At 36.5% G+C, this 72,089-nt stretch overlaps 2 protein-coding genes across 2 annotated transcripts; one reads left to right on the plus strand and one right to left on the minus strand.

Moving 5' to 3' along the window:
- Nucleotides 4,527–8,939, minus strand: LOC109821204. Its single transcript, XM_020387391.1, has 11 exons — nucleotides 8,424–8,939; nucleotides 8,168–8,341; nucleotides 7,641–8,052; nucleotides 7,109–7,264; nucleotides 6,606–6,802; nucleotides 5,956–6,478; nucleotides 5,238–5,254; nucleotides 5,048–5,140; nucleotides 4,834–4,962; nucleotides 4,669–4,747; nucleotides 4,527–4,582 (listed from the first exon to the last, which is right to left on the minus strand). Exons 1-11 carry the CDS (start codon nucleotides 8,937–8,939, stop codon nucleotides 4,527–4,529), a joined length of 2,352 nt encoding a protein of 783 aa, XP_020242980.1.
- On the plus strand, nucleotides 15,166–37,365 carry LOC109822609 (BRCA1-associated protein-like). The gene is made up of 12 exons (XM_020388842.1): nucleotides 15,166–15,503; nucleotides 15,610–15,725; nucleotides 26,475–26,583; nucleotides 26,681–26,795; nucleotides 27,922–28,019; nucleotides 33,010–33,116; nucleotides 33,240–33,492; nucleotides 33,586–33,639; nucleotides 33,771–33,914; nucleotides 34,074–34,138; nucleotides 36,866–36,920; nucleotides 36,992–37,365. Exons 1-12 carry the CDS (start codon nucleotides 15,231–15,233, stop codon nucleotides 37,148–37,150), a joined length of 1,548 nt encoding a protein of 515 aa, XP_020244431.1. The 5' UTR covers nucleotides 15,166–15,230; the 3' UTR covers nucleotides 37,151–37,365.

Genomic DNA, 72,089 nt, shown 5'->3' on the forward strand with positions numbered 1-72,089 from the left:
TGTTCCATCATTTTAGCTTAATCTGAGCTCCAATCCCATCGATTTTAACCAAATCAAACAACAAAAACACAAAATTGACCCCCCCCCCCCCCCCCCCCCCTAAAAAAAGAAAAGAAAGAAGAACAAAAGAGCAGATTAGATCAAACCTGAACACAACCAGAGGAAAAGCTCCACCTCTCGACTTCAAGAACCCATCAATCCTGCTCGAACTGTGGGAGACGGCGAGAATGGAGGAATTTCATGAGAGTTGCGTCGCTCTGGAGGGGGGCAGGGAGGCCGAGAAGCTGTGGAAGATGGTGTCGAACAGAGTGCAGTACATGACCGGGGTGTTGGCCTTCTTGTTTTGATGATGTTTAACAAACAATTTACCACTAATTTTGTTTGTCTAGTATTTGTGTTTTCTTATTTATTATAGACAAACAACATTGTTGGAGGATGGATGGATTGCGCCATAACGATCATATCAAATGGAGGTTGGCGGAATTGTGGAGTGAAGCATCGTACAATTTAAGTTCAAGATCCAAGTTTAGCTTCATCCGCAACGTGTACCAAGTTGAGCTCAATGAAGATCAAGATCAAGCTTGGGTAATTTAGTATAGGTTTATATTATGTGTGTTAAGTATGTTAAGCTCAATATCTATACACACACATTTATTGGTTTCTTCGTATATATATATAGTTATATATATATACACAAGTTTTGGTTTCTATATATATATAGTTTTATATATATACAAATATGTTTTTGGTTTAATTGTTTTCGAGTTTATATATGAAACAAATGAATAGAATTGGAAAATACTATTTTGTTTATATGTCTATATATGATTTCATCTTTAACAAGCTTATATTTAATAAAATCATATTTAGTGTTTTGTATACATTACATAGAATATGTAATTTTATGAAAATATGGTATTTCTAGGTTATAGACTTCATAACAACTTGTTATATCTTTTATCAAGTCTATACAATCATTTCATAAGGTTTTAAAATGTTGTTTAAGTCAAAATATCAAAATATCAATTTTCAGGTTTTCATGTTTTTGAACATATTTGCAAAATGATGATATTTTACATTTGGGAAGTCCTTTCTGATAACCAGTCGCTGTAGCATGTTTATTATCATGTCTACAATCATTCCCCAAAGTTTTACATTTTTTAGAATTTATTTGATATTTTTAAACAGCATTTTAAAATCAGCAAAATAGTTTTTCAGAACCTGTCATATCAGTTTTCGGTCGACCGCACCGGTCGACCGCTCATTTGTTCTTTCGACAGTAGGCTCCAGAGAGTTCGTCGGTCGACCGCCGCGGTCGACCGAGAGCTTCCTTCGGTCGACCGCACCGGTCGACCGGATAAGTGTTTGCTTGATTTCCTGTTTTCGACCTGGATAACGGGTCGGTCGACCAAACTTCTCCATCGGTCGACCGACAGAATTTTCGGTCGACCGACAATAGATCCGTTAGACACTAACGGCTATTTTTCTGAGCTGTCTTCTGGGGACTTTTCTGTCTTTTTGCTTGGGGTTTTTGGCTGAGTTGTGAGAGGGTATAAATACCCCATTGCTGATCTCTTCTCAAGTATCCAAGAATGTTTTAAAAAGAAGTTTTTAAACAAGTTTTAAACAAGGTTTTAAGTGTGTTTAAGGGTTTATTTTTGTTTGTGGAGAAGTTTTCACAAGTGGAGGAGATCATCTTCTTGTTTGGGCTTCAATCTCCATCTCTTCATCTTGTTATTCAGAGAAGAATCTCTAAACTCATTTCTAGCTATTTATTATTTTGTTTATAATTTCTATATGCTAGATTTTAATTGAGTTTAGTTTTGATTTTGATTTCACTCATTGTTTACACACACCCACTTGAGCTTATTGTATTTGCATACATAGTATATTAGGGTTGTGAGAGATTGTAACATTGAGTTGTGCTTAATTGAATTCTCATCTATTGTAAAGAACAAATTTATATTTGTTACATTGTGAGTGTTGTAAGGTTTTCGGTGAGCTAGAAAACCGAGTGTGTTGTGAAGTTTTCGGTGAACTAGAAAACCAATTGTGAGGAGTGACGTTGATCGGTGAGCGTTGAAAACCGATACTGTGAGGTGTAAACGTTATTCGGGTGAACGTAGAAAACCCGGTTGTAATAGTGGATTTCTCCCCGGGAGTGGGGAGCGGAGACATAGGACGGAAGGTCCGAACTCCGTGATCATATTGCTTGTTTGAGTTTGTCTTTGGCGTATTTGTTTTTGCATTTATCTTATATCGCCAATTGTGCATTACTCTTTTATTTCATCCACTATCTTGTTTAGATTATTTACTCTTGTGTTGTTTATATATCCTTGCATATATCTCTATCATATAGGATATATCTCATTGTTCATATTGCTTATCCTAGTTTATATTCTTGTTGTATTTCATACTTGCTAGGATAACGTATTAATTAATTTTAATTGGCATTTAATCGGATTAGATTAGCATAAGACCCTAATCACCCCCCCCTCTAGGGTCTAACACGGGGCTATTGGGGTCGGCGGAGGGAACGCCATCTTCTCCGACTAAGTCTGCCGCCATCGGGATTTCAGATCTAAACAACGTTGGCAAAGATCAGACCCCCCCTCCCCTAATTTCTTCGAACACAGGGACAAAGCTGGGAGTTTCTGGCGGGAGCGGTGCGAAGGAGAGAGAAAAAATACAGACGTGGAGGCGATTTATGAGTTCGTTTCCCTCTTCACCCCTAGCGAAACAAAGCTGGGGAAAAAAACTACGGAAACCAAAAATCCGACGTGGGGGAGAAAAAACTCATGTGGAGACCAAGTAAAAGTTTTCCATGGGGTTTTAAAGCGAACCAAACAGCCCAGAAGTAACAGAAGTAATATCTACTTTTTTAATTTCAGCTACTTCATATCTATTCTGGGGCAAACAAACAGGCCCTTAGAAGATTGAAAATTGATTTTTAAAGTAATTTCTAAGGGGTCAAGTGCAACAATTGCTAATATTTTTTTGTAGTGAATCGAAACAAATAACATGTTAAACTAAATGGGTCACAGAGCTTACACCATGCCAACAAGCATGCAAGACAAGGGCGTGACACTACTTTCATTCTTACCTGTTAGTTTTATCTGAATAAATGAGGTAAAAACAATGTTATGAAAGGATCTTTATTTTATAGGAGCTAATTTATATATTACTTGCAAATCTCCTTCTTTCTTCTATATTCTTTTTCCCCCTTTATTTAAAGCCAATAGCATCGGTGCATATGACAAGTAAAATTGAAGTTCTGATGGCACAATCCGTAATTAATTTTCACAATTATAGCTTTCTAATTTAAATCTTTGCTAACTATTTTGATCCACTAAAATACCTAATTTGATATGTGGGAATGAGTGAGAATGTAATGACAATTCCCACTTCTTACTCCTACATACCAAACACGACCTCATTTTGGAGGTAGAATTTACATTCTCACTTTCCCTCTCATTCCTACATAAAGGGGCTGTTTGTTTCACCAAGGGCTAGGAATAGGATTAGGAATCCTATTTAATTTATGGATTCCAACCTAATCCATAAAAAAAATTTATAGACAAGTTTTAGTTTTATGGAATCCCATTTTTTTGTCATTCAATATTTGTTTCACCCAAAGGATTAAGAATCTCACTTTTATAGAAATTGTCCAATTCCTAATACCATGTTTGGTTCAAAAAGCCCCTTTTTTTGGGAATCGATACTGTAGCAACAGCTAGCCCCCTTTACATTTAAAAAACCACTGTAGCAACGGATTGAAGCCACGAAAATTCAGATTTCAAGCTGAAATCACTGTAGCAATGGCTATTTTCAGATTCAATATTCAGATTTCAAAATTCTTAGGCAAAACACTATAGCAACGGCTAGTAGAGATCCATGGTGGCTATAAATTCACCTTGATGCCTCAAAATTAATCCAAGCATTCTCATTTTCAGCATTTATAAAATTCCCATTGTCTTCAATTTGCTGCCCCGACATGAAAATGATATCAGAAGAGTGCTGGCAGAATTATGAAGTTTATTGCGACTGCCATCTCCGAACACCGATGAAAGTATGCAAGAATGGTAAAAATAAGGGTAGGTGTTATTGGGGGTGTGCAAAATTCCCAAATAAAGAATGCAATTTTTTCGAATGGGCTGAAGAAAGAGGAGAGTTCATCAAGCAACCAAGGAAGCCAATATGTAAAAGAAAATAGGTACAGAGATAAATATATTTTGCAATCAAAGAAGCTGAAGAAAGAATTGAGACTTGTCGAAAATCAACTACTAGTTTGGAAAATTTCTGTAATTTTCTTAGCAATTTTTTGTGTTATTTTAATTATTACAAACTTCATGTCATGTACCTGTACTTGCAAAAACTACTGAGGATGTAATGAAAACTGTTGTTTGAATTGGGTACAAATTCTAATTGATATTGTATGGCTCAGTAATAGATCAACTTGTCATAATTGATTGCCCCGCCTATAACTTACATGTTTATTACAGATTGCATTATAAGGATGAATTGCCTCACCTAGACATTGTCAATTCAATGTAGGCTACAATCTCATCCCCTTTTGCCTCATCTGGATATAATAAACGATGTAAGTTAGATTGCATTCTCAGTAAACGCTAATCATCATCATTGCCACATATCAAGTGCAAGGAAAACCACAGGCAAGGCAAACCAAATCAGCAAGTAACCCACAGGCAAGGAAAACCAAAACAGCAACACAAAATGCAACCACGAGCTACACAAGCTCTTAACAAAATAGCAGCAAACCCAGCAGATAGGGAGTAAACAAGCAACAAACCCCAGCAGCAGCAGGAGCTGCACAAGCTCCCAATAACAGGCACAACCCCAAAGAGCATCTATGTTACACAAGCTCAAACAAAACAGCACCAAACCCCAGCTGCAGCAAATGCTGCACAAGCTGAAATCAAAAGGCACAACCCTAGCAACAGCCTGAAAAATACACAAGCTCAAACAAAACAGCACCAAACCCCAGCTGCAGCAGGAGCTGCACAAGCTCCAATTATCAGGCACAAACCCATACTGTATTGGAGCTACACAAGCTCAAAATAAAATAGCAACAAATCCCAGCAACAGCAGGAGCTGCACATCTGAGGAATAACAGCTTAACCTGTAATAACAAGGAGCTACACAAGCTCAAAACAGACAAGCAACAAACCCCAGCAGCAGCATGAACTACACAAGCTCAAAACAGTTTAGCAACAAACCCCAGCAGCAGCAGGAGCTGTACAAATTGTTAAATAACAGGCACAAACCCAACACATCAAGGATCGAATACAAGCTCAAAACAAAGCAGTTGGCAAACCTCAACAGCAGTAGGAGCTGCACAAGCTCTAAATAACAGGCACAAACCCAACAAAGATTGGAGCTACACAAGCTCAAAACAAAGCAAGGAATAGGACAAGCTCAAAAGAAAACAGTTGGCAAACCCCAGCAAATGCGTGAGCTGCACAAGCTCCCAATAACAGGCACAAACCCAAGAAAGCAAGGAGCTACACAAACTCAAAACAAATCAGTTGGCAAACCCCAGCAGCAGCAGGAGCTGCACAAGCTCCCAATAACAGCCACAAACCCACAGAAACCACGTGTGACTATGGAGTAATAAACCCAAGCAACAGAATGTAAAAGCCGACATCAGTAAACCCAAGCAACAAACCCATTTACCTGATATCAAAAGCAAAGGCAAAATTCAAAATAGCCCATTGATCATTCCACGACAATACTTACCTGCAACAAAGATTACAAATATACCAATTCATCAATCCCACAACGACATAGATGTTCTTCATAATAAAAATATATATTGCAACATTAATAGTTTGCAATTAACACAACAATATCCATCAAAATATAATCGAAACCCAACAAACTAGCTATCCGGCCAACCTTGGTCGTTAACTAATTTTGTGATGTACCTCTGCTGACCTTCCTTGGATTTTATGAAAAACCTCCTAGCTTCACGTTCATTGTCATATAAATGGTCTAAAACCCTATCGAGGAACTCCTCGGAATATTCAGACCTATGTTCCTTCAACGCTCCAGCCAACTGCTCAGTCCAGTGTATAACGTGTTGATTTCTCATTGACTGAGACATAGACTCAACAAAGGCACATAGCATTTCCTCTTCACGATTAGATTTTCTGGTTTTTTTGTTAGATGATGAAGTCATGTTGTCTTTACTCTTAGTCTTATATCTAGTGGGTTGTGGTTGGTTAACAGCACCAGAACGTGGTTGGTTGCAAGCATCAGACTGTGGTTCAGTTTCACTCTCCTCTAGAATCTCGCAATCATCATCGGGAATAGGTATGGACCTACTAGACCCAATGTTAGCGTACACGGGCCTAACAAAATCACCCTTGGCTTGATCATCACCCATGATAACTTGTAAATTTTTGAAGTGAGGAATGGGTTTGTTTATGTACGCTTTGTATTTAGAATTGGATTTGTTCTGCAATAATAAATACTTATAAGTAGTGAATCAAATGTATTAAATTGAAGGTGACAATATAGATGCTGAATTTGTTATACCTTGGCCCAAGATTTCAAGGTTTCCTCATCCAATGTAATCATTTTACTTGTTTCATCCACCCAGCACCACTTATATCAAGGCAAGCTTTCATGTCATTGAATTTGTTCCTCAAACATTTCAAGTGGTTAATGACATGAAGGTGAGTGAAATCAGTCCTGAATTGCATGTTGATTTTCATGGCAGCCATTTTATAAGCTTCAGCCTTGAAGTTCTTGTCTGGCTTCATGCCATCCAATGCTAAATCTGCAAGATAAGGAATAAGCACATCATCGTGCTCTGGAAGCCAAAACTTATTAGCCACGCCTCTTGAGTTCAACCTGGCACACGGAACTTTTTTTTATGGGCTAATCTTTTCCCTCTTTTCAATGGCGAAGTGTGCTCCGCACCATCAACGTCATGAATATCCTTTCCACCTGAATCACCAGTGTTCGGTAAAAATTGATTAGGTCCACTACTTTGAGAACTGGCTGTGGGAAACATCAAACCTTGTGGACTGCCTAACAAGCTCATGTATGACATTTGGCGGCTGTGTCATCCCACCATAATTACCATCCCATGGTGGGAATGGTGAGAATGTATGCGGAGGTGAGGTGAATGGCTGTGGTCGAACTGGCATGTAGTTCATGTTAATCCCTGATGTAGGATTTGGCATTGCATTCGAATGAGAAGGCATGCTTTGCTTATCTGCCGGATTGTTAGCCATACCTAATATATTTTGTAAGCATAGCCATATTAACAATAAAGAAATATAAAACAATATGGGATATGTATGCATTTATCAAGGAATATACGAAACGATGATATTTCTAGTTCAAACAACATAGAAAAAGAGCAACCGATAAAAGTAGTAATGTTTTGGTACAAGCAAAAAAACAATAAACAATATCGATGCGAACAGTATTTTAAAATTCACCAAGTTATTACATAGCCATAGAACAAATACCACACTAAGTTAAACCGCTCTCCATTGTGTTACCACCATTATACTTTGCACAATAATCCACCCACATCGCCCAAGCAATTTGATCTCGCATCTCCTTCTATTCATTTCTAACATCTCGATCCTCTCTTTGTGTCCTACTTTGAGTATAGTCCACCACATTTGAATCATCTTCATTTGTCTCTTCCCCATTATCTTCATCAATTTCAACATTTTCATTGAAAATATCATCAGCCGGATCCTCCAAGGCAATAAAGTTGTGCAACACAGTACACGCTAGTACAATGTCCACTTGAGTGGGAAATGGATAATTCGGCTTCGCCGCAAGAATTTTAAACCGATTCTTCAGTATCCCAAATGTGCATTCAATTTTTGATCTTAAAGATGAATGCCTTAAATTGAACAACTCCTTCCTATTCTTTGGTGTCCTACCGGTGTGCTCTTTTAAATGATATCGGACACTGCGATACGGGGATATGAAACCTGACATTGTGGTGTATCCAGCATCACATAGGTAATATTTACCTACATTAATTAAACAGTAATTTAAAATCTAAAATATTGCCAAGTAGTTAATATATTATTCATAATGTGCACAAGTGAGAATAAATACCATCATAAACTCGGAGCCCGTAAGGCTATGGTCTGGACAGGGCGTCTTGTAATACCCTATAATCATTTGCTGCCCCCTCCCAGCCAGCCAAGACATAAGTAAATAGTTTATTGGGGGTGCAGGCTGCTAAGATGTTTTGGGTGACCCCTTTTCGCCCTCTAAACCGTGCAACTAGGTCACTAGGTAACACCGCGTCGACGTGTGTGCCATCTATCAAACCAATGCAGTCCTATAAAAAATTATAAATTATACATAGTTGAATAAAAATAAGTTTATTTGGAAAATTGTTAAGCTGTATGTATTTAATTTACCTTAAAGTAAAGAAAATAATTTGAGTTGTTTACAATCTCCTCGGGAACTTCTTTTGGGGCTTGCTTCATGTACCGATCACGTAGTCCATTCATTGCTTGCAGAACTTTATTGAAATACCTGCTAACTATTTCCCCTGATCTTATGAACTCAGTTCTTATTATTCTATTTTTAGTTTTGTGCCCAATAACACTTAGGAACATAGCAAGCTGTTCTTCAACTTGAACGTATCTTGTATCTTTTAATAAACCGTTTGCTTTCATTACTTCAACAAGTTTAAAAAAGGCCATCGGTCTCATTCTAATATAAGATTGACAGCTATTTTGATAGCCCTCCAGTACACGTCTGAAGTGAGCCTCTCTACAATATATTTTTCTGATCTTTTCTTGCTTCGTACAAGTTGATATTCTCTTGCGCTTAGCACGCATTCTCAATATACATGTTACCAAAGTGACCACGGCGCAGACAGCCGTATTAGCACACATCCTCTTCAATTCTTCCTCATCTTCCATATCCATCTACATCCGTTTTAAAATTATCATACAGTTATAGCTTAAGATGGCTACTTATTTGTTGTCAAAATTAATTAGATAATTGATACAAATATTTATTTCTTAAAAAGTAAGAAATCTAATTGAAATGAAAATTATTTTAACTGAAGTTGCATTCTATCTCACACAATTATCAATAACAACACATTCTACTACCAGGTGGATTTTCATGTAATGAACTTAACCCTATACTTCATGTCATGCATTCACATTCTTTGGTAAACACATATATTAAAAACAACTCATTCACACAAATATCATGCATTCTATTTCACACAATTAACTAAAATTTAGTAAACATGTACCCTATTTTCTGGTAATTATACATGTAACGAATTATCAAGAAAATTATCATTCTACAGATACCATTCATCACATTAAGCACGAAGAAATAAGTCTAAAAAAGAGTGCAAAATTTTCAGAGGGGGGAAAAATGCCGACGTCCAAGCAGCAAAGTTGCCGAAGACAGAGAACCCACCGTAGCCAACAAAATGCTCCGAACCAGAACAAGTTCGAGTAGGTAACACCAAGAATCAAAGGCCAGAAACCCACCAACAAGATCGTGGAAATCAAATTAAATAAATCATGGCGGAAAATGAGGCGGGATCAGATAGGGAGAAGCCGATTTCACACAAAATCGGCCAAGAAACCAGCCTCGGGAGAATCTAGGGTTTCGACAAACAGCCCCGACCCCAAGTAGAAGAAGACGAAGGGCGGGAGAACGGTGATTCCAGATCTAGGGCTTGATTTCGTGAGGTTTAGGAATCGGAATCGACATTGTAGCCGCTGTCAGAAATCTCGCCCAAATCCGCTGAAACATATCCGATTTGGGTTTCTATAAAAAACCCATACTGTTGCTACTTTTAGGAATTTGTAATCCCAAAATTTTTTCCGAGCCAAACACTAGAATAGGATTCACAAAGAATTCAAAATTTACAATTTTGCCACTGTCAGTCCCCAAATACTAATCATTTTCTATAAATTGGTGAAACAAACAGCCCCAAATTCTCACTTTATGTAGGAAGGAGTATTCCCAATGAAATGCTGGGGAACAAACATTCGCTTAAGGAGGAATCAAAAAAACATAAGACTTCCAAATATGTTCTATTCCCACTTCATGCTTTAAATTACATCTGAACGTGAAAATAGAAATAAGAATTCCATTCCCATATTAAATTCATTCAATTCCTTTCTTCATCCTATTCCCACTCACCATACCCTCGTATGTTGCCCTCATTCCTAATTTGTACTCAAAGAAAAAATCACAATCACTGACTAGATAATGAATAGTAATGATTATGTAGTGGTCCCTCCACTATATTTTTGATAGTGGAGAGGATCTGAATCCTTCTCACTTCACTTGATTCTGGCATACCAAACCAGGCGCAACATTCTAATTGCTTCATCAAACCCGTCTTAATAAAACAATCTTCATACTCATTTGTTAAAGTTATTTCTTCTTCCGTCATAGGCTTTCCACTAAAAAAAAGAAAGAATCGTTGTCAATGATATACTTGTGGAACCTCAAAATAGAGAAAAATAAATAAGTATACAATATTTTTATTGTAAATTTATTTGATTCGCATTAATGTGACGTTTTCCCATAAGATTATTAATCTATAGTGTTCCAGCATAATTTAAGTTTGCCATGATTTTGGTTCTAATGGAAAAAACAAATATTTCCTTTTTTATGAGATCCCAATCCTCTGGAGTCCCAATTCTTTCAAGAGATTTTTATCTCTTAGCTTAGTTTATTTACACAATTTGACAAGTTATATCAGCTGTGAATTTTCTATGTAAACATGAAGGAAAAAATGACACTAATATCTTGTATTTTCCTTTTTTTAAGAATTAATTAATAAACCAATCTTGGAGCAGCCAAGCTAAGCTCTTATTCAATCTTTTTCCTTATTTTCCCTCTATGCGTTTGCTCTTTTTATATTTTTACTTTTTTAGACAAAATAACCAATTCATCCTTAAAGTATCAGTTTATCTATTTCCCCCTCAAAATATGAGTATGTGCTCGATGCAATCATTTTATAAATCCACTAAAATATTTAACAAATTAATGATGTGACATTGTTTTTCTTTTGGCATTTCTACACGAATTTATTATTTTGCCTCATTTTTTCCCAAACAAAAAAAATCCAACTACTTTCCTCTAATTAGTTTTATTTACCCTTTGTCCCTTTTTGAAATTGAAAAATTATTTTTTTGAATTTCTTAAGTACAAGAAATGAAAAAATGTCACGACATCGATATTCTACATATTTTACTAAGAGCTTAAAAAATAACCACATTGGTCATATACACATAGTTTAAAGGAAAGTAGGTAAATTAATACGTTAGGGGGGAAGTTAAGAGTTCATCAATACTTTAAATGAAATTTAGTGAGTATTTTCCTCTTTTCCTTTCTAAGAGTTTTATCTTTTTGGGATTTGCGTATGTTTCCTTCGAGTACCCATCCTATCAGAACATCCCCACCAAAAGGGAACTATGCAGTTGAAATGGGCTTAAGAGGGGTATTTCCATCATTTCAATGGACCCTACTGGTTCAGATCACCCCCGACATGGTGTGGGACATTTTGATAGAAATGAGTACTTGTTTCTCCGCATGGTGCGAGATGTTCTGATAGAATGAGTACTTGTTTTTGTAAAACCCCGTGAATTTTGCAAAGTAGTGTGAATTATATTGATAAATGAGCTCTAATTATGATGAATGTTATTTAAGAATGAATGCTTATGCTAACAATTAATTTGAGATCAATTAAGAGTATATATGAGAGTATACAAAGGTTAAACATGCACAAAGAAGAAATCTGGAAAAACGATAAGTTAAGAGTATATATGCTTTACACACCGATACAGTTTGAATCTAAAAAAACTCAAAAGATAAAAGTTGTAGGTATCTTCAATATCTTTCCAACACATCTTAAATCACCTTATTCTGAGATTGTACGTGAAAGTTACAACTAAAAAACCGAAGACTATTTTCCTAGTATGACTGGGTTTCCTGTTTCGGGTTTGGGCTGTTTTGATTCAGATTTACAGTTATATATATACATGTTTACACACAAAAATATATTTTTTCATTAGTATTCCAAACCCTAGTATCCCCTCTTCCTCTCTCTCAAAACATAATCATAATTTATGAGATTTGGGGGAGTTCTTGAGACGTTTGTCGAGAGGAAGCCGGGATTTTTGCGACTTTGGTAAAGAGGGATCTTGCACGCACGTGTTCAAGAGTTCAACATGGCATTTGAGGCAAGATCATCTTTCTCCCTATAATTAAGTCATGATTTAAGATGTTTAATTGATGAATCTCATGTTAAAGTTTAACCTGATGTTTTAAAATCTTAGTTTATGATGTTAATCTTTAAACCAATGTGAAAATCTGTATATTTAGTTGCTGTTTATATTAGTTGATGATCATGATAATTAGGGTTGCTTTTATTTTTGTTTAAATTTATTAATTATGCTTAAATCATGTTTAAACTCTAGTTTAACAATTAATTGAGTTTTCTTGTTAATTTAAGATGTATAAACCCTAGGTTTGTGATACCTAAGTGATGCAAACGTGTTTAAATTATTTTATATCTATTCAATGATTAGTTCCAATAATGCTTAGTTAATCATGTTGATAATTTATGTTTTATTTTATAAATTTTGGTTAATTGAGATGCTAAACCCTAACTAGATTAATTCAAGAGTTTAAATCATGTTGAGTTAATCCCTGTTAAGCAAATATGAAAGTTTAAATCTTGTTATATGCCTCATGTTAATAAAATTAAGTTTTAAATCTTGTTATATGCCTCATGTTAATAAAATTAAGTTTTTGAATAAAGTTACAAAAATACAAACGTCAAAATCTGATCTGTGAAGATCTTCTCTGGCCGGTCGACCGACCAAGGCTAGCCGGTGACCGGTGAGATCCTGTGAGTGTACTTTGTGCACGTTTGCGTTCGGTCGACAGACGTCCTAGGGACCGTCAACCGGCATGTGTTCTCTTTTGTTTGAAATGTTATTTTTTTACACCTTTTGTTTTCGAACGCGGGGTTCGAGGCGCACGATGATACACGTACAATCATGAGTATACACGTATAGTGTCGTAGCACACACATGGGTATTCTGAAGAGGATTAATACAGTTATTGTTTCTATTACACGGGAGATATGATTTATTTAAACATTATATACTTGTATGGATATCGTTGATGAGCACCGCTCAGTACTGTTTGTGATAGTGCGTCGATATACCATTAGTACAGGCCATTGAGTCGGGTTTTAGGATGCTTGATCTAGTAGTCCGTCCTGTACGTAGATGCGATGAGGTTTGTGAGCCGTATACTTAGGATGTCTGATTTGGTAGTCCGTCCCGCACGTTGATACGATGAGACTAATGAGCCGTTTACACTTTTAAGATGCCGATTTGGTAGTCCGTCCCGCATGATAATGCGATAAATTATAAACTTTGTAAGGATCTGCATTGTGATAATTATCTGATAGCCTCAGTCTTGGTGGACGCCATTTATGAACATGACTCATCGCTTTGTTATATATGACTGATGTACTTTACTCTTGTAAGTACGCGGGATTATATGCAGTTGTTTACATTATCTTCCAAAGGATAGTGGAAGATATTTTTGGTCCGATATTGTGATGATTTTACTTTCTTGTATTGCTATCCTTTATTCTTAGTTGGGATTGATGATTAGCGATTCACAATTTGAAACATATGGTATATATATGAGTGTTTTCTTGTTTGGATTATTTCGCTCGACGTATCAGTCTCGTGTTGTGAGTTTCTAATTATTGATTCTATTTAGATTGTTTATTCTTAGACCGATATTAATATTTAGTTATCTACAATTTGAGACATATGATATATACATGAGAGTTTTTTTTTGTTTGGATTATTTCGCTCGACGTACTACGTATCGTGTTGTAAGTTTCTAAATATTAATTCTATTTAGATACATGATAAATGATCTAGATAGACTATGCTTAATAGGTAAAGTCTTCATCACATCTAGTAGCCCTTCCCCTGGGGGCGGATGAAGATGATCTTGCTGTAGTGCTCTGACGCTCTTGTTGTTTCTCTTTTTATTTTTCAAAAGGCAGCAGCTCAGAGTTTCGGAGAGCCGCAGGATGAAGGACTTCCAGCATAGTCGTCGTCATATATTTTTAGTAGATGAGACTCCATCGTAGTTGATATTTATCTCTAGACATTTAGAGTTTTGTATTTCATCTTGTAAAGGCTGTGTGCCTTAGTTTATTTTTAGTTGACTCATATTGAGATACTTCACATTTATTTCAGACTTTAGTTTTATTCAGTTTATTCAGTTTAGACATGATTATATATATTAGATATCTCTTTCTATATCATGTCTATTGTATTTATTTCCCTTATTTTGCCTGTGGTGTACCTGCACTTGTATTTGATTCCACTAGAGAGATATTACTGTAATGGTAAAACGTGTTGTTGCACAGTGTGGGTGCATGACATGTTTGACATCTCTGGGTTCACCTTGGACTGCAGTCATGTGTGAAAACATGGGCGTCACAGTTTTCGTTATTGTTTCTTCTACATCTTCTCCCCCTACAATATTTCTATCGATATATTCTATTTTGACTATTAGTAATTGACTTTAATTCAGCTAGTAACAAAATATATGCATAGTAACGTTCCAAATTAGTATGTAGTTATGGCTTATTAAAATCTAGTTCTAACTTATACCAAATTAGTTTGTACAATTAAAGACCAAGTCCTAGCTCCTTAAAATCTTGAATAGGCTGGAAAAATAATTGGCCCAGGCCGTCCCTAAATCTTTAAAACTAGACCCAAATACATAATTGCCGGGCTGGCCCAAGACATTTTAAGATCCTCCACCGCAATAAAATGGAAATGTTATAAAAATAAAAAGAGAACAATTTTTCTAAATAGACCCATTTCAAATTTTTTTAAAAACCGACTCTTTTTTTTTATTTACCAAAACCGACCCGATTTTATGATTAGCAGACTAATCACCTTCCTATATAGGACAGTGTTAAACTCTAATTAGAAGCCTTAAACCCTAAAAATTAATGTCCTAAATAGTCGGGGTTGTCAACCCCCGACTATTTTGGTTTTGGTAAATTAAAAAAAAAGAGTCGGTTTAAAAAAAATAAATTTGAAATGGGTCTGTTTAGAAAAATTGTTCATAAAAAGAAGAAAAAAAAGGGGAAAGCAGAACCATCATCATCATCATCGAGGTCAGCTATGTTTTGCCTCCGGATTCACTCCCTGGACTCCCTCACCGCCTCCGCGGCCGCCGCCTCCTCCTCCTCCGGCCAATCAGGAGGAGGGGGAGGAGGAGAATTTCAAGAATCAGAAGGAAGCAGCAGCAGCAGCGCGATCACAAGCGCGGATCCAAGAATCCAAGTTATAAAGGGTACCATCCACCTCTATCGAAATGGACCCCACCCCATCCCCTCCTCCTCCAACTCCTCCTCCGCTGCCCCCGGTTGCTTTCCAGACCCTCTCCTTCTCCCTGTAATTTCTCCATCTCATTTGTTTACCTTTCTTAATTTTATCATTTGGAAATGGAAAATTAGGGCCTCAGTTGTTTTTTGTGGCGAATTATTTATTATGCGTACAGGCTGGGAGAGGAACGCTTCTGTTTGTCCTCGCCGTCCCCAACCGCCTCTCTGCTGATGATTTCCTTCGCTTCTGCGGCTCCTATGCCGACCGCTCCTCCGACATCAGAGTCATCAGGTTTGGACGTTCAATCTTTCAAGGAGTCCATTTGTTTTCTTGTCTTTATTTGTATGACTGTCGATAATATTGGGGCATCCTTGGGCTTGTTTGGATTGAGGGGAATAAGAGTGAAGGGAAGTTAGGGGAACCATTCACCTCCATTCACCTTGTTTGGGAACATTTAGAAGGTGAAGTTATTCACCCTAGTTCTCCTTGGTTCACCCCTAATAGTATAAAATTTGTTACCCCAAATTGGGGTGTAACCAAGGGGAAGGGAACTCCCTTCCCTTTCCTTCCATTCTCTCACCTAGTTTCCCTTAACTTCCCCTCACCCCCTACAAATCAAAACATGCTCAGTGTTTAGCTATGCTTTTTTTGGGTTAACCCTTAAACTCGGGTGCGATAGTAAGTGAAGGCAAACAAATCATACTCGCTTTCCCTTTAAAAGATGAAGTTGTGGAAAACTTTTCAAGAACTATATTACCCTTATTTTTTTATATTACATCTATTACTAACTAAACTAAATTAATTATCATTGTTAATTAATTATACTATCTATCACTTCAAGTTTGTATAATTTGGTCCCTAAAACTTCCAACATTATTGTGAAACTCTGCATCATATTAATTATTAGTAATTATGATAATATATTAATAGATAATTGCATATTAATAAAGTATATATGGAAAGAGTAGAAAGTATAGAATTGTTCTAAAATTATACCATGATGCTCATATAGAAAAATTACAAAGAGCATTCTTATGTTTACGTAATAGGACAGAAGGTACAAACATAAAATTTTAGAAAACATTAAGATATTTAAGTGTAGCAAGATACAAGTGGGGGTACATAAGTATACTTTTGGTAAACTATAAGTACAAAAGAAAACCCATAACCTTCCTATATGTACCATCGAAGACCTCGGCATATACAATATGAATATATACGATCAAATTCCAAACACAATGCTAATTACGCCTAATTAAACCGGATAAATCCTAATTAACTCCAACCCCTAGCCTAATTAAATTAGGAAATGTAAGAGCATTCACTTATGCAAATATCATACCTGATGTTATTTGAAATCTAATAATCAAGAAATAAAGCGCAGAGAGAAAGAAATTTAAAAATCATAAGCAAAATTTAGAAAATGATCAAATCATACATTCGTCAATGAGTTTCCTTCGTGATCCTACCTGATGTCTAAAATCTAAGAAGTGAGGAGATGATGGCAGAGGCGGTACGGTGATGATGAGGATAATAATTATCATCCTTGGTAATTAATGAATTAAGATAGTTGGACGACGTTGCCGGAGCAAAATCGTAACTGATGGAATGGTTGCCTGAGTGAAGTCGTAACCGATAGAATGGAGAATAAAGGAACGAAGGTTTAGGGCTCCTGATTTATGACTTCTGTGTAACGAAAAACTTTCCAATGACTATATTACCCCTATTTTTTTATATTACATTCTACTACTAACTAAACTAAATTAATTATCATTGTTAATTAATTATACTATATGTCGCTTCAAGTTTGTATAATTTGGTCCCTAAAACTTCCAACATTATTGTAAAACTCTACATCATATTAATTATTAGTAATTATAATAATATAGTAATCGGTAATTGCATATTAATAAAGTATATATGAAAAGAGTAGAAAATATAGAATTATCCTAAAATTATACCATGACACTCATATAGAATAATTACAAAGAGCATTCTTATGTTTACGTAACAAGACAGAAGGTACAAACATAAAATTTTAGAAAAAATTAAGATATTTAAGTGTAGTAAGATACAAGTAGGGGTACGTAAGTATAATTTTGGTAAACTATAAGTTATTTAATTTCTGTTAAGCCTATAAAAAATTGAATTATTTATTATCTACAAACAATAGTATATAATCTCATTTATAAATAACATTCATCATACAATATGAGACCATATGCTTAGCTTATTTACTCCTTTATACTTAAAGGATAAAGGATGGTCCAAATATTTACTGTTCATGCTGCAGTAAATAAATACAGTAAATTACTATAGCATGAACAGTAAATTTTTAGGTCCTCCTTTAAGTATGCAGAGTAAATTTATTATTAATGCTACAATAATTTACTGTATCATGAATAGTACTCTTTTAAGTATAAAGTAGTAGATATGATTTTTAATTTTAAGCATACAATAATTAAATCAAATGTATTAAACCTTAGAGGGAGGTAAGTTCAAAATGCAATGCTTAAAAAAAGAACCATATTTTGAATAAGTATCAAGATTTTGAATTATTTCCTAAAATTATATACTTCACTTAGAAAACTTTAGAATAGACTTTCAAAGGACTACTACAAGGTGGTGGACATAAGATAAATATTGAACAAATAAAATTCAGGATATCAGATTGCAGAAATTGGGAATATATATACAATATTGAGCGTCATATGAGATAATATTCATACATAACATAATATTGTAATATGTAAGCTAACATATTAATGATTTTTAAACATAACAATTTGCATCGAGATATATATGCTTAAGATTTTGGAGAGCCGAGAATGCAAAGATTTCAGAGAAGAATTGCGGCTTTTGTGGGTTTTGATTTTGTTTCCCAAACATGATTCAAACTCGAGCCCACAATCAAATTAAAGATGACATGATTATTTCGATATCTTCAAAGGGATATATCAAGCATATTTTTATAGCGGTCGATATATAAAAAAAATCACCAAATAAAAGAAAATAATAAAAAATTTTATCGAGATAAAGTCTTTAACCCGATATATCAGCCGATATAGCAGTATCAATTGATGTTTAATACAATGCCTATAAGAGCAAATATGTAAAAATTATTTACATATTATTCCCTTGATTTTAAGTATCCAATAATTCTATGTTATTCCCTCAAAATTTTGAAATTGCTCATAATTTTAGGGACTAATATTAAATTATTAAAAATTTAAGGGACAAATTATAAATAAGCTATATTTAAAAGAAGAGTTAATTTTTTAAAAACCGTCTCAACTATAGGGATTGTCTCAAAAAACCCACTCAACTGATTCAATTTAATAAATCCCCTTATTATGTGGGTGTTATAGATAACCCCTTTTAATTTTGGTACTATTTTAGAAAACACCCCTCAACTATAGCGTGTCTCAAAAAAACTCCTATAATCCTTTACACTTATATCAATAGACCCCCTTAACATAGTTACTTCAATATGTGGTTTGGACAAAATACCCTCTTGAAGAAAGCCATTTTAGTTAAAAAGAAACGCTCAACCGGTAATAAAAGGACAACAACCAATTTACAATTCTTTTTTCCTTTATATCACATCTTTTTCTTTTATTTGGCAAAAACCAATGTAATTCTTTTATGGTTGAGGGATATTTTGATCTTTTCAAGTCAAGTATTTGTCACATAATAGATAAGACTCAATGATATTAGTTTTGAGAGGTTTGGTTTAAGTGATGAAAGTTCACAAGGGTTAAATAAAATTTTTTACGTTGAGATAGATCACCTACAAAACACCCAAAACTTGACAGAGATTTACTCAGGTTCAAATAGATTTTTTTTTGGGGGGGGAGGGGGATGTTGACATGCGCCCTATAATTGAGGGGGAGTTTTCAAAATTAACCTTTAACCAAAAACACAACTTAAGGCACATGTGACGTCAATTTTATAAGAGTGGAGTTTATAGCAATACCATCACTCAATTAATTGATTTGGGTTATTCGTCCTTAAATATATCTTATACATCAACTCTGAAAATCTTTTGCTATAAAAATCTCTAGGAGAAACTTAATCTTTATTTGGGATGAGTATGTGATCCTTCTGATTGTCCTTGTCTTTCATGATTTATAATAAATTATTGGATAAAGTAAATTAAGTTGTTACTCGCATTCTTATAAGTTTATGAAGCTCATAACTCGAATATGAGTTTTGTTGCGGAAACTGTATTCTTCTAATTCCTTAACATAATTTTTGGATATTGTTTGACATTGAATGGATATGAATTATTTTGTTAAAATACAATCATTATGAGTGCATAATATGTATAAATCATTCTCAAAGTATATTTTATAATTTTTAAAAACTAGAGAGTAATCGCTTTGACAAATAAATTAATAGTTGTTGAGATGTAATAGAGTCTAATATCATATTTTGGAATTGATCTGGAATTGATCACATAGTTTATGTTTTCGTTCTTGATTGAATTTGCACATTCTAACTTAGAAAATTCTAGAAAAAAGTTCTTGAATATATACAATACTCGGTCGCCGGATAAACAATAGGTGAAAGTAAACAATAGGTGGAAGTGATTTTTTTTATTACTAAAAAAAATCCTTACTGATTGGATAAAACCTACAATTGTCTTTGATGAATTTAAGAATTTATTTTCTTCATTAATAATAATAGATTTTTTCATATTGGTCCCTTACATCAATAATATTTTGAAATTATACATTCAAATTACTAATTAATCTTAAATCAATAATATTTTAATGCTTTAAACATCACTATTTCTCTCGAAGATAAAATGTTAAATCTAACAAGATTTTACACATGAAAATATAAAAAATTAATATATTATGATAATTATAAACTTTTTTATAACCATGTTATAGCAAATAAATAAACTTAAAGTAAATAATTAAATATTTGATCACGTGTAGTGCACGTGCATTCCACCTTGTATTCATATGTTGTACATGGTAATAAGTGGCAAAGCCACGTATTTCGGTAAATGGGTCCAAAAAAGTTTAGACCCTCACCTCCAGAAAAAGAAGATATTTGACCTCTTCTAAGAAATTGTTTCATGATTGAGTCATTATTTTAGTCCTTAAGTCTTTCATATTTTGAATTAGTCCTTCAAATCATGGAAATTGCTATTAGGTCTCTCAATTTCTGACTTATTTTTAGATCAGTCTCTCCATTCAAGAATATAAATAGTGATTAGAAAGAATAAATTTAAATTTTTTCATCAGAATTGGGAGAGCTAATAGTCCACAACACATTCTACTTGTAATCCCTCCAATTGCTACTTCTGCTTGTGATTGGAGTGATTAGTTTCAAAATAAGTTAAGAATTGAGGAACCTATGGGAACATTTGAGAGGTTAATTTCAATCTAACATTAGAATTGAGGCACCTAATAGCAATTTCCACGATTTGAGGGACCAATTTCAAAATATAAAAGATTGAAGGGACCAATATGGAAAAAATCCCAATATTTACTAAGATGATTTGTATTATTCAAAGGGGACTAGGGCCCTATTGGCCCTTACTGGCTCCACCCCTGATGGTAATATCTTGAAGAGAAATATAGTTAGCTTATAAAGTTGTTAGATGGAATGATATATTAAAATGCTCTTACCCTTGCTTGTATAATAATTAATAAGTATTAAATCATATGCACAATAAATTAGGATTTTACAGTTGAATTGAGAGGCATTAATTTTCATCACATCCTTCACCCATGAAACTCCTATCGTATTCGCATAATTAGCACCACTGACCAGAAACTGGTCTTGTGGAACCAGAGCATGCTCCCTATGTTAAAAATTATAATTGAAACTAGTTCATTACTAAAAGGAAAAATTGTATCAATGCCCCAAAATTTAGAACTTTACGTGGCCTAACCCCCTGTATTATTTCCCTTGTGTGTCGGTCCTCCATTGTATTTTACCAGGGTTTTCTATTTTACCCTTTTTTATTCTTCACCCATTAAAAAGCCTTAACCCTCTCCCTGAATCCTCCTCTTCTACCTCCCACGTCGGCACTGTTCCTCTCCTCCCTCATCTCTCGTCCTTTCTCTTTGTCTTCTCCTCTCTCTTAACCTTTATCCTTTCTCCTTTCCTCCTCTCTCCTACCCCCAACCGTGACCCTCTCCTTCATCTTTCCCTGTGACCTCGTCATCTCTTCTCGCTGCCCTTCTGTCACCACCAACCTCGAGTGCATTCTTAACTAGTTCGATTCCAATGACTGATGACAAAGATCTCCTCAAACTCATTGCCATCTTCTAGTCCCTCGACCACCCCCTCTCTGCCTATGATTCCTCCTGTGACTTCTGCTCCATAACACTCATCAAAGCGTATTCCTCTCATTGCTGCCACGAGAATTGGGTCATTGACATTTGGGAAGGAGATGTAGCATCACGTTGTGAAGTTTGGAGTTGAATTGGTAATGTGGCATTGAGTGAGATTGTTGAAATGTATGCAAAATGTGGGAAAATTGATAACGTTAGGTAAGTATTTGACGAAATGACTGAGAGAGATGTGATTTCTTTAAGCGCGATCACTGTTATAAATAGCGGTATTGTGACGCTAATAGCGTTAGCGGTCCCTTCCTGCTACGCTATTGCCCAATAGTGATGACGTATTGCGAAATATGTGCTTTTCATTCGCAAAAATGGCCAATAGCGTGCCATAGCGGTGAATGGCAAGCGATTGTGAGCAAAATCAGCTTCTTGATCGCTACTTAAAGGCGATTTGAGGTTTATTTTTTTAAAAATTAAACCTGACCTGTAACCACTACAACTCACTGCCTCCCGTGATTTTTAGCTTATTCCCGCTGCCTCCCACATTCTTTGGCAGTTCCCTCAGCACTTCCTGTCATCTCCTCTTCCTATCACCTCCTGTCGTCATGAGCTCCTATTACAGTCCTCTCATCACTCAGCTTATCTTTTCGAATATGATGACTCTGACTCCTCCAGTCATCTTCAGTATTATGTGATGGTTACATGTTTATTTCATATTTAGGATCTCTTTAAATCATCAAATATGCACTTCTAGATTTTTTAGATTTTTCTTTAATTTTTCTTTTTTTAAATGTATACATATCTAAATTAGATTACTGTCATTTGACTTTGCGTTTTTATCGCTATTTTACCGTAATAGACCTAAATAGACTTAGCGATATCTCACCTCTACGTGACGCTATCCATCATCGATAAGCTTGAGCGCGATTGACTGAGAGGTATTTTTATGTGAAGAGGAAGAATAAAAGTTTGGGGTTGTTTCTTTAGATGTTGAGGTGTGGAATTAAACCAAATGATTTCACTTTTGCTAGGTTTTGGATGCTTGTGGAGAGATTGCAGCTAAATGATTGGGGAGGGAGATTCATGGATGTATGATAAATGTTGGATTTGATTCAGGATCTTTTGTTGTTGCTACTCTTATTGATATGTATTCAAAATGTGGGAACGGTGAGAAAGCAAGAGTGTTTTTTTAGGACAAAATGATTATTCTTTTGTACTTCTTTGAAATCTGTGTTTTGTTAATAGTTGGTGGCCATCATCGAAGCTTGAGAGAGTAAAGGAGTAAAGTGTAGAGAGAGGGTTTGTGTATCAAGAGAGAGGGAATATGTTATAATAACACGTCATGTATAAATAAATGTAATGGAGATATTTTCATCTAGTTGTGTGTATGTAAACATAAACATTGCGCAAACTTATAGTTGTATGGGTTAATTGTAAATATGTACGATTAGCTATGAATCTTACCCAGTTAATGTTAACTTTACTTTAAAGCAAAAATAAAATTGATAAAGCTTAAGTATTGGCTAAAGTTAATAGAAGCTTGCTAAAATTAGCAGCTACTGTATATAGTTGATAGGTACTAGATAAAGTTAACATGTACTAGATATAATCAACAAGTAATTGGTATATTTAACAAATACTGAATATAGATAATATGATAAGTGTTGGATTTGATTTAGGATCATTTGTTGTTGCTAATCTTGTTGATATATATTCAATATGTGGGAATGTTGACAAGACAATGATGTTTTTTGAGGGAAAAAAGATGATTCTTTTACATTTGTTTAAAATTTGTGTTTTGTTAAGAGTTGGTAGCCACGACCGAAACTCGAGAGAGTAAAGGAGTATAGTGTAGAGAAAGGGATTGTGGATTGAGAGAGAGAGTAATTGAATAAAATGTAGAGAGAAGGATTGTGAATCGAAAGAGGGGGTATGTAATAGTTACACATCATGTACAAAGAAAATGTAATGGCGATATTGTAATGTAGTTGTGTGTATGTAAACATCAACATTATACAAACTTACGGTTGTATGGGTTGATTATGAATTATGAAAGATTAGCTGTGGATCTTACCCGGTTAATGTTAATTTACTTTGAAGTAAAAAATAAAGATGACAAAACATTATGATGTGAAATGAGACATGAGGTCTATCAGAATCAGCGGTTTAATTCAAATAACAGATCGTTTCACCAAATTTCATGATCTTTGGCAGGAATTAAATTTAAAACAACTAATGTGACAGATGTATTTAACAAAATTTGCATTAATAATTATGAATAATTCTCATCACAATCAATTTAATTGTAATATTCATTATCATGCACAAGTTCTACAATCAATATCAAATTTTAACAGTCACATGCTCAATTACTCTCAACTCACAAATATAATCTAAGCAGTGAATATATGATAAGAGTTTAGAGATGGAATACTCATGCAATTAACTAATAAAATGAGATTAACAGAAAAATAGAGAGAAAACAAAACCTTCGTTGGCCTGAACATACTCGACATGAGGGATCTCTGGAGGTGGTGCGATGACGTCAAACTAGATGACGACGCGGCGGCAAACTGAGCGACGATTACGGCGACGACTGAGCGATGACAACAACGGCGAACTGAGCGATGACGACGGCGACGAATCTTAGCGACGATGAGGGTGACGGGTCAACATGTAAACTGGCGACATGGGTGACGAGAGAACGTGGTCAACGAGTGGACGCATGCGAGACGACAACGGCGGTTGTTTGAGGTGGATCTGACGGTTTGTGGAGGAGGAAAGGGTGGCTGCTCGAGGTGGAGGAGAGCAGGAGTAAGTTCGTCGGGACTGTTCGAAGTGGGGGTGATTGGCGGGGCTGCTCGAAGTGGAAGGGAGCAGGGGAGGAGGCGACAGCGGAGGCTGCTGGAGGAGGAAAAGAGCGGGGTCGGTTGTTTGGAAAAACGAAGAAGAAATAGGGGAGAGTGGCGGCTGTTTGTGGAAGAGGAGCCAAGGGAGTCGGCCTAGGGTTTCACCCCCGAGGCTTCACACCAATAATGAGTTAACAAAATTTTTTCATTGATTCAAATCTTCATCCTTAAAAATCTGATTACAACAATCTTTTAAAGAAAAAAAATTGCAGATTCTGAAATCCCTCAAATCACTCAATTTGCCACACCTGACTCTACTACCAAAATTGACCCAAAATTCAAAATTCGAAATTAAAATCATACCAAAATAGAAAATCCATCAAATCTCTCACAATTAAAACTAAATTAAGATCTGGTCAAACTTGCTAAATCTTCCTTATCCAAAACTAAAATAAAAGAAAGTTAAATAACAAATATGGAAAATTGTCATTATTGTCCTCATCACATTAGGTACTGGCTAAAGTTAATAGGTACTGGATATAGTTAATAGATACTAAATAAAGTTAACATGTGATGGATATAGTTAGCAAGTATAGGATATAGTTAACATGTAATGGGTATATTTAACATGTACTGAATATAGTTAACAAATACTGAATATAGTTAACTGATACTAAATATGATTAACAGGTGCTGGATATAGTTAACATGTAGGGGATAAACTTAACATGATAGGGGTAAACTTAACATGTAAGGCGTAGACTTAACATATAATGGATAAACTTAACAAGTTGTTACAAAATTTATTTGATATTTACTAAATACTAACTAAGAAGCATGAGCTCAAGGTTAGTCATGACAGAGGGCAATGCAGGGAAGGCAGACGTCGGGGGGAGAGGAGAAGATGAAGATGGAGAGGAGGGTGAAGAGAGAGTAGAAAGAGGAAGAGAGAAGGCTGAATCACAAATGAGAGGAGGGTTAGGAGGAGAGGATGGGTATTTTCGGAATATTTATAAGACATTTTTTGGGGAAGGGTAAAATGAGGGCTGAATCACAAACGTGCAGCGTATTTGGGGCTAAAACACAAGGGAAATAATACGGGGGGCTGAGACACATCAAGTTTTAAATTTTGGCCTTGACATAATTTTTCCTTACCACATGTTAAATCGGGTATTCCTTCCTCTAATCGTAGAGGTAGTCTGTGATCACAACCAACATTTTTAGGTTGATGGAAAAGTTGGAGGAGACAGGCAGAGATGGTTGTTTGTGTTGTTGTTGTTAGGGAGTACATTGGGTAGTTCAGAATCATGACATACTTGAATTCTTCTTTCCCTTTTGTACTTTATGTCTAAAGAACTCCATCTAGTTTTGAGTTATAAATCATAATTTAGTGTTTTGTAATATGTATATTGTTTATGTTTTAAAATTTATGTATTATCAGCCTCATGTCAGCCTCATGTGAATTTTATTGAAATGCATATGTATGTATATAGCAGAAATTTTTGGCGTCATGTTTTTTTAAAGAAATTTCAATGTTATCTTATATATCCAAAAACACATGTGAAAATCATGATTTAAGTTCTTTCGAAATCTACAAAAAGTTACCAACTTATGGTATTATTGAACATTCTCATACTAAGTGAAGTTTACCGTGCTCATTGATAAAGTGACTCATTGAGGTTGTCGCAGCTTCTTCAAAGATTCATGAGTCTTTTTAGTTGCTTGTGTTTACCACTGCTTGTCTCTCTTCATTGTTATTAGTCTCTTAAGAAGGGTTACTCCTTTAGAGAAGGATAATGGTACCCAGCTCCAAGATATTTCTCCTAAATTAAATGACTTCACTCTGCATTTTATTCAAATGATAATGGCGTTTCACTTTTTAGGAATGATGCTATGGAAGACCGATATAGTGTCCTGGTTAAGTTTGATGAGCAGAAGAGTGCTGACACCTTCTATCTTGAACTCAATGGGTGGCGCTACCCTTCTGCAGAGGTTCTTGATTATATATATTATTGTGTCAATAGTCCACTTTTCCCCAAATTTCCCCTCCAATTAATTGACGGAGCTTTTTGGTTGGTTGAAATTGCAGGGAGAGGTTTGCCATATACTATTTTTAGACCCTGTTGAGTTTACTGAATCAACAGAAATTGCTGGTACTCCCCCTACAGGTTCTACAGAGTTACCCACCTGTCCTGTGTGCCTTGGTAAGATCTTATTTCCTGTTGCACCTATTCAAAGAGGTATCCATCTTTACTCTTGCTTCTAAGATAAATGAAGGCAAGAGAAGTATTGGCTGGTTAATAGAAGTTAGAGAAGATGTCCTGTTGGAAGTCCATTATACAACTTTTCTTTCTTTGAGATTTAATGGGGGCTTTTCACTTTTTTTATATTTCGAGTTTATCCATCAACATCTTAACAACAACATACATCCCTTTTTGAAAATAAAAATAACATAAAAATAAAAAATAACATGAAATTTGAAATTGTGCTGAGATTGACAACAATTCATGCACATCCATCTTGTTGATGTAGAGGAATTTCTACAATTGTCATTCAGCACCTATCCTCGATTCGCTTAAGGTTCATTGTTATATTTTTGCAAAATGAGATCTATGGCGGGATGATTGCATCAGATGATCTGATTTACTAGAAGACTAAAACCAAGTAGTAATAAGCAGTTCAGTTATATATGCCTCAATGGACTTTTTTAATATTTATGTCATACAATTGAGCTAATAGTACCTTTTGTTTTTGTTTTTTTTCAGTATTAGTCCCTTAAATCTTTAATATTTTGAATTAGCGCCTCAGACGATTGAAGTTGCTATTAGGTTTTCCAATTCTTATAAGTTGCTTGAAAATTAGTCCCTCTCCCCCAATTCTTATAAGTTTTAAACTAATTCATCCAGTCAAGAAATTTACTGTTCTTGCTAATGTGTGCTAATTCAGGTCATGCAATTAATATCGTAATTGGCTGAAGCCTACATGTAAAGCATGCATATATTTAAATCACTACATGTTTTTCATAATGTGATGTAAAAAACCGTCTTGCTGGCACATGTGAGTAGCGTATTTCTGGATATTTTGGTGGGTTGTACTTTTCTTTGCATGCGCAAATGTGTGTATTACTTATGTACATGTTTTGGCATTTGCTCATGGAAAAGCATTGCACACACATTATGTGTGGGTCTTATTATCATGTAAAATTGAAAATTTTTGTGTAGGTCTTATTTCATATGTGTGCTTAAGACTTCCCTAGCAAGTTCTTGGTTGTCATCTTCTTCTGCTTGAGCCTTTCTAACGGTGATTTCCTTTACATATTCAATGGCTCAGAGAGATTGGATCAGGATATTAGTGGGATTATTGCAACCACTTGTGATCATTCTTTCCAGTGTTCGTGCATATCTAAATGGGCTAATTCATCTTGCTCTGTAAGTCAAACTGCTTCCCATTTAGTTTTATGTGATATTATCAATTAACCATGATGACCATAGTAATCAGTACATGAAGCGAGAATGATCAAGAATTTGTTTGTCAAAAGCATTGATATTTTCCCCTAATAATAGTACGTCAAATATTGAATAAGAGCTCTAGTTCCAAGTAAGTTTGGGCTCCTTTGCTTTTTCCTATAGATAGTATATCCTTAAGATATGGAAGGGATGGCACTTCCTGTTACTGTCATTCTTGTGCACAGGTTGTATGGTCTAATGATTTTTTTCCCTTTTAGGGTGGTTATTGGTTGGTGTAATTTTGGGGTAAAATGAGATAATTTTTGGGAATTTACTTTATGGTGTTATTCATTGGGACAATGAGATTGTGATTTCACTTGAAGGTGTTATTCATTGAAACAATGAGATTGGGACAATTATCCTCACTTTTCCCAAAATTATCCCACTTCAATACAAACGTTTTGTCCCAACCTCCAAAAATTATCTCATTCTTAACTTTAGGACAATCATGAGGAAAGTGGGATAATTTTGAAACACTAATTTATTAAATATCTAATATATGTTAATTGTATTATAATATATAGTATATCTTTATTATATTATATTATATTATAAAATTCTATTATAACGAAAGATAATAAAATATTATATAACATTATCTGATATAACATTATTATATATCATTATTACTTAATTAATAGTCTTAAATATATTGTCAATATTGTGGTAGTTATAATATTAAATAATATTTTATTACTATAATAAAAAATATAATAATCTACTACATATTAAAGTACGATAATATATATAAGATTAATGTAATATAATATACTATTTAATAATACTTTTTAATTAATAATATTGAACATATTAATAGTATTTATGGTTATTATAAATATTATATTTTAATAAGGAGCCACATCATCAATTATTCTATTTAAATTATAGTAATTATCATAAAATAAAAAATATTATATTTTTAATAATAATGTAATATTTTAAATAATATTATATTGAATTAAACAAAATATTATAATATTTGATTAAATATTATATTATTGAAATATTGTATTAAATATATTGTTTGCATATTATATTAATTATTATGTAATATATCATATTATTATAATATAATATATTATATTAATTAATAACATTAAATATAGTTATAATTAATTAGTAATTATAATATAATATATTATATTTTAGTATAAAGTGAAATAGTGTATTATATTATAATAACATACCAAATAATATACTAAACCAAATTAGGTAAATTAATTTAGACTTAATTGATAGATAAATATTGTACTTTAATAAGGTGTCACATCATCAATTATCCAACATGAATTGTCAATTCAAAGCTTCAAATTGTCCTATTATCTTAAATTGTTCAACTTTAAACTAAAATTATCCTAAAGGGATAAAATTGTTTCATTGGAACAATTATCCCATTTAGCCCCAACTTGTCCCAACCAATAACCCCCTCCCCCCTAGTATCTTTTGATATAGGTGGAAAATGCTTTTAGGCCCCAAATTGTTAAAGCAAATGATACCAATTATCCCATATAGCCCCAACTTGTCCTAACCAATAACCCCCCTCCCCCCCTAGTATCTTTTGATATAGGTGGAAAATGCTTTTAGGCCCCAAATTGTTAAAGCAAATGATACCAAGCCCCAAGACTTGGTCAACAAGTGCTTAGGCCCCAAAATGAGAAAGCAAATGGGTTTAGCCCCCAATATATCTTCCCATGTCAAAACTCTTAATATATCCCCATTCTACCCTCATTTAATGGCATGTCATCTCTCCTCTTCCCTTCTCACTCATTTGTGTAAACCTTCACATCCAAGTAAAAAAACAACCCCTTCCCTCTTTTTTATGGGGGATTATGCAAAATTTTAGGTGGGTTATTTGCAAATTTTAAAACTTTGTGGAGAGTTTATACAGTTACTTGAGGGCTTATTTGTAATTTTTGAAACTTTGTGTGTGGTTTTTGCAATTGTTTGAGGCAATTTGTATTTTTTATAACTTTTTAGGGCTTTTCAGCATTTTTGGGGTTCATTTGCAGATTTTGGAACTTTTTGGGAGTTTTTTTTGCAAAATTTGGGCATCTTTTGCAATTTCATAAGAACAATTTTTCAAAATAGGCCGATTTAGTTTTTTATTTTTCAAAATCGACCGGTTATTTATTTATTTATTAAAATCGACCCGATTTTGTGATTAGCAGGCTAATCACTATCCTAAATAGTCGGGGTTGCCAACCCCGACTATTTAGAACATTAATTTTTAGGGTTTAAGGCATTTAATTAGGGTTTAACACCTTCCTAAATAGTCGGGGTTGACAACCCCGACTATTTAGTATAGTGATTAACCTGCTAATCACAAAATCGGGTCGGTTTTGGTAAATAAAAAAAAACCGGTCGATTTTGAAAAATAAAAAGCTAAATCGGCCTGTTTTGAAAATTTATTCATTTCATAACCTTCATAGGTAGTTTTCTATAATTTTTCGGGGTTATTTGTAACTTCTGACACATTTTGAGGGATTTTATACAAATTTTCGGGCTGTTATTCGCAATTTCTGTAAACTTTCAATGGGTTGAGCTTATCAGTTAGTTATTAAACTTATTAGTTGGTTATACTTATTAGTTAGTTGTTTAGCTTATGAGTGAGTTGTTACTTATGCGTTAGCTATTAAACTTCTAAGATAGTTTTGAAACTTTTAGATGTTAAACTTATTAGTTGGTAATCTTACTAGATTAATGAAATTGAAGTTAATTTGAAACAATTTGGACAAAAAATATGTTTAACAAGTATCCTATAACTTTAACAACTAACTCATAAGTTTAATATCTAACTTGTAAGTTTAACAACTAACTGGTAAGTTTAACAACTAAGTCATTAGTTTAGTAGCTAAATAATAAGTTTAACCTCTTGAAAGTTATAGAAATTGAAATTGCGACACATATTAGCTGTTAAACTTATTAATTAGTTGTTAAACTTATTAGATTAATGAAATTGAAGTTAGTTTTGGACAATTTGAAGATATAGTAAGTTTAACAACTATTTTATAAGTTACTACGAACTCATAAGTTTAACATATCACTTAGAAAGCTAATAACTAATTTATAAGTTTAACAAGTAACTAATAAGTTTAACAACTATCACGTAAGTCTAACTATTAACTCACATGTTTAAAAACTAAATCATTAGTTTACCAACTAACTCGTAAGTTTAACAACTAATAAGTTATAGAACTTGCAACTAACCTCCCAAAAATGCAACCAAAAAGTTTCAAAAATTACAAATACCACTAAAAATTTACAGAAAATCCCCCATGAAGTATCAGAAATTGCAAATGACCCTAAAAAAATTGCAAAAAATCCCTGGAAAGGTTCAAATTTGCAAATAACCCCTGAAAAATTGCAAACCCCCAAAAGTTCAATAAATTGCAAATGACCCCTCACAAAGTTGAAGAAACGCCCAAAAAGTTTTAGAAGTTGCAAATAACTCCAAAAAGTTGCAGAAAACACCCCCAAAAGTTTTAAAATTGTAAATAATCCCCTGAAAAAATGCAGAAAATGCCCTAGAAGTTTCAAAAATTGCAAATAACCCTTTGAAAATTTTGCATAAAACCCCAGAAAGAAGAGGAAAGGAGCTGTTTTTACTTGGATGTGAAGGTTAAGACATGCGTGAGAAGTGACATGTCATTAAATGAGGGTAGAATGGTTTTAAATGAAAGATTTTGACATGGCAAGGTATGTTGAGGGCTAAACACATTCGCTTTTTCATTTTGGGGTCTTAAGCACTTGTTGACTAAGTCTTTGGGCTTTATTACTTTTGTTTTATCATTTTGGGGCCTAAAAGTTTTTTCCCTTTAATATGTCCTGTGTTGTTAAATTTATGCAGCAGTTTTGGCGTTAAAAATTTGGGTTGAGTACACTTGAAACAGATTCTTACGATTCCACTACTCAGCTTAGTCCCACACTCATTTCTGCCTAAATTTATCTATCCTACCCGACTAGTCGATTCACTTCAACCAGTTCAGTCATGGTTCAGATCCTAGTAAGGAGAGTTACTTAAGTGCTCCGTGGATTCTTTATTTTACTATGCCAGCTTATTAGTATTCTACCTGGGTAGTATGGACGCGGATGCAGACATGGGACACGACAAATTTGTAAACGTAGAATATGGGGACAATGTATATAATACACACATGATCAAATATTGAACGAAAATACCGATAACATTTGTATGTTTCTTTTTATTATCTATAACAAGTAAGAACTAAGTTAAATCAAACCAAGAATAAGACTTAACAACAAAAAGTTTAGTTTTGACCGCATGAGATAATATGATGGGTGTCTTTCAAATATTTAAGTTGTGTTTCAATTTTTGGGTTAAAAACCAATTGGTTTTGAACCTGATATTACTAGAGAAATTAGTTTAGGGTATAAGTAAAGGGAAATCGGATTTTCTTTGAACCACATGTGTCCATGGCGTGTCCACCGCGACACTTGTCGGACACGGACACGGCATCCAAAACGCCATGTCCATATTACCTAGTATTTTACATACATTGTAAGCTAAACTGCTTGTTGGGCTCCACTTAACTGCCAAAAACATTCTAGAGTGGTTCCAACAAGTTTTTCAACGTTTTTAAGTCATTATGTCCAGTCGAAATCAGCCCAAATAGACTCTGATTCTCAAGCCTTTTAGCTTGTAGATCTACTACTCCATTCCTGAGTAGACCTAAAGCTAGAAGATTGCCAGATGCGCGAACCAATACATATTTTACTGACTTAGGTGGAGGTTAGGAACTCTAACATGGATTTATCTGCCAAACATTTTATTATTCTAATGATTTTGAGGAACCTGCATAATTAGAAAAGAATTATTCAGTTATATATTGTATATTCTTCTGTCAACTCCAAAAGGTGAAAGCTTATGAAACTAGTTTGTTTGTCCCTGTAGGTCTGTCATTTTTGTCAAGAGCATTCTGAGAAACCTGCATGCTCTATTTGTGGAACTTCCTTGAACCTCTGGAGCTGTGTAATTTGTGGCTTTGTAGGTTGTGGCAGGTATCGTTTTCTTTTCTACTGTGATTTATCAGCACTATTAATAATTTCTAATCCATGTCATTACTATTTATTCAGTGAAACATTTATCATTATCATCTTAGTCATTAACCATTATTGGTGCAGATACAAAGAAGGGCATGCTGTTAGACATTGGAAAGACACTCAGCATTGTTATTCTCTTGATTTGGAAACACAACGTGTTTGGGATTATGTTGGTGACAGTTATGTCCATCGACTTAATCAATCAAGAGGTGATGATAAGTTGGACAAGTTGAAGTCCAACTGTAGATATACTACAGAAAATTGTGAAAGCTTAACATGCAGTGAAGAAGACCCTGGAATTTATTCAACTATGTTGAACAGCAAAGTTGAAGCGGTAAAAAATAATATTCTCTTCTTAACAATGGGTTCTCTTCCTTTATACCAATGGTTATATACTTTTTTTAACTCAATTGATATATGACAATAGATGGTGGATGAATATAACCGTCTGCTTGCAAGTCAGCTTGAAAGTCAGAGACAGGTATTACTTGTTCTGTTCATTGGTGCCTTTTATATTCATTTCTTCAAACCCTATTTGTGCATCGATGCTAGAGGTTAAAATTGTACTTTGGGTGTGACATTAGCCTAATTTATTGTCTCTTCCAATGGCAGTATTATGAGGGTCTACTTGAGGAGACTAAAGAAAAGAGGGGAAAATACATATTTGAAGAAGTAGATAAGGCTGTAACTTTGAAGATGCAAGATCTCCAGCGGAAGATTGAAGCTGTTATGAAGGAAAAGAAAATTGTTTCTGATGTAAACTTCCTTTCCTCTGTGCTGTTTAGTTTATGGCAACCCTTGCCAGTTGTTTTCTTTTCGTGAATTTACTAGCATACAATAACTTTTTTGCTTAACTTAGTTGGTTAACAATATCCCAATTCCCTCTCTAATTATATTTTTCTCTCTAACCCTCAGAATAATGAGAGCCTTGTAAAAAATCAGAACATTTGGCGTGAAAGAATCAAAGAAATTGAAGACAGGTACCAGTCTCTGCTGTATATGTTGATACTTATAGTCTGTGATGGTTTACTGTATCTCGTAATATATAACTTCCTTTATGTTCTAGACTGAATTATGTGGGAAAATAGTAAGTAAACTCCTAATTTTAGGTCCCCAAGAATAAAACACGGAAAGGATCATGTTCATTTAAATTTTCGATTTATAGAACAACAGCCTTTGGCAAGGTGCGGTCTGCAGATCTTGCTAATGATATTATATAAGTATATAGCTTAATTTGATCAGGGGTTGCAATATTGCTGATTGTTTGGCATTAATTTGTCTCCTACCCATTCACTACTTGTTATACAACATCATCTACTGCAACAAAGCTTTTATCCCAAATGTTTGGGGTTTGGTTACATGAATCATTCTTGCATTCCGTTCTATTATGGTCTTCTCCTTTGTGAAATTAACCATTATTATATCCTTCTTAATTGCTCCCAACCAAGTTCTTTTAGGTCTATCTCGAAATCTCTTTGTCCTATAACTGCAATATTATCACTTTCTAAGTGGTACACTAAGAAGCTTCCGTTGTACATAAACAAACCACCTTAGTCTATTCTTTTATTTTATCCTCGATTGGAGCAACCTCTAATATACTATAAATGCACTCATTTCTTATACTATCTTTTAGTGTATACCCATAAGGCCATTGTAACATTCTCATTTTTGCTACGCTTATTTTGTCACATGTTTCTTAATTGCTCAACATTCTGACCCATAAAGCATTGTTGGTGTTATAATTGTCCTATAGGATTTTTCCTTTAGTCTTATAGGTATCTTATGATCACATAAGACTCCCGAAGTACTACTCCATTTTGGTCATCCTGATTTGATTCGATGAATAACATCATCCTCAATGTCACCATCATGATGAATGATTGATCTCAAATAGCAAAAGTGGTTGCTTTTGATATTTCTTAACCATCAATATATACTATAGGTTCTTTTCTCTTTTTAATCTTCCTAAATATGCATTCCATATATTCTATTTTGTTCATTGAATTCCAAAATCTTTAGTTTTGATAGCTTGTCTTCATATTTCTACTATAGATTTTAGTCTCGTCAACTAATACTATATTATCAGCAAATAATATACACCACGAGACTTCATTTTGAATATGCTTAGTAGGTTAGTCTATAACTAATGCAAAAAAGATTAGGGCTGAAGGCCGAACCTTGATGTAAACTAATGGTGATAGGAAACGATCTAGCTCCTCTTTCATTTGTTTTTACCCTAGTTATTACTCTATCATTCATATCTTTAATCATATCAATACATACACTAGATACATTTTTCTTTTTTAAAACTCACCACATTATTTCTCTAGGCTATCATAAGCTTTTTCTAGATCAATGAAAACTATATATAAATCCTTTTTCTTCTCTTTATATCTTTCCATTAACCGTCTCAATATTTGAATAGTTTCATAGTTGACCTCTTGGGCATAAAGCTAACTTGGTTTTTGGATACACTTTTTTCCATACGTAGTCTGTGATCAATTATTCTCTCCCAAAGCTTCATAGTATGACTCATGAGTTTAATACTACGATAATTTAAATAACATTATATATCTCCGTTGTTCTTATATATCAGTATCAATGTGCTAATCCTCTATATATCTCCCTTGTTCTTATATAGCGGTGTCAATGTGCTAATCCTCCACTCATCAGACATTTTATTTGTCTCAATAATCTTATTAAATAATTTAGTAAACCATTCTAAGCCTATATCTCTAAGACATATGCAAATTTAAATAGGAATGTGTTTGGTCCTACGACTTTCAGTTTTCATTTTCTTTAAAACACCTTTAACCTCACTAATCCCCATTTTCCGACAATATCTATGTTTTCTATCATGCACTACATAATCAAGTTCTCTTTGTCACTCACCTATTTGGTTATCATTAAACAAGCTACGATAGTAACCCCTCCATCTCTCTTGTATTTCCTCGTCGGTTACTAGAAGTCTTTTATCTCACCCTTGATACATCTAATTAGATCTCCATCTCTCTTGTATTTCCTCGTCGGTTACTAGAAGTCTTTTATCTCACCCTTGATACATCTAATATTACCTAAGTCTCTACTCTTCCTTTCTCTTATCTTAGCAAGCTTATATTTTTTCCTCCCTCCTCAGATTCTAACTTTTTAGAGAAATTCTCATATGATTTGTATGCAGGTCACTAACCGCCTTCTTTTGTTTCCTTTCTTGCTAATTTATATTTCTCGAAGTTTTTTTCACTCTTATACTTCACCAATCTTTATATAATGTTTTTTCCTCTTTATTCGCTTTTTGAACTTCTTCATTCTACTATCAACTCTCTTTACCATCTAAGCTACAACTTTTAGATTTTCCTAGTATAACTTTAGCTACATTCTTAATACGAGAAGATATACTATACATAATATTAGTCACGATTTAAAAATGAGCTAAATTCTCTCCTTTTAAGCTCCACCATTTAGTTCTAAATTAATTTCTTGTTCTCTATTAGTTCTTCTACTTTACTTCTTAATATGAATATCTAATACCATCAACATATGTTTTGTAGTTAAACTCTTCCAGTATAATTTTACAATCTTTGCATGTTAACCTATCCGTCATTCACTACTTGTTATGTGTATTAAAATATATCCATTTTCTTAGGATTTTTTTTTCTTGTGGAAACATAGTATGTCATAACTTTTATTTAAACACCTAATTCTCGCAGGGAGAAAGAAAATCTCAGATTGAAAGACGAGAAAATCCGTGATTTGGAAGAACAGGTAAAACCAAGCTCAGTTTTTCAATGTTGATCTAGTAACGGGAACTGATGACACTCTTGTTAATGTTGCAGATAAGGGATTTTACTGTTTTTGTTGAGGCCCAGAAAGTTCTGGACAACATGGGAGATGCTGGCGGAATTCAAGGTGGGACTCTGTTGCCTGTTCCATCTCCTCCACCTTCGTCGACCAGAAGCAAAAGATCTTCAAAGGGAAACCGAAGGCCGAACTAACTTCTGTACATGTTAGGTATTAAAGAGAAAAGAATGGAGCTGTTGTACATATTACAGCATCAGGTATTAAAGGTAATAGTTTCTGTTAACCAAGGTATAGACGTAGAAAAAGTTTGGAAATGTATAGACGTAGAAAAAGTTGGAAATGTATCTCCTGAAAAAATTTGATTTAAAAACGGCTACCCGTGAGCACATATAAGGCTGCTGATTGTACACTGACCTATTTCTAGGGGTGCCAAACCGTATCCGTATCCGAGAAAATATCCGTAACCGTATCCGTTAGGATACGAATATGGTTACTCAAATCTATTACCGATAGGATATGGTTGCGGATATGGTTTTGTTGTGAAATATCCGTATCCGTATCCGAAAATATCCGAATACATATTGGTAATACTCTTACGATAGTTTTGATTCTTAGATTATGGATTTGTGGTTAATTTTGATGATCAAGATGTCTAATCTTAGCTTTTCAATCATAATGAACATATTAACGAACTCTTTTTGTATCACATGACTATATTTTTCTAAATACTATCTAGTTTTCTCATATCCTTTTTGTATCCACATGCATATCCGTTTATATATCCGCATCTATATCCGTAACCGTATCCGATTTTGGCGGATATGGATATGAATTTTTTTTACCGACGTATATCCGTATCCGTATCCGAGATGGGTAAGCGGATATGGATATGGTAAGTGTCATATCCGAGCCGTATCCGCTCCGTTAACACCCCTACCTATTTCTCTTCTTCGTTGCTTTGTTGAGAATGTTGTATGGTGTCCATTGCATAGTTGCGGAACTCGCAAGCCTGTTGAACGTTCTTGAATAATTGGTACATAATAAGGAGCGATCAGCTAGCAAATTATGGGGCTTGTTTTACATGTAAGAAGTCGGAAGGCTAATCCAACTCCTTAGTCCATCCAACACTCATATTTCAGTAAGTAAGCGTCACGGTATCTTGTCCGAACCATTTGTTGCCAAGAACATGAGCTGCATAAGCTGTATGAATAATGTGTGGGGTTTTCACCCAAATGTTAGGATTGGAGTGGATTCATAATTTCTTAGGATAAGGTACTACAGCAAATTTATAAATAGTGACTTAGGGCTGTTTGGTTGGTTTCTCGGAAACCAAAAGAAAAAGAAAATAGAGGAAACCATCATTATAAGTAGTTTCCTCCCATGTTATTGCAAAAAACTATGAGATGAGCCTCTCTAAGTAGGGATCACATCCATTAATCTGAGGATGTCAGTCATATCATCCTTCTACCTTGTTTCAAGGTGAAAACCAAACGAGGAATGTCTTACAAACACAGTTTCTCTGATATTTTCCCTTCATTTCTTGAGCTACCAAAAAGCTGTTTGTTTAGGTGTGAAATCCCTTGATTAGGAAAACAAAAAGCTAACACAGTAGGAATCCGTCCGATTTTGATGGTTTCAATTTCTTATTATTTCATTGGTACCCAATTTGGGTTTAAGAAACTTTGGCCCAAAACCAAAACGGCAGCCACGTAAGCAAGAATAACAAAACCCAAATCTGCTCTTTTGGTGTAGAAATGGGCTGGAAAGGGGTGAAAAAAAATATAAAAAAAATTAGGGGGTTGCTTTTTGGGTTTCCAACAAGAAGTTTTGGGGAACCTAAAGCTTACCGCCTCACTCTCTCTCTCGCACCCTTTTATCTTTCCTCTTCTCCTTCACTTTCTATTTGAAAAAACCCTAGATTGTTCTAATTCCACTTGCTATACTTCTGATCATAATGGGCCATAAAAAATAGAGTTATACGTACTGATTTTATTAGATCCGGGGAGATTGTGAGTGGATACTTCAACAAGGCCTTGGATGCAATTTGTCACTCACATGATCAGTACTTCAGGCAGGCACCAAATGAAGTACCCCCCTTGAGATTGCCAACAATCCTCTCTTTTAACCTTATTTCAAGGTAATGTTCATTACTTAAATAATTAAAGAAATGGATTTAGAAGTTTTATTAGAATTTAGACACATATGTGTCTTCTTATGGGATTGTATTGACATGATTGATGGAACACAAATTGACGCTATGATATCATTTAATATGGTGACATGTTTTAGAGGACGTAAATGTGTCACATAAAATGTCTTAGCAGCATGTACTCCTAATTAATTGTTTACGTATTATGTGCTAGCAAGATGAGAGAGATCCGCAAATAACTTTAGGATAGTACAAGATGCTCTAACTAGACCACAACCACATGGTTTGAGAGCTTACAAGGGTAAGTAAAAATTTAAAATGCATAATAAGATAACTATAACCAAATTATATATTATTGAGGACAAAATGTTTTTTTATGAACATTGTAGGAAAATATTATCTATGCAATGCTGCATATACTATGATGCCCAGATTTATCTCTCCATATCGAGGTATTCATTCATCTCAATGAACATAGAGGAAGAACACCAAATAATAGGATGGAATTGTTCAGTTTATGATACTCCAAGATTTGGTGTAAAATTGAGTCTACTTTTAGAATCTTGAAGAATCATTTTAAGACCATTACCCTTTCGAAACTCAAGTGGACATTGTATTAGCATGTTGTGTGCGTCAAAATTACATAGCAACTGTAGACCCAGATGATGATTGGTTAAATGAAGATGTTGAAGTAGAGGATAATGATGGTGAAATAGCAAATGACGAAGTTGACAACATTGTTGACTTCACATAAAATTTGACATAAGGGAGCAAACACATACTAGAAGTGAATGGAAGGCAAATAGAGGTGAGATAGCATTAGCAATGTGGACGGCGGTGGTGACCTAACAGAGACTGGAGATTGAGGAATGCTTGCTTGAAACATTTTGTGATGCACTTGTATTTCTTGCTTATTTATATCCACTTACGTGGTATTGTAGGGTACTTTATGTTTTTGTTATTTGAACTTCCATGTCTGGTACCTACTATCATGATGCGGTTAACATTGTTGCTACCTGCTATCATGGTGTGCTCTATGATGCGGTTAATTTTTTCGCTACTTAAATTGTTGGTACCAGCTATTATGGTATGCTTTGTGATTAAGTCCACTTTTGAAAGCTTTTGTTTGTAAAAACTGGTATGAAAAATCATATTTTTATGGTTGATATTGATGACTTATTTTTGGAATTTGTTGTCATTGATGTCAGTTATCAAACATGGGGTTTATGTATGGATTATGGAGGTATTAGGGTCCATTGATCTTCTTTGATGGCTAATCTCCCAATAGACTGCTGAACTTCCTACAAAACCGTAACACGTTAGAGGACTAGAGTTGGGTTCTCTGGTGCTTCCTCCGAGATGAAGCTAGTATTTGAGCTTGAGTGGAGAAGTAATATGGAGATAGTGTATTTTTTAGAAAGAGATTATTTACCCATGTGCTACAGACTGTCCCCTTATTTATAGTAGGTACAGAGAGAAATTTTGTAATTTTGACCGAGTCTAAGCAGACTGCTTAGTCAGCAGTTACTTTACATGTGTTGGCTATGTGTGACATGAGTCACCTTTATAATCAATGTGATGGCAACAGAGGAAATATGATGCTGATGGAGCCTGATGAGTCATAAAATATATAGGGGCTAGAGCAATGATGACTCTGACAATGCATTTAATGTGACGGTGACTGGCTGTTAGCATGGGGCTCGAGGATGACCGCCTTTCGACCTAGCATGGGGAGAGGGGTTGACTCGGCTTGGCGAGAATAGATAACTCGGCCTGGCGAGAAGGGACAACTCAGCCTGGCGAGAAGAGACGATTCGGCCTGGCAAGAAGGGACGTCTGTCTTAGCCTGACGAGAAGGGATGAGTTGGCCTAGCAAGAAAAGACGTCTCCTGGCGAGAAGGGATGAGTTGGCCTAGCAAGAAAAGACGTCTCCTGGCGAGAAGGGATGACAAGTACAGCCTTTTTAGTCGGCCTTGTAAGTTGTTGACTCTGCTTGGCGAGAAGGGACGACTCTTCTTTTGGTCTGTCTGCATTGAGTTGGGGTTGGGGTGTAGTCTGCTTGGTACATGTGTCAACAAGTTGAATGTGATTAATACCTGTTTATTTCTATGGCATAATAGTTGTGTATAGATATGTCTGAAGAGAATGGAACTCCTAATCTTAGTTATAGAAGGAATTCAAATGGTTGTGCTATGGAGTTCATGCAATATCAATCATCGTAGGCTTCATTCACACCCATTAGTAGTGTTGTGGGTTCATGCTATATTTAACACATTCCCAACTTCATGTATCCTACATGAGCTTGCTGATATGGGGTAAATAATAGCTAAAGTTATAAGCGCATAATTATCAAGTTATAGTATAGAAAAATATCAATCCCATAAGGAAGGTATAGGAAATAATCAAAATTGCTTCTTAAGATGTGTGTGTGACAATTGGGATTGATAGAAGTGGTTGTGGAGAGATAAAAAGAATGGTTGTGACTATATGGAAATAAAACAAAATTAGATTAAGAGGAGAGAAAGAAAAAGATGAAAAAATAGAGGAAAATAAAATCAAGAACAAATAAAGAAAATTTAAGAATAAAGAGAAAAATCAAGAAAGTAAAAGATAGAGGATCAATTAGAGAAGTGAGGAACCTATAATTGAATCCACTTGTTAATTTTATTTAGAAATTATGAACTATTCTCTTTTTATCAGATTTTACTTAAGATTTATAAAGTATAGACTATCAAACCACTTAATGAAAATATAACGTATCAAATTATCATCCAAGTAAGATTAACATTCATGAAAAAATAACAACTAGCTATTAATTCTACAATTCATAAGCATAACCTATCAAACCACTAAAAATAAGTGTAGATTATCAAATTCTTATTCTACCAATTAGTTCTCTAATTGATTACAATAAATGTGATTATTTTAAGCGCAAGAGAAAAATTCACAAATTATAAAAAAAATAAAACTAGTTTCATACAATTCTAGAATTCCTACAATAATTAGTTCCACATCTTAAAAATAAAAAAGATAAATCTAGACCAGAGAGAATAAAAGAAAGAGAAGGAAAATAAGAACTAACTATAATGAGGAACATAAGAATAAAGATTAAATATCTAAACTATAAACAAAAAGAAAAGAACATAAAAAGAAATCAAAACTATGCAAGAATATAAATCTATACTACAAAATAAAAAGGCAAAAAAATAATATAAAAATAAAAACACGAAAGTAAATCTACTCTACAATGCATCAAAATAAATTTAAAACAAGAAGGTTCTAACCCCTTGAATATCTAAAACAAGAAAAGAAAATATTACAAGAAAATAAAATATAAAAGAGAATATTTACATTGCAAGAGGGTTCTAGCCTCTTGAAAGCAAACATTCACCTTCATCTTCATCTTCATCTTCATCTTTATCTTCATCTTCATCATCAAATAAAGGGAAGAAAAGAAAAATAAGAAGAGATAAAAAATTCTTTTATTAATTGCAATAAAGTTATAATTTTTGGAAGGTCTTTTCAATTAAGAGTAACCCTCCTCTCCAAATAGAATTTTTACATAATTTTTCACGCTCATACTTCTCACCTTCTACCCTATTCAAGCCTACAGTAAGCAACAAGAACCATTGGATTTTACTTCGGCTCTAAGGATTAAATCTTAGCCACAAAATAAGTTTGTTACGAATCAATTAGTCTGTCAATCGATTAACCAATCGGTTGACCAACTAATTAAAATTTTAAAATTCTAAAAATGCATATATCTTGGTCTTGTTAAGATAGGCAATTTTTATATATTATATATTAAATTCCACCTTTCGGATTGGGAGGCATCATTGTTTCTTTGTGGCTAATCATCTTGAGCATGATTTTAACTTGACTTCTTTTTATATTGGATCCTTACTTCTTCGGCTTCTGTAAATCGCTTGTCTTGATCCTGGTCTTCAATAGAAAGTTAAAAAATAAGGAAATTTGAGTTCTCTTTCAGCTGTTATTCATTAATTCTTCATTAGCCTGCAAATTAATATAAAACATATTACTAATGAAATATTAATTTAAATAAGTATGAAAATATAATAAAAATGTGATTATCAAATACCCTCATACCTAAACTTTTGTTAGTCCTCTAGCAAAGAAAGAAAAGGAAAAGGAAAAAAAATCTTAGCTCACTTTTGCAGAAATCGCAGTTGCATTTAGCGTATACAACAAACCTTTAAACTCCTAGGTTACCTTGGAGGACGAGTTGTAGTCTGATGAGAGTTTACAATGAATATACCCACAAAATTCGGTTAACTTATCAATTTAAAAAAGTTAGTGAATAATTAATTTAATTGATATATTTAAACATTCTAATTAAAGCTAGTTTTTACTCAAGAAGATATTTATATAACTCTAAGGAAAATATCTTAGAAAATCTTTTCATTATAGTTATACAAAACTAAGTTTAACTTAGAATTTTAATTTGAAAGTTTTGAAAAGAACATGCTAACTCTTTATTTCAAATACTTTTCAAGTCTTTTTGATCAATTTATTTTTCAAAAATATATACAAATATAACTATATATATAAAAAATCTGTTGGGATGTATGTATGTGTGTGTGTGTGTGTATAAACTTTTAAATTCCTTAGTGATTTTGTTCTACTTCATCGGGCTTTCTAAGTGACCATTTAACGAGTTTTGGATCAATGAATCTTAGCCTAATTAGGCTTAGGTTATTAAGCATGGTAATACTCCTTGGGCTTAATTACTTGATCAACTTAGGCTTTATAAGATAGGATCACTTTGAATTTTAAGAGAATTTTTATTGGTGCCCATTTTTTGAACTATTCTTTTTGCGAAGTTAGTTTATGTGTGTGTGTGTGTGCGCGCGCGTGCGTGTGTGTGTTGCGCGCGCGCGCTCGTATATAAATCTTGAAAATTATTTAGATTAAGATAACTTGAAAAAGTATTTTCTACTCTAAGCTAAGCATATAAATATTTTATTACTTTAATTAAAAGTCTAAGTTAAAACTTTAATGTAGTATACTATTTTAAAAATTATTTCGTAATAGATTTATTTAGAGTTATCATAAAAGGTTAACTTGAGTATAAAACTAACTAGGAATTTGAAATTTCAAAATTTATCAAGTAGATCTATTATTAATTAACACTATTAAGTTGGCAAGCGACAATATTTTTATGAAAAGGAAAAAATAACATAAAAAGGAGAAAAAATGGTGAAATAAAGAGAAAAAATGACTAGTCCCCACCCCCATAGCTAAATTTTGTGTTATCATCAATGCAGACTCTATGATGCATAAAGTAAAGTAAATAAAAAATCATGCACTTACATTTGTTCGGTTGATCTAGAACAAAGAGAAAAACCGCAATTACTTTTGAAGAAGATGAAGTCAAAAATTAATACTTCCTTTTTCATCATCATTTTTTAGAAATATTTTTCATATATTTTTTCTCATATTTTTTCTTTTTATTCCATTTTTTTAAAAGAACAAGTAACTGTTAACTTAGAGAAGAATAAATTATTTTTATTATTATGAGACAAAACATAAAGATGTAGAATAAAGGATTAAACATAAAAAGCTCATGCTCTACATCAAATCCTACTTTATTACTGAAAATTCTACCTTGGATTTTAAAGAAATCTAGATTGACAAACTCAAAAATGTGCTTAAACTTTGTATACTCTATAGTTTTCAATAATTTCTGCAGCAATGAAAGATAGGTATCAATGGTGTTATGCATTTTGAATGTTTGATCCTTAATTTTAGCTTAGATTCCTTATTAATGGAAGTTCATCCTAGCACAACCAATTCTTCTTTAAAAAATTTCTCTAATCCAAGATTCATAGTTGAGGTATGAAAATTTGATTGTTGTTTGTTTTCTAGGAATCTATGCTCATCAGCAAAAAGTTCTTCAGAACTAAGATCAAGGAAACAAGTATCTAACACGGTTCCTTTGTTTTGAAACACTTGTTCTGATTCTAACACATCTAATATCTTTAGTTCCTCACCAAAGATTTACTCAAAGTTTTGGTCTGACTTATTCTCTTCTTTGAGAAAATAAATGTCTTAAAGAATTGGTGATTTAAGATTTGCTATTTCTTTAGTTTTTTAAAAATATGGTTCAATACGGATTAATTAATTGGTATTATCCCTAATCCAAACTTGCATTCACCGAAACAAACTCTGTTTGGATTTTTTTCCTCTTTTTTTAACTAAAAAGGGAATAAGAAAAAAATCCTTTAAAAAGTAAAAGTTAGTTTTTTTTCCTTTTTTTAAGACCTAAAAGATTAATGAAAGAAGAAAATAATGATAAAAGAAATACCTAACTAAAATTCATCAAAAGCAACCACTTTGAAATAATCACTCTTATTTCTAGGGTTGAGCACAGTCTCACTAGACTAACTCCTAACCAAAAACTCCTTGAATGAAAAGATTGAAGTTTACTCGGTCAGTTAGTCAGGTAATGATAGTACTAGAGGGAGACCAAAGACCAATTAAGCACCTCTTTCCTTACGCAGCGCTTTAAGCAACCCCTAAATCTTACCTTAGATACCAACAGATTCAAGTAAACTTAAACCGGTTCACTTAAGGATTTTTTATTTCTTAATTGAGCTTGAATCCTTAGGGGCCAACATCTAATGATTTTTAAAAGTCTTGGATTTGTATAGTGAGAAATTAGTAATTTGTGGGCTAAGGAAATAGTGATGAAATCTCTTATCTTATCTTGATTAGGGAGTATTACCCCTTAAAGTATTTTCAAGTGTGTGTCAAATCAAGATGCTCAAAATTACTTAGGTGAATTCCTACTAACTATATGCAAAACAACCCTAGGAATTAAAAGCAACTATAAAGGATGCAAAAAGAAAAAAAAATATTTTTTAATTAGGGTCAATAAACAAACAAACAAATGTGAGAGAAAGAGCTTTTGTTTGGATTTACTATCTTGTTAGTAGTTATTTAAATGGAGGGTGCACTTTATTAGGGTCGGCAAAAAATTTTATTTTTTATTAGCTCCTAATTGTCTCTAATATGAAAAGCCTAACTAAAACGTGGAATTAAAAATACAAGAAAGAGAACTTACCTGATAATCATATTTTATTATAATTTTATACCCTCATTATCTATTTTTAATGAATAAATATATCACTAATAATTGTTTTTATCTTTAATTACATGTTAATAAAGAATAAAGCCCAAAAATCCCATCTCTCAACAAAAGCTCATGAATTAAATGAAGAACACAAGCAAGAGCCAAAAATCCCAAGCCCAGAATCAAGCCGAGTAGCTTGTAGAAGCCAGAGAAAATAAAAAAATAAAATATGAAAACAAAATATATTCAAGATGGTTGGTCGCAAAGAAACGACGATATCTCTTAATCCGGAAGGCGGAATTTAACATATAATATATAAAAATCGTCTATCTCGACGAGACGAATCCATCTGTGGAGGTAGATTTTTGATTGGACATCGATGCTGGCATCGATCCCGGCATCGATGCCAGCATCGATGCTGGTATCGATGGCTACGAATCAGTTACGGATCAATGGCTGATTTTTGATGGTTTTGGATAAGAATTCAATCAAATAGCTCTCATTCATTGATGTTTACTATAAATAGGGGTAGAGAGTGAGGGATTAGAGGTGTAAAAATTTTTGTAACTCCATTTGGAGAGGAGGATCACTCTTAATTGAGAAGACCTTTCAAATTTATAACTTTTGTTACAATTAATAAAATAATTTTTTCACCACTTTAAATATTTCTTCTCTTTGTTAGATGATAAAGATGGAGATAAACAATTATTTGGAGATTTGTATATTTTTTTCTTTTTTATTTTTTTTATTGCTTATTAGTTTAGATTTATTTCTATGCTTGTAGTTAGATTTTATTTTCTTGTTAAATAGCCAAGAGGCTAGAACCCTCTTGCCTTAGATTTATTTCATGCTTATAGGTTAGATTTATTTTCTTACATTTAATTCTTATAATTTATTTTGTAGTTGAGATTTTGTAATTTATTTTGTAGTTAGATTTTAATTTCTTGCACTATTCACCTTGAGGCTAGGACACTCTTGGGTTTAGTTTTTTTTTTGTTTTTTTATTCGCCTTTAGGCTAGAACCCTCAAGGGAATCATTCTTTTCTAAGAAGTGGGTTCAATTTTAGATTACACATATCTTTAATTGAATCATCCATCTTTACTTTCTTAAATTTGCTTTTTATTCTGATTTTTCTTTTTGATTCTTGATTTTATTCATCTTTCTTTCTCTCCTTGTGAAAATCATACATTCTTTATCACACTCACTCTCACTTATATTTTGTGCCGATTTACACACTATCACTTCTACTCTCTCTATCTCTCCACAATCACATTCACTCATCACTCATATTTGTCATGCACACAACATAAGAACCAGTTCTACTTTTCTCCTACAAAACATCTTCCTCGTGGGATCGGTAACGTTTTATACTGTAACTTGATACGGTTGTGCACTCGTAATATTTTTGGTACATGTTTATGCCGCATCAAGTTTTTAGCGCCGTTACCAGGGAGGGTGCTTAAGTAGGATTTTTTATTATTTTGGTTTTTTAACTTGTGTGTTTCTTGTGAAAGAACTACTTAAAAATTAAAGATCAAGAATTGGAGATTGAGGAATTGGAGATTCACTTGTGGTAAGTCTTCTTCCTAATATTTTTAATTCCACACATTTAGTTAGTTTCTCACAATTAGTGACAATTAGGATCTTTAAAAAAAAAATTCGTTGACCATAATAAAATTCACCCTCCACTTTGACATTTACTAACAAGATAATAAATTCAAATAATTTCCCCCCTTCTCATTTGTTTAATTGTTAACCCTAATTAAAAAAAGATTTTATTTTTACCATCCTTTTTAGTCGCTTTTAATTCCTAGGGTTACATTTTATATAGTTAGTAGGAATTCACCAAAGTGATTTGAGCATCTTGATTTGGCACACACTTAAAAATATTCTTAAGGGCAAAAACCCCCTAATCAAGATAAGGTGAGGGATTTCATCACCCTTTCCTTAGCCCAAAAATCACTAATTCTTCACTACACAACCCAAGCCTAATAAATCTCATTAGATGTTGGCCCTAAGAAATCGAGCTCAATAAGGAACAAAGAATCTTTAGGTGAGCTGGTTTATGTTTTCTTGGATTAGTTGGTGTCTAACGCAAGGTTTAAAGGTTGCGTAATGCGCTCTGCAAGGAACGAGGTACTTAATCGATCTCTGATCAACCTCTGTTCCTATCCTTACCTAGCTAACTAACCGAGTAAAACTTTTATCTTTTCACTTAAGGAATTTTTGGTTAGGAGCTGGTCTAGCTGAGTTAGGCTTAACCCTAGAGTTAAAGTGATTGCAAAGTGATGTTAGGCTTAACCCTAGAGTTAAAGTGATTGCAAAGTGATTATTTTTTATTTGTTTTAGTTAGGTTTTTTCTTTTTATTCTCATAAAAAAACAAAACTAACTTTTGTTTTATCTTAAAAAAAGGTATAAAAGAAATTGTTTGGGGTGCATGCAAAACGTGGATTAAGGATTATACATCGACAAATTCGTTTTGAACAAATGACTAATCCACATGTTTTTCAAAGTTTATGTTATCCCAATAGGAATAAAATCCTCAATGAAGCTTGGGAGTTTTTAGAGAACATATCTGAGAGAACCATGCACTGCGATGATAAGGTTAACGCTGCATTTCAGTACTCGGTGAATGATCCATTTTTTCCAACCTGCAACCCAAATTGGGCAAATTACCCAAACATTGCATGGAATCAGGGAAACCACTTCGGAACTCAAAACTGCACTCCCTCTTCGACCCAACATTTTCCTAGGGGAAACACAGTTCCTTTTAATTCTCATCCATAATTTTAACAACCCAATCTGTCACATAAAAATCAATCTCCTCATCATCGAGTTGTAACTCATACTCCTCTTGATACAAATCATGATGAACATCTCAATATTTTGGAAAAAATGTTTTGAAATCATAATTAAGGTCTCCACACTAGCCACGGATATGTTAACTCAAACATCCTACGCGATGAACTCCTTTATGCAATCAACCGAACTCATACTTAACTCTAACACTCAAGCCATAGCTAGATTAGAAACACACATTGATCAACTAGCTAGTGCCATAAGTGAAGGAGAGGAAGGAGAAATTCTGAGTCAACCCGTGGTCAATCCTAAGGACACTCAAATGAATGCATTACAGTCAGGAAAACAGGTCGATAATCAGGAAAGAACACCTTTAAGCCAAATTCTTATTCCAATTCATTCTCCTTTTGATAACTCAATTCAGGAAAGAACAGAGGAAGAAGAAGAAGAGTCAGATCCAAATTTTAAGGAAATTTTCAGTGAGGAGATGAAAATATTAGGAGAAGCAGATCAGATTTGTCAAAATAAAGAAACTGTGTTAAACAATTGCTGCTTTGAACGGAGAAGCAGATCAGATTTGTCAAAATAAAGAAACTGTGTTAAACAATTGCTGCTTTGAACTGAATTTTAAAAAACTCTTTCTTGATGAACTAAGATTTTTGGAAAATAAACAACAATCAAATTTTTACACCTCATCCCTGAATCTTAGGGTTGAGGAAAGTGTTAAAGAAAAATTGGTTGTTAGAAAACAAACATTCATAAAGCAAGAATCTAAGTTCAAAATACTTGACACCAATAATACCTACCTTCCATTGCCACAAGAATTATTAAACACCCCGATATGCTTGGAATTTCAGCACAATGTTGATTAAATCATTTTGAATTTGTTTAAAACCCAAGAAAGAATTTTCAGCAATAAGGTAGGATTCAATGTAGAACACGAGCTCTTCATGTTGAATATTTCATTCTACATTGTTTATTTTGTTTACTTCAGCATAATAAAATTTTCTCTCATTTTATAGTTTCTTGTTCAACATAATAAAATTCTTGGTTATTTACTTAAGTTCACCTTTTATGATAACTCTAAATAAATTTCTTAAGAAATGATTTTCAAAGTAGTATACTTTACTTAAGCCTTAACTTGGACTTTTCTTTAAAATAATAAAATTTTTACATGCTTAGCTTAGAGTTAAAAATAATTATTCAAAGTGTCTTGATTTACATATTTTTTAGAATATATATACATATATAATAAAAAAATAGCATTACAAAAGAAGAGTGCGGAAAATGGGCACAAAAAAAACTCTTGAATTTAAGGTGATTCTATCTTATAAAGCCTAAGCTGACCGAGTAATTAAGCCCAAGGAGTATTTCCATACTTAATGACCTAAGCCCAATTGGGTTGGGATCCATTGGCCCAAAACTTGTTAAATGGTCACTTAGAAAGCCTATTAAAGTAGAAAAAAATTACCAAGGAAGAAATAGTTTAACAAAAAATTTTAATAATAATAATAATAATATACTAACAAATGTTATATATATATAGTATATATGGCCTTGAAAATTATTTTTGATCAAGCAACTTGAATATTATTTTAAACAAAGAGTTAGCATGTTCTTTTTAAAACTTTTAAATTAATGAGAAGATTTTCTAGGAAATTCACTTTGGAGTTATATATAAAAATGTTTTCTCGAGTAATAACTAGCTTCAATTAGATTGTCTAATTTTATCAAGTAATTTTAGTTATTTACTGACCTCTTAAATTGGCAAGTTGACCGAATTTTGTGGGTATATTCACTGTAAACCCTCACGAGACTACAACTCGTCCACTAGGGTAACCTAGGGGTTTAAAGGCTTGTTGTATGCGCTAAATACAATCGCGATTCCTGCGAAAGTGAGTTAGGTTTTCTTTCCTTTTTCTTTCTTTGCTAGAGGACTAGCAAAATTTTAGGTGTGGGGGTATTTGATAATCATATTTTATTATAATTTTATACACTCATTATCTATTTTTAATGAATAAATATATCACTAATAATTGTTTTTATCTTTAATTGCAGGTTAATGAAGAATAAAGCCCAAAAATCACATCTCTCAACAAAAGCTCATGAATTAAATAAAGAACACAAGCAAGAGCTAAAAATTCCAAGCCCAGAATCAAGCCGAGTAGCTTGTAGAAGCCAAAGAAAATAAAAAAAAATCAAATATGAAAACAAAATATATTCAAGATGGTTGGTCGCAAAGAAACGACGATATCTCTCAATCCGGAAGACGGAATTTAATATATAATATATAAAAATCGCCTATCTCGACGAAACGAATCCATCTGTGAAGGCAGATTTTTGATTGGACATCGATGCTGGTATCGATGGCTACGAATCAGTTACGGATCAATGGCTGATTTTTGATGGTTTTGGATAAGAATTCAATCCAATGGCTCTCATTCATTAATATTTACTATAAATAGGGGTAGAGAGTAAGGGGTTAGGGTGTGAAAATTTTTATAACTCCATTTGGAGAGGAGGGTCACTCTTAATTGAGAAGGCCTTCCAAATTTGTAACTTTTGTTATAATTAATAAAATAATTTTTTTACCACTTTAAATATTTCTTCTCTTTGTTGGATGATAAAGATGGAGATAAAGAATTATTTGGAGGTTTGCATTTTTTTTATTTTTCTCTTTTATTTCTTTTTTATTGCTTATTAGTTTAGATTTATTTCTATGCTTGTAGTTAGATTTTATTTTTTTGTTAAATAGCCAAGAGAATAGAACCCTCTTGCCTTAGATTTATTTCATACTTATAGGTTAGATTTATTTTCTTGTATTTAATTTTTACAATTTATTTTGTAGTTTAGATTTTATAATTTATTTTGTAGTTCAATTTTAATTTCTTACACAATTTACCTTGAGGCTAGAAACCTTTGTAGGCATCAAAAATTGCCTATAGGTCCCCGCACACGGCTCAAGACAGAGAGAAGACGATGAACGTTGCTATTCGGGTCACAGAAGCTCATGTGACGGTGACAAACGCATGAAGTGAGTCAGCGAACCATACAAAACAACGGAACTTCGGAATAATGAAAACACGAACTGATCGGGAGCCTCGCTTCGCTTACGAAAGGCGAAGCGCCCCTCGTATCCCATTTATTCCACATGTGATTCAACCATGGGAGCTTATAGATATACTCATTGGCTTTCTAACGCATCTTGAATCGCGTGATTCCAAGTTCGGATGACGAAAATATAGGGGAAACACAGAACTGACAAAACTCTCCAAGCCAAACCTTGGCGAGACACCAAAAGGTGTTTCGGCCAAGGTTTGGCCGAGACACCCAAGAGTGTCTCGGCCACTCGGCCAAGGCTTGGCCGAGACACCAAGAGGTGTCTCGGCCCAAGCATGGCTGAGACACCCACAGGTGTCTGCAGACCCGAAAATCTAGTTTTGGACAGTTTGAAGCCTTTTTTTTCTATCCTTAACCGTCTGGATTTGTTCCAACTAGTCTGAATCTATTCAAGAACGTGGTTAAGTGGTTGTAACTGAGGATAAGAGGGAATCGATCATTCTTATCCAAAAACATGGGTCCTAAAGCCTATAAATACAGCCCCAGGGCTTTCATTTTTCCAGATCTGGAATTCTCGAGCGTCGGCGAAGCCCTGCCGAATTGAGGACTGAAGAGCCACAAATTTTAACGAGGAGGAGGAGAGATCAGATCGAGTTCATCAGCATAAAGAAGAGGAGCTCGTCAGATCTACACTTCCCGATTCCTTTCTTGAGATCGCCCTGTAGTGGTGATCTCGATAAGAGTGGTTATCTCGCCGTTGCTGAGATAACTGCTTCGGTTTCTTGATTCCTTCACGAATCAAAAAAGCTCCGGATCTGATCTGATCGTTTGGTGGTCCACCGATATCAACATCCCCGTTACAGGCCAAGATCTCACGCAAGCAGCGGGCGATAAACACCCGTTGCGTTTATTTGACGAGAGTTGTAATTTTCTTATTTTTATTATGTAAGAAAGTCTTATAAAAAGGCAAATTTTACTTTGAATCTGTAATCGATAAGCGTGTAATAGATTCAGCAATGAAGATTCCAACTTTCATAGCAAACAAGCTGGCGACCACAGAGAGAGCCTACAGCCTCGCTACCGAGGCTGTCGTGCCGCAGCCGATGATCAAGATCCCGGTGTTCGAAAAGGTCGAATACAAATTCGATCAGCAGAAATTTGAGGAATATATTTCCTCCTCCAGATCTTCTTCTTGTAAACATAGGAAAACCACTACCGTGAAGAACATGCCTTCAGATTCGAAGACCAGGGCTGATGATCTGAACCTGAATATAGTGGAAGACCCCTCTCCGGCCTCCAAAGAAACCAGATCCAATGTTCGTGACAACTCCTCGAAAGTCAAAGAGTTGCCCATTGAAAGTGCACCAGTACTGACGAAGAGGGCTCGTCAAAGCCGCCGTCAACATCTTGCGCGCCAATTTGCCAAGCCTTTGAAGCCTGTTGACGGGATCTGCTATGATGCGGATCTGAAACTCAGAAGGCGCCAAGTGTTCCGGCAGCAAGCTTCAGGAACCTCCTCCCAACCACCTACTAACGAATGGGTTCGTGTCAAACGGAACCATTCCACTCTTGAGGAGCGCATTCAGAAGCGTCGTGCACTTCTTGCGCATGCCCAGATCCTGGTGCGAAAAGCATAAGAAATGCAAAAGAAAGAGGCAGTTAAGAGATCGCCGAGATCTAAATAAATTTGGATGCCAAAGGCTAAATCAACGCCTAAGGCAAAAGCAGGCAACGTTGCTCCTCAGCCTTCGTCAACTTCGGATCCTGCTCCTTCCGCTCCCACGCCTCGGTGGAACCTTACAACGATGTGGATCTCTCTAGAGTTAGAATTCTATTGAAGGATCGCCTTGGTTCTCTACCCAAAGATCGAGCAGAGTGTCTGTTAAGGAACGCTTGTGACCGTTGAAGGAACCCTGAGAAAACATCCAGACTGGGGGTCGTACGCGACCTCCTAACAAGTTGATTCTTGTAACCGCCCGCTTGGGGGTGCGTACAGAAGGCCAGGAGCCCGTTAAGGTTTTACCCTCAGAAAAGTGTGATTCCAAATGAGTGACTCCTGCAGACGCCAACAAGGTGTTGTTTACTCAGAAGAAATCGTGTCAGACAGACGAACGCGTTATACCTAATAATTCATGTAAATAGCCGATAGGTTGCTCCGGGCATAATGCCGATGAGTTATACTATCGGGCTGGGGGTACGAATAAATCTCAAAAAAGAAGTACCCGGGAGATGGATTGTCACTGTCCGTGTCCCAGACTTATCAGGGCAGTATTATCAGCGTGTAGCTACCCCAAGACCGCTCCACAAAAGGTCTCGGTATTCCAAAGGCTTTCCTCTGAAGCGTCGAAACCCAAATCAAGGCGTTTTCACAAAAGAAGATCGGTCGTTCAAGATGACGAATTCCCAGAATTTACCATTAACATGGTTAACAAGGAAACGTCTCTGATGGTTTCAAGCGGATCTAGCCCTAACTTTTCTACAGGAAGAAGAGTCAATTCGGGAATAGCTCAATTAATATATCGGCTCTAGTTAGAAGCTGTAGGAACTAAACAATCTGCGGTCATCATCAACATGGCTGATGAGGGAAAGTCTATTCGACCTTCTAATTCTGATCCCCTTATTTCACATTGTCTGAACCGTTTGTGATCGGGAACCACTAGACGTAGGGATTATCAAAGGATGAATAGAGGATTATCCTCAGATGATGAAGCGTCAGACACTTGCTCCGCAATTGCTTCAAACGCTACTGTATCCAGCCCAGGGCAATCACGTGAAGCGCTCACCATCACTCCTGACCAAATAACTCAGATGATCGAAAATGCTCTCGCTAAGCAGAAAGAAGAGTTTAAGGTTGAAATAGAACTGAAAATACAACGGATGAGGGAGTTACATGACCTGCAACTTCAAGCTTTATCAAGACAGATTGGCAAATCCAGTCATCGTAACGTTACAGTAGAACAAATCAATACAATAGATAGTGATCCAGAACCAGATGAGACTATCAACATTGATATCCCTCCTGACAGCAATAACGCTGGGGGTGGTCCAACCGAAGATAACAACATTGGGGATGGTCCCGTTGTTCCTCTCATAAATCGTCCAAAGCATGATACAGACGATGACGAAAAGATGAAAGACCTCGAGAGTAAAAATCAACGCTCTAATGTCTGCTCGAGAGGTGAAGAAAACCGACATTCCATGTCCCTACCCGAGAGAGTGAGAGTCGATCCCGTATCCTGCCAGATTCAACCTGATCAACTTCACGTCGTTTGACGGGAAGGGCTCGCCCACTCAACATTTAATCTACTTCAAGTCCCACTTAGGCATGATATCCGGCAATGAAGCACTGATGGTTCGGTCATTCGTTGGCACCCTTCGCGGACCTGCCTTCGATTGGTATCGTCGTCTTAAGCCGGGAAGCATCAACAGCTGAGACGATATAAAGAGATCATTCCTTGGCAAGTTCTTTGATGACGACGCCGAGGTATCCATCAGGACACTCTTCGATGAGAAGCAAAAAGACGGAGAAATAGTCGCCAACTTTGTTAAACGCTTCCGGAACAAGGCGATAAATTGTCGAGATCCGATCACAGAGGAATTCGTCCTGCAAACTTGCCACAACAACCTTTCTTTGGGCGTGTTGGGAGTTATGGGATTAAACCCGTCCAAGACTTGGAAAGATTTAAAGATGTGCGGCGAACAAGCCGAACGCTTCCTCAGAAGGAAGAAGATCGAAAGAAGCCAGCAGTCAATGCATGTGGTTGCTAGTGATAATAATCAGACGTCACAACAACAACCTCAAAAGCAGCAAAGGACTCCAGATCTGAGACTCCAAAAAGAGTACTCTTTCAAGGATGAGGAAGTTCCGGATATTTTTGAGTACCTCCTAAATAATGGTGAGATTGAGCTATCACCTATTAAAGATCAGGAGGGAGCTAAGAGGGTTACGGACCCAAACTACTGTGTGTACCACAGGAGGTTTCTCCATCCTACTAAGGTTTGTTTCAGTCTAAAGAACAAGATTCAAGCTCTAATCGACTATGGTGTCATAAAGCTAGAATAAGCCTAACGACGGTGCACCACTCCGAAGAGTATACGAGTATAAACTACTTCTCAATCTTCCAACTGGTATAAAAGGTTAAACTGCTCCCTAACACTCTAATAGGTATATGAGTCTAAACTGTTTCCTTTCTTTCACGGGAAGTTCCTGGAGAGTGCCATGCCTTGTATTCTTAAGGATAACCTGGTCATGCAATTGAGTACAATGTTAGATCCAGTTTCGCGAAGAAAGCTAGGGGTGGATAGTTCATATAACGGGAAGTTCCCGAGAGAATTCTATATAGTGTATTCTTAGGGATAACCCAGTCACTACAAGAAGGTGATGAATAAGAAACTCCCACTCAAACTCCTGCTACGTCCGTGCACTCAACATTCTCATTGTTAGAGTCCAGACATAGCATTCAGAATTTTAATCTCTTGATCATTGACGATTATCAAACCCCTCCGTGTTAAGTATTTATCACTTAACACCAGGAACCCCCTCTGAGCGAATTGTACAAGTCTGTTACTCACACTGTGATTTGTACTCTCATTCTCACTGTCTACTTGGTTAAACCTTTAAACAGTTAGGACCACAACCAAAATCCCCTCTCGATTCCTTCCATGAACGAGAGGTCCACAAATTAAACAGTTAAACCTTTAAACAGTTAGGGTCGTCTCAAATTCCCATCTTGGTCAAACCTTTAAACAGTTAGGACCACAACCAAAATCCCCTCTCGATTCCTTCCATGAACGAGAGGTCCACAAATTAAATGATCAAACCTTTAAGCAATTAGGATCGTCTCAAATTCCCATCTTGGTCAAACCTTTAAACAGTTAGGACCACAACCAAAATCCCCTCTCGATTCTTTTCATGAACGAGAGGTCCACTTTCGATTTGAGCAATCAAACCTATAAAAGTTAGGATTGCTTCCAACCTCACTTGGTCAAACCTGTAGATAGTTAGGACCAAGATCGGAATGCCTCTTTCGATAAACGAAAGACTTTCACCTTTTCCTATTCGGCCAAACCTATAAAAGTTAGGGCCGAAATTGGAATTTCACCTCAATAAATGAGGAATTCTTTTCTTGGATTAAGCAACTAATTCTATAAAAGTTAGGGTTTCTTGAATCTTTCTGATTCTCGGAGTGGAGATCCCACTCCTACTTTCACTTTTTCGGATTCTTAGGGTGGAGATCCCACTTCGAGTTTCCTTGGCAACTGGAGATAGAATATAAAATCCTTCTTCTTCAGTTTCGGGAGATAGAATATAAAATTCTTCCTCTCCTATCTTTCGACACCATCCTTCAACTCCATAATCCGTGCCTTATATGCGCGGGGAATTTTATCCCGAATCCTAAGTAGGGATAAGTCAATGTCTAACACGCATTGCCGGTTTAGTCTTTTACCGATTGAAGAAGACACTAGAATACCAATCTAGGACATTTTATCCCGAAGCCTAAGTAGGGATGAGTCAGTGCTTAACCCGCGTTGCTGGGTGGTTCGTTTTCGTGAAAACGATCGAGTCTACGTATTCAGCAACGTAGCAACAAAATCCACGCCTTTTATGCATGAAAAATTTTATCCCGAATCCTGAGCAGAGATAAGTCAATACCTAACACGCGTTGCCGGGTAGTCTATTCCCATAAGAAAGACGAAGTCTACATATTCAATATCGTAGCACTAAAAGAGTTAACTCTTTTAGCATAATGTTACATGAGGAACGGACCTAAACAATCTGCATGCAAGCCCGATTCAAACGGTAATCGGTCATGGCACGTCAAATCCGTTGATGGCTGAGGATTTTTCAAAAATCTTAAGTCTGCATCTGATACATGCGGCCGGGTAGTCTATTCCCGTAAGAAAGACGAAGTCTACATATTCAATATCGTAGTACTAAAAGAGTTAACTCTTTTAGCACAACGTCACATGCGGAACATACTTAAACAATTCGCATGCTAGCCCGACTCAAACGGTAGTCGGTAAAGGCTCATCAAACTCCTTGATGGTTGAGGGTTTGTCAAAAATCCTATATATACAAGAGTCGACGCAACAGTCCCATTAGTTGGTCTCGTGACTGGAGCATCCAACAACTTCGGGATAAGATCCATACATACGGATGAATCAGCTTTCATAGTTGGTCCTGCAGCTCCGACATTTGGGACCTCCATGCTCCAATGCCTTAAGAGCTTAAACCGTGTAGACTCCAGCAAATGTACGAGTATAAACTGTGTTAACAGCGATCGATCCGAAACTCTAGGTCAACGTCGGTCGACGCGTAACCCTAGGTCAACGCTAGTCAACGCGTTGCAATAAAAAGGTCAACGCCAGGCGATCTGAAACCCTAGGTCAACGTAAGTCAATGTGTTGCGATGAAAAAGTCAACATTGGGCGACTCGAAACCCTAGGTTAACGCCGGTCAATGCGTAACCCTAGGTTAACGCCGATCAACGCGTAACCCTAGGTTAACGCTAGTCAACACGTTACGATGAAAAGGTCAACGCCAGTCAACGTGTTACAATGATAAAAGTTAACGCTGGGCGACTCGAAACCCAAGGTTAACGTCGGTCAACACGTAACCCTAGGTTAACGCCAGTTAACGTGTTGCAATAAAAAAGTTAATGTCGGGCGATCCGAAACCCTAAGTTAACACCGGTCAATACGTAACCCTAAGTCAACGCCAGTCAACGCGTTGTGATGAAAGTCAATACGAGTTAATATATCGTGATGGAGATAGCCAGTTCAAAGTCAACTCGATGATACGAACCAAAATCAACTCACCGGTTTCGATTCAAGATTTCGATGACGGCCAGACGATAAACGCAGAGCCGGGAGAACTTCAACTATTCGTCAAAATATCGAATAGACTAAAAATCGTAGGAGTCAAGAATTAAAGCTAACTACAGGTCTTTTTACACCGACTAAAGGTTGGACAGATCATATCCAAAGTATTTCAGGCTTATCTATGAAAGAAACGAGACTGAAACACTTTGGAGAGGGTATTTATAGGTGTCAAAAATTTCCTATAGGTCCCCGCACGTGGCTCGAGACAGAGAAAAGATGATGAACATTGTTATTTAGGTCATAGAAGCTCATGTGATGATGACAAACGTATGAAGTGAGTCGGCTAACCATACGAAGCAACAAAACTTCGGAATAATGGAAACACGAACTGATCGGGAGCCCCGCGTCGCTTATGAAAGGTGAAGCGCCCCTCAAATTCCATTTATTCCACATGTGATTCAACCATGGAAGCTTATAGATCTACTCATTAGCTTTCCAACGCATCTTGAATCGCGTGATTCCGAGTTCGGATGACAAAAATACAGCTAAAACGAACAGAACGGACAAAACTCTCCAAGCCAAACCTTGGCGAGACACCAAGAGGTGTCTTGACCCAAGCATGGCCGAGACACCCACAGGTGTCCGCAGACCCGAAAATCTAGTTTTGGGTAGTTTGAAGCTGTTTTTTTATCCTTAACCATCTGGATTTGTTCCAACTAATCTGAATCTATCCAAGAATGTGGTTAAGTGGTTGTAACTGAGGATAAGAGGGAATCGATCATTCTTATCCGAAAACAGGGGTCCTGAAGCCAATAAATATAGCCTCAGGGCTTTTATTTTTTCAGATCTGGAATTCTCGAGCGTCGGTGAAGCCCTGTCGAATTGAGGACTGAAGAGTCATGAATTTCAGAGAGGAGGAGGAGAGATCGGATCGAGTTTGTCAGCATAAAGAAGAGGAGCTCGTCAGATCTACACTTCCCGGTTCCTTCCTTGAGATCGCCCCGTTGTGGTGATCTCGAGAAAAGTGGTTATCTCGTCGTTGCCGAGATAACTGCTTGGGTTTCTTGATTCCTTCGTGAATCAACGAAGCTCCGGATCTGATCTGATCGTTTGGTGGTCCACGGATATCAACGTCCCTGTCACAGGCCAAGATCCCACGCAAAAAGCGGGCGATAAACACCCGTTGCGTTTGTTTGACGAGAGTTGTAATTTTCTTATTTTCATTGTGTAAGAAAGTCTTATAAAAAGACTAATTTTACTTTGAATCTGTAATCGATAAACGTTCAATGGATTCAGCAATGAAGATACCAACTTTCACAGCAAACACCCTCTTGGGTTTAGTTTTTCTTTTTGTTTATTTTTATTTTTTTTGATTCGCCTTTAGGCTAGAACCCTCAAGGGAATCACCCTTTTCTAAGAAGTGGGTTTAATTTTAGATTACTCATATCTTTAATTGAATCCTTCATCTTTACTTTCTTAAATTTGCTTTTTATTCTTGATTTTTCTTTTTGATTCTTGATTTTATTCATCTTTCTTTCTCTCCTTGTGAAAATCATCCATTCTTTGTCACACCCACTCTCACTTCCATTTTGTGCCGATTTACACACTATCACTTCTACTCTCTCTATCTCTCCACAATCACATTCACTCCACTCCTATTTGTCATGCACACAACATAAGAACCAATTCTAATTTTCTTCTACAAAACACCTTCCTCGTGGGATCGATAACGTTTTATACTATAACTTGACATGGTTGTGCACTTGCAATATTTTTGGTACATGTTTATGCCGCATCATTACCTTTTCAAGCAAATTTTCTCTGTAATCATCAACTTTTTCCTTCAAAGTTGTTCCTTCACACTTAAACACACAAATTAAAGAACCAAAATAGAGAAATGCTAATTACAAGCACTGTAGGGGTTAAAAATTGCCTATAGGTCCTTAAACACAGTTCAAGACAAGAAAAAGACGATAAACGTTATTATCCAAGTCAAGGGAATTTACCCAAACATCAGCAAATTCATGAATTGGATCAATAGACTGCACAAGCTATTGAAGCGATGAAGCGTATGCAAAACAAGGGAACTGGAAGAATTACAAATCGCCAAAGTATCAAAAAAGCGAACGAAACACCACTTGGAGGCCCGTGTAGGCGCGAGTCACCAATGGGTGGCTCGCACCTATGCGAGCCACCAAATGGTGACTCGCATCTATGCGAGCCACCAAATGATGGCTCACACTTATGCGAGCCAATGGTGACTCGCACAGTTCCGAGCCACCAGGACTCTTGCTGAACACAAAACCTCCCCAAACACGGATTTTGATGATTTTTAAGGATTCTTTCGTCCCAGAACCTCTCCAACTGCTTTGAGGTTATTATAAAAAAGACCTTTCCCTCACGTATCATTTACTTTTAAAAATTCTAAAAAATACTCAGAGCTTGGCGTTTAAACACAAATTCTTATTCAAAAGGACATCTCTAAAGGCCTATAAATAGAAGTCAATGGTCTTCTTTCAAAAGGATCGAGGATATGAGATTGAGAAGGTGAGGTGCTGTCAAATTGTCCAGTTAACCACGAATTTCAGAGGAGAATCATCAGAGCTTGGCGAACACTTTCATAAAGAAAGCCCCTTCGAAAGGTTTGTGATTCTTTTCCCTTCTTTCCTCCGGATTAAACTTGGTTTTAATCTCGAGAAGAGCCACAATCTCGCTTGGTCGTGATTGTCGCTTCCGCAATTGTTTCCCTCGTGAAACAAGAGCGTAATTATATTGTCGATCGGCTTTGGTCTGCGGTGGTCCATGGACTAACGCGTCCCCGGCACAGGCAAAGATCCCACGCAAAGCAGCGGGAGATAAACTACTGCTGCGTTTTGTTTGATAAAGTTGTAATCTTTATTTTTCGTTGTAAGAAGATCTTATAAAAAGATCAACTCTCTTTTCAGTTTGAACTTGTAATCGATAAACGGTAAAACAGGTTTGAAAGCAATGGAAAAGGCAACTTTTGACACAAACAAACTGGCGACCACAGTGGGAGCCGACAGCTTTTCTGCAAAAGCTGTAGTGTCGCAACCAAAGATCGTCATACCGATCAACGAGGAGGTCGAGTACGAGTTCGACCAAGCAAAATATGAAGAGTACTAATTGGCCAAAGCCTCTGAGCAAGTGGATGGAATCCGCTATGAAGCGGATCTGAAGTCTAGAAGACGACAGCCGCCACGGTAGCAAGCTGGTAACTGGTCCAACCCTACGACGAATGAATGGGTCCCCGTTAAGAGGACATGTTCAACTCTTGAAGAACGGATCAAGAAGCGTCACGCTTTACTTGCACACGCAAGAATTCTGGTACAAGAGGCTAAGAAACTACAAGCAAATGGTGCAGACGACAAACTGACGAAACCACGTCAAATATGGAGACCAAAATCCAAGACGAAGTCTAAAAAAACCAACTCACTGGCTGCTGGCTCGGCCAGGGCCGAGTCATCAATTACTGGCTCGGCCAAGGCCGAGCCACCAAGCGCTGGCTCGGCCAAGGCCGAGCCACCAAACACTGACTCGGCCAAGGCCGAGCCACCTTTTGCTGGCCCGCGTCACCGCCAAGCCGGTTCACCTTCGTTTGCAGAAATTTCGCCTCCCGCGACTAGTTTTGAGTCTCCGACAGCTCCTGTTTCTGTTCCGGCGATTTCTGTTTCTGTTCCGGCGACTTCCTTACCTTCTGCAGAACCCCACGGCAGCGTGGACTTGTCCCGATTTAAAATGAGCATTACGGATCGTCTCGGTCCTCCGCATAAAGATAAACCCCGTATTGTTCGTCAGGCTGGGGGTCGTACGCGATTCTCCAGTAAGTCAAAGGCCCCTCCTACGGAGAAGGTACCAGTAACCACTCGGCTTGGACTCCGGGTAGAAGTCCAAGAGCCTGTTGAGTCCTCACACGCACGAAGGCGTGTTTTCAAACGAGCGACACTTGAAAATAACGACAAGGCATTATATTCTCAAAGAGAGCCTTATTCGTCAGAAGACGACGATATTAAAATGAGAGGATTATGCCAACACAAGATAGGTTGCTCCGATAGTCATATCGATGAGTTGTACTATCAGACTGGGGGTATGAATAGATCTCGGAAGAGAAATACCTGGGAAATGGATTCTCGTTGTCCATGTACCAAACTTATTAGGGTGGTATTGTCAGAATATAACTGTTCCAAAACTGCCTCGCAAAGGACTTCGGTGTTTGACAGACTTTCTACAAAAACGCCAAGACCCAAATCAAGACGTTTCCATAAAAGAAAGCCGACCGTTCAAGAACGTGAATTCCCAGAATTCACGATTAACATGGCAGAAAAAGGAAAATCCACGCGACGCTACAGTCCTGAACCTTTCCTGCAAATATCCCAACGATTGACTCGGCTGCGAACCGGGGCTATTAGGCCTAGAGATTACAACAGAATTCAGAGAGGACAGTCCTCAGACGACGAGGCATCGGATGCCAACTCTGCAATCGCTTCGGATGCCACTGTGTCCAGTACGGGACAGACCCGAGAGTCGTTCATGATCACCACTGAACAAATGGCTCAACTTCTTCAAGAAGCTTTGGCAAAGCAGAAAGAGGATTTTAAAATCGAAATGGAGATGGCTGTGCAACGTGTTAAAGATTTACATGCCCAACAACTCCAGCAATTGACGAATCAACACGGTGAATCTAGCCGTCGTCCGACTACTAATCAGATAGATAGTGACTCAGAAGTGGAGGAAAATATCAATGCTGATGACCCTCCCGTTGACCTGAACGTTGGGGGTGGTCCTACTAGAAATAACGACACTGGGGGTGGCGCTAATATCCATCCTAAAAATCGCCAGAAGAGAGAGGTAGGCGAAGACCTTAAGATGAAAGACTTGGAAAGCAAAATCAATGCTTTGATATCTGCCCAAGAAGTAAAAAAGACTGGCATTCCGTGTCCCTACCCGAGAGAGTGGGACTCCATTCCATACCCGCCAAAGTTCAGTTTGATTAACTTCACGCCGTTCGATGGAAGGGGCTCCCCTACCCAACACTTGATTTACTTCAAGTCCCACCTGGGGATCATTTCGGGCAATGAACCTCTGATGGTACGATCGTTCGTAGGAACCCTTCGCGCAGCTGCGTTTGACTGGTACCGCCGGCTTAAACCAGGAAGTATCAACACATGGGACGATATGGAAAGCATGTTTCTCGCTAATTTCTTCGACGATGACACGGAAGTATCGATCGGAACGCTCTTTGAAGAAAAGCGGAAAGATGGAGAGCTCGTGGAGAACTTTGTTAAGCGCTTCCGAAACAAGGCAATGAACTGTCGAGACCCGGTCACGGAGGAATTCATCCTCCAAACATGTCACAATAACCTTTCCATAGATATGCTGGAAGCTATGGGCACTGCACCATCTAAGACATGGAAGGAATTGAAGGTGCGAGGAGAGCAGGCTGAACGCTTCCTCAAAAGGAAGAAAGCTGAAAGGGGACAACCGGCAAATAATACCCAAAAACAGAACTTTACCCCCCGTGGTAAAGGGAAAGGACCGGCGAACGCGGTGGACGCAAATCAGACATTTGAATTACAACCCCAACAGCAGCCACAGCAACAAGCGCCAAAACAACAAACGCCTCAATGGCAACAACGACCTCCAAGGCAACAGAAAACTTCTGAGCCAAAATTCCCGAAGGAATACTTCTTCAAGGAAGATGAAGTCCCTGGTATCTTCAAGTATTTGATGGAAAATAACAAAATTAAGCTGCCTTTGATCATTGATCATGAAGGAGCTAAGAAAATCACGGATCCGCGATATTGCGCATTTCACAGAACAGTCAATCATCCTACGAAGTCGTGCTACGCTCTCAAGGACAAGATTCAGGCCTTGATCGATGTCGGAATCATCACTCCGAAGCAACCTAAAGAAAAGAAGGTGGGCGCAAACGCCGTTTTTGTTAGCTTTGGCTCGGTCCCTCTGGCATGGTTTCAACCAGAGCCCGTATACAAGGTGCAAGTGAAGACTGTCAACGATGATCCTTATGGACAACGTCAAAAAGGACTCGTACAACACGTAACTTCTAGCGGCGAGATTCTTTGGGTCCATCCGGACTTGTTAGGAGATGAGCAGTGGGTAGGATCCTCATCTAAGAAAAAGCACAGGGGTAAAGGCAAAACCTGCTATCCCACCATAGCAATTCCCGAAAAAGATGATGAAGGTATCCCTACCTTATCACTCTCTGAAGATGAACAAGAGGCTCTTGCCACTAGGGGTGGGAATGAATATTATTATAAGTACCCCGAAACTTCTGACGCAAATGCCAAGACATTAGCCGAACTGGGGGTGGTTACAACTCCCCCTGCACCAGTTGAAAAAACTCAACAGAAGTCAACTAATAAGCAAAAAGAGAAAGAGCCTCAACCTCAGGAGGCTCAGAACCCGAAGCAGTCTCGATTCAATCGTCCGATTGGGAGAGATAAACCGGGAAGTTCAAACACTCCTTATCGCTTTGATGTCATGGCTCAGCTAGCTAACATCCCAGCAAGAATAACTTTGTATGAGTTGTTGCGCCTCTCCAAGGATACTAGAGAGGCATTGCGAGAAGCTTTACCCGATTCTGACGCGTTCCTCACTCAAGTCAAGCCGGCCCGCGAAGAAACGGAATCACCAGTTCGGCTTTGTAATTTATCGGCCAAACAATTTCCTCAAATCACGTTCACTAAGGACGACATGCAAGTGAGGAATTCAAAGCATGACAGGCCTTTATACTTCACTAGATACATTGGCTCCAGCGTAGTTAACCGGGTCCAAGTCGACCCGGGGTCCGCTGTTAGCATCATGCCGCTCCGATTGATGCACAATCTCGGAATCCCGTCAAGCAAGCTGGCTTCCACAGGTACCGTTATATACAGGTTCAATACCAGTGGATCCAGACCTTTGGGTAAAATCCGGATAAAATGTCAACTTGGGGATCTAAAATTCGAAGTTACGTGCTACGTAATCGACGCAGAGACCTCCTATAACTTACTATTGGGTCGACCGTGGATCCATGGTAATCTTATAGTTCTTTCTACCCTTCATCAGTGTCTAAAATACGTAGATGTCAATAATGAAGTCAAGACGGTGGTCGCAGATAAGCAATCGTTTAAGGGATTGAAAAATTACTTTACCGATTCCCTCCTTTACGGTGCTGAATCTTATATTGAATCATCGGCTCAAGGCACGGATAGCGGGGGAGCAGCTGACACAGAAGCAGGATTTGATTACAATGGTGGTTTTGTACTAAATGACATTGTACCCTTTGTAATCGGTCCTGACGATGGCGAATCGTCAGACGGTCGTTGTAATTGGCAACTTGCTGAAGAAATAATAAATGACGATTTAGAGTACATACCGTGTTTGGCTAATGTAATGCAGGGGTTGTACAATGATCCCGACGTACATATGCCGCTTCAGTCATCTTGCTTCACGAAAAAACACTTTCAAGATTCGTTAGGAGCAACCTTTTTGCTAAGGCAGGGGGTGAAAAAGAGTTAGTGTTCGGCAAAGGGGAAATATCCCCGCCATCGTATCTCTCTCCAAGTGAAGATAAAAAGGAAGAGAGATCTGGCATTCACTCATCCCGATATAGTCATCAAGCGCGTGATTAAATGGAAAAATGGGGATATAATTTTGCGCTTGAAGAAGGACTTTGTTTTGGTTCGAGGCCCAGAGTGCCACCTCGTATGGCCTATGTACCAGAAGGAAAGTCTTATAACTATTATAGCTATAAAAGGGGTCTGGGTTACGCTTCTGACGACGAATGTTGTTGGCAAATCGTAGACCATTTAACAAATCAAGATGGGTACTCATCCGACTCTTCCAGTTGGGATTCAGATGTCAGCCTGAGAGAAGTATTCAAAGGCTTGATGTCGAACATGACCACAGTTGATCCTTCCACGATTCAAGAAGATGATCAACTACCGACTTGGGAGGATCCCTGGATTCACCATCTAAATATACAGTATGGAGATCGATTCGAGTAAAGAGAACCTCCTACCGAAGATAAAGTGGTCCAGATAAATATGGGTAATGAAACGAATCCAAAGCCCATATTTATAAGTGACAGTCTTCCACCAGATGAAAAAGAGGAGTTAATTTCCCTCATCAGAGAATTCATAGATGTTTTTGCCTGGAATTATAAAGATATGTCAGGGCTTGATCCGAACGTGGCAGCTCACCGTCTTAACATCAAACCGGATGCAAAACCTGTCAAACAACAGCAAAGACGATTTCGCCCACAAATCATGGAAGCGATTGAAGAAGAGGTCAAAAAATTAATCGATTCTGGTTTTATCCGGGAAGAACAACATCCGGATTGGCTCGCGAATATTGTTTCGGTCCTTAAGAAGAATGGAAAAATAAGGATATGCATTGACTTCAGGGACTTGAATAATGCATGTCCGAAAGATGATTTCCCTCTCCCTATCACCGATGTTATTATCAATAACACGTGTGGGTTTTGAGAGAATGTCCTTTATAGACGGGTTCTCGGGTTACAATCAAATCAAGATGTACCCGGATGATGAAAAACATACTGCATTCAGGACGCCTCTCGGAGTGTTCTGCTATACGGTAATGCCTTTTGGGTTAAAGAACGCGGGCGCCACATATCAACGAGCTATGTCTAAGATTTTTCAAGAACATCTCCGTAAGACTGTCGAATGTTATGTCGACGATTTGGTAGTGAAGAGCCGTAATAAAAACGATCACATCAAAGATCTAAGGACCATGTTCGAGCTCATGCGAACTCACCAGTTAAAGATGAACCCCACCAAGTCGTTCCTTGGAATGTCCAATGGTAAGTTTCTGGGATTTGTCGTCACTACAACGGGTATCTGCATTGACCCTGATAAAGTAAAGGCAATTAATGAGTTACAACCTCCGAGAAATCTCAAGGAGCTCAGAGGATTGCAAGGACGGTTAGCTTATATCCGTCGGTTCATCTCGAACCTTTCAGAGAAATGTCAACCATTCTCCAAACTCACAAAGAAGGGTGTGTCGTTTGTGTGGGACGACGTTTGTCAAAAGGCATTCGAGAGTATCAAAGAATATCTCTCAAAGTCTCCTATACTCGTTGCACCAAAATCGAGCAAACCGTTCTTGATTTATATTAAGGCGACGAGTCACTCTTTAAGTGCATTACTCGCACAAGATGACGATAACGGTCATGAACAGGCAGTATATTATCTAAGTCGGACCTTGGTAGGTGCCGAATCTCGATATCCCATGATCGAAAGGGAATGTCTCGCTTTGGTGTTCGCAATTCAAAAGATGCGACATTACCTGGTAGGACAGACTATTTACGTTATCTCCAAAGTTAATCCATTCTGAGTATTCATGACACAGCCAGCCTTCATGAATTGGCGTTTAGCAAAATAGGCCTTGCTCTTGTCACAATATGACTTGCACTTTAAACAACAGAAGTCAGTAAAAGGACAGGCCATTTGTAACCTCTTGGTAGCTAATCCAACTACGGATACTGCTGAGATATATGACGATCTGCCAGATGAAACCCATGAAGTCAACATAACTTCATGCCAACAAGTATGGCGTTTGTACTTCGATGGTGCTTCTCGAGCGACCAATGTAGCAAGTACTCCTGGACCTTCTAAGGTTTCCTCCGGAGTTGGAGTCGTCTTAGTTTCCCCAGGAAAACATGTGATGCCTCGAGCTTACTCGCTAACCAAGCCGTGTTCAAACAACGTAGCTGAGTATAATGCGTTGCTTATTGGACTCAGCTTTGCTAAAGAGCTGGGGGTTGAGTATCTCGAAGCCTTCGATGATTCTCAACTAATAGTTAAACAAGTTCAGGGAGAGTATGAGGTCAGAAATCAAGATTTAATACCCTACCACAAGATGGCCATCGAGATGGCAAAATCGTTTGAAGAATTCTCCATCGAATATATTCCACACCTACAAAACACATACGCAGATGCGCTGGCAGCACTAGCCGTGTCCCTAGCACAGCCCCCCGAAACGGAACAGTCCGTTACGGTGAGAACTCACCAACTCTTCGTGCCAATTCACGATGAAGATGACAAGGAAGAGGATTTTCAAGAAGTACATTCCACTCAACTCGGGATCGAACCCCGAGATTGGCGTTTCCCTATCATCGATTACGTCTTGCATGGAATTTTACCAGAAGATGTGAAGAACCCCGAGATTGGCGTTTCCCTATCATCGATTACGTCTTGCATGGAATTTTACCAGAAGATGTGAAAGAAAGGGATTCAATCCGACGAAGAGCAGCAAGATTCTACTATAACACGGAGAGTCGAACGCTATATCACAGGGGGTACGATGGTTTGCTACTACGCTGTTTATCTATTAAAGAGGCAAAGGAAGTCCTCAAGGAAGCACACGAAGGGGTTTGTGGCGCACACCAACCCGATCCCAAACTTTATGACCGCATCAGAAGAATGGGATACTTCTGGCCCTCTATAATGAGCGATGCAATCGCGTATGCCCGAAGATGTCATGAGTGTCAGATACACACGAACTATATGCACCAATCGCCGGAGTATTTACATCCTTCGATCACATCATGGCCATTCGAAACCTGGGGAATGGACATTGTCGGTCCTATAAATCCCCCGTCAATCAAAGGCGACCGATTCATCTTAGCAATTACTGACTACTTCTTCAAATGGGCTGAAGCGGTCCCACTCAGAGAAGTTAAGACAAGCAACGTCATCGCATTCATAAAACACCATATTATTTACCGGCATGGTGTCCCAAGACGAATCATACATGACAACGGTCCTCAATTTGTCAGCAACGCCTTCATCAGGTTTTGCGAGAAGTTCAAAATTCAGGATGTCTCCTCAACAGCTTACAATCCCACAGCGAATGGATTGGCTGAAGCTTTCAATAAGACTATCATAAAACTGTTGTCAAAACTCGTGAAGACCAATAAACGAGATTGGGATGACAAGCTCGGCGCGGCCCTATAGGCCTATCGTACCACAGTGCGTACACCTACGGGAGCAACCCTGTATTCTTTAGTGTACGGATGTGAAGCCGTCCTTCCACTGGAGATACAAATTCCGTCTCTTCGAATCGCTCTCGCAACCCAAATGACGACCGAAGAACAACATCAGAAACGTCTCGAAGAACTCGAGATGCTTGATGAAAAACGGTTAGAAGCTCAACAGCATATTGAGTTTTACCAAGCCAGAATTTCTCGAGCTTTCGATAAGAAGGTTCAACACCAGAGTTTTAAAGAAGGAGATTTAGTCCTAACTGAAAGACGGCCTATGATCCTCATTTCCAAGAAGAAGGGTAAATTTGAACCCAAATGGAAGGGACCATTCGTAGTAGAGACAGTCTACTCGAGTGACGCATATCGCTTGGTTACCAAGGATGGTGACCGGCTTATGATGCCAATAAATGGCAAGTTTCTGAAGAAATACTACCCTTAGTACGCTCAGAAAAAATTATTAAACGGGAAGTTCCTGGAGAATACCATGTACGATATTCTTAAGGATAACCCAACCAGCTGTTCTCTAAACAATTTAGGTTTGATCATAGAGAACCCCTGCTGTAATCTTCTAAACACTGTTTTGTTGAGACGGGATTTGATTACTCTTCAGAATCAATCTTTCCTCACGAAAGAATTCTCAGTGCCCCTCACTATCAAATCAGTTGGCGACAAGCCTAGCAAAGTTCCTTAGGCCAAGTCCGACCCCCATTATGATTTGTATTCACGTTCCCCCTTTCAAGTTGCCTTCCCTTTTTTTCGATGAATGAAGGCTTTCGCTCTACCTGAACGACCAAACCTATAAAAGTTACGGTCGCCTCAGTATCCCCTTTTGGTCCAACTGACAAGTCACTCGGGCCAGGATCGGATTTCTCTTCGATAAACGAAAACATCTCATGTCTGTTCCTCCAGCCAAACCTATAAAAGTTAGGGTTGGAATTTGAATTTTATCTTGATAAACAAGAAAACTTATTTCTAGATCAGATAACCTAGACTATAAAAGTTAGGGTTAACTGAATCCTCTCGATTCTCAGGATGGAGATCCCACAGATAACCTAGACTATAAAAGTTAGGGTTAACTGAATCCTCTCGATTCTCAGGATGGAGATCCCATTCTTAGTTTCATCTCACCGATTCTTGAACTCAGGATGGAGATCCCATTCTTAGTTTCATCTCACCGATTCTTGAAGTGGAGATCCCACTTTTAGTTTTGTCTGCATACCAAGGATAGAATATAAAATTTTGCTTCTTTGGTATCGGGTTCACTTCTCCCTCAAAAGAAGGACTGAAGAAAGAATATAAAATTCATCCTCTTCAGTATCTGGTTCGTTTTTTTCTCCTATAAAAGGATGCTATATTTTAATAACTCCATAATTCATGCCTTAGGGGGGTAGGGGGAATTTTATCCTGAATCCTAAGTAAGGATAAGTCAACGCCTAACACGCGTTGCCGGTTTAGTCTTTCACCGATTGAAAAAGATACCAGAATCTGAGTTTGGGGAATTTTATCCCGAAGCCTAAGCAGGGATAAGTCGGCGCCTAATACGTGCCGCCGGTTTGTCCTTTACCGTAAAAAGTGACCAAGTCTACGTATTCAAATTCGTAGCATTAAGTCTAAAGGGGTTCATCCCTTTAGCACAACGTTACTTGTGAAACGGACCCAGATAATTCACAGGCTAGCCCGATTCAAACGGTAGTCGGTAAAGACATATCAAATCCGTTGACGGCTGAGGATTTGCCAAAAATCCTATAAGTGTTGTGGTTGATTATTCTAAACAAAATGAGGAATCATAATGAGAATTAAAAAGCGACGTATCATTAACAAAAAAAAAAACAAGTGTTCAGATACAAACAACCACAATCACTTTACATTGTATTTTTGACTAATAATTTCTTGCTCGAGCTTGATTAACTCTTCAGCATAAGCACGCTCAAGCTCGCGCTGCAGCTCGATTTTGAAGGAGTCCTCAGAAGCAGATAAGAGTTGGGCGGCTTCTTCTACCATCTTGGCTAATCGTTCCCTCAAGAGCATCACTTTGCTGGATATCACGGCCTTGCTATGCTCCTCGCTGGCCTTGGTCATCTCCAAAATGGGTTTTCGCTGTTTTGCTTCCACCAGTTTCCGCTCAAGCTCCGCTATTTCGACGTCAATAGAGGTTAACGACGAGTCAATTTCACACAAATGA

Source organism: Asparagus officinalis, chromosome 8 (genome assembly GCF_001876935.1).
Source record: "Asparagus officinalis chromosome 8, Aspof.V1, whole genome shotgun sequence".
NCBI classification, from domain to species: domain Eukaryota; kingdom Viridiplantae; phylum Streptophyta; class Magnoliopsida; order Asparagales; family Asparagaceae; genus Asparagus; species Asparagus officinalis.

Excerpts from the sequence above, each read along its gene's own strand:
- LOC109821204 (XM_020387391.1), bottom strand. The coding sequence starts at position 8,939 with ATGGATATGGAAGATGAGGAAGAATTGAAGAGGATGTGTGCTAATACG. Across the intron at positions 8,342-8,423 it reads ATTATTTTCTTTACTTTAAG|GACTGCATTGGTTTGATAGA; the intron begins GTAAATTAAATA and ends AATTTTTTATAG. Across the intron at positions 4,748-4,833 it reads GTGCCTGTTATTGGGAGCTT|CTCGTGGTTGCATTTTGTGT; the intron begins GTGCAGCTCCTG and ends GAGCTTGTGTAG.
- LOC109822609 (XM_020388842.1), top strand. The coding sequence starts at position 15,231 with ATGTTTTGCCTCCGGATTCACTCCCTGGACTCCCTCACCGCCTCCGCG. Across the intron at positions 26,584-26,680 it reads GGCGCTACCCTTCTGCAGAG|GGAGAGGTTTGCCATATACT; the intron begins GTTCTTGATTAT and ends TTGAAATTGCAG. Across the intron at positions 33,493-33,585 it reads TGAACAGCAAAGTTGAAGCG|ATGGTGGATGAATATAACCG; the intron begins GTAAAAAATAAT and ends ATATGACAATAG.